This window comes from Mastacembelus armatus, chromosome 19 (genome assembly GCF_900324485.2).
Source record: "Mastacembelus armatus chromosome 19, fMasArm1.2, whole genome shotgun sequence".
In the NCBI taxonomy this organism is placed as follows: Eukaryota; Metazoa; Chordata; class Actinopteri; order Synbranchiformes; family Mastacembelidae; genus Mastacembelus; species Mastacembelus armatus.
Genome location: NC_046651.1, coordinates 9,702,888 through 9,757,114, shown reverse-complemented (window position 1 = coordinate 9,757,114; position 54,227 = coordinate 9,702,888). Strand labels below are relative to the sequence as shown.

General features: G+C 41.3%; 4 protein-coding genes across 9 annotated transcripts; 1 reads left to right on the top strand and 3 right to left on the bottom strand.

The window, feature by feature from the left end:
* Nucleotides 1-435: 435 nt before the first annotated feature.
* rab11fip3 (RAB11 family interacting protein 3 (class II)) lies at nt 436-28,179 on the bottom strand. Of its 4 annotated transcripts, XM_026315254.2 has the most exons (14): nt 25,110-28,179; nt 19,012-19,105; nt 16,228-16,304; nt 13,292-13,464; nt 9,740-9,940; nt 7,640-7,777; nt 6,533-6,568; nt 6,298-6,391; nt 5,868-6,112; nt 5,408-5,489; nt 5,118-5,255; nt 4,778-4,933; nt 4,452-4,592; nt 436-4,327 (listed from the first exon to the last, which is right to left on the bottom strand). In XM_026315254.2, the coding sequence occupies exons 1-14, from the start codon at nt 26,700-26,702 to the stop codon at nt 4,214-4,216; spliced, it is 3,282 nt and encodes a 1,093-aa protein (XP_026171039.1). In that variant the 5' UTR covers nt 26,703-28,179; the 3' UTR covers nt 436-4,213. The 4 variants fall into 4 exon arrangements, with proteins under 4 accessions (XP_026171039.1, XP_026171035.1, XP_026171036.1 ...); XM_026315250.2 differs by lacking the exon at nt 7,640-7,777; XM_026315251.2 differs by lacking the exon at nt 7,640-7,777 and having other exon boundaries at nt 27,144-28,179.
* Nucleotides 28,180-28,817: 638 nt separating this feature from the next.
* On the bottom strand, nt 28,818-32,480 carry decr2 (2,4-dienoyl CoA reductase 2, peroxisomal). 2 transcript variants are annotated; one of them, XM_026315256.2, is made up of 10 exons: nt 32,291-32,386; nt 31,912-31,995; nt 31,696-31,764; nt 31,398-31,449; nt 31,155-31,290; nt 30,547-30,671; nt 30,338-30,431; nt 30,134-30,238; nt 29,352-29,540; nt 28,818-29,162 (listed from the first exon to the last, which is right to left on the bottom strand). In XM_026315256.2, exons 2-10 carry the CDS (start codon nt 31,992-31,994, stop codon nt 29,128-29,130), a joined length of 888 nt encoding a protein of 295 aa, XP_026171041.1. In that variant the 5' UTR covers nt 31,995; nt 32,291-32,386; the 3' UTR covers nt 28,818-29,127. The 2 variants fall into 2 exon arrangements, with proteins under 2 accessions (XP_026171041.1, XP_026171040.1); XM_026315255.2 differs by having other exon boundaries at nt 28,821-29,162; nt 29,286-29,540; nt 32,291-32,480.
* A 1,779-nt stretch (nt 32,481-34,259) lies between these two features.
* On the bottom strand, nt 34,260-38,492 carry LOC113135959 (retinol dehydrogenase 13). 2 transcript variants are annotated; one of them, XM_026316351.1, is made up of 7 exons: nt 38,098-38,335; nt 37,140-37,258; nt 36,868-37,023; nt 36,647-36,751; nt 36,299-36,511; nt 36,037-36,138; nt 34,260-35,062 (listed from the first exon to the last, which is right to left on the bottom strand). In XM_026316351.1, exons 1-7 carry the CDS (start codon nt 38,241-38,243, stop codon nt 34,755-34,757), a joined length of 1,149 nt encoding a protein of 382 aa, XP_026172136.1. In that variant the 5' UTR covers nt 38,244-38,335; the 3' UTR covers nt 34,260-34,754. The 2 variants fall into 2 exon arrangements, with proteins under 2 accessions (XP_026172136.1, XP_026172137.1); XM_026316352.1 differs by lacking the exon at nt 38,098-38,335 and adding an exon at nt 38,347-38,492 and having other exon boundaries at nt 34,395-35,062.
* Nucleotides 38,493-41,364: 2,872 nt separating this feature from the next.
* Nucleotides 41,365-52,842, top strand: sbk1 (SH3 domain binding kinase 1). Its single transcript, XM_026315635.1, has 4 exons — nt 41,365-41,534; nt 47,976-48,217; nt 48,850-49,052; nt 49,546-52,842. The coding sequence occupies exons 1-4, from the start codon at nt 41,497-41,499 to the stop codon at nt 50,374-50,376; spliced, it is 1,314 nt and encodes a 437-aa protein (XP_026171420.1). The 5' UTR covers nt 41,365-41,496; the 3' UTR covers nt 50,377-52,842.
* The last annotated feature ends 1,385 nt before the right edge of the window (nt 52,843-54,227 follow it).

The window sequence follows — 54,227 nt, the reverse complement described above, 5'->3', positions numbered from 1 at the left end:
TATAGAAAATGGATGGATGAGTTTAAACTAACACAAAATGAAAATCAGGTGGCAAAATTGTGGTAAAGTGTGGTTGAGAGACCATGTAAAATGAGATTAACTTTATTCATCCCCAAAGGGAAATTCAGGTAGTCTTGTAGTTAATCAGTAGGTCAGTAGTGAGAGTAGTCTGTAGTAGAAGTAGTGCACTGCAGGTGGAAGGTAATAATTACAAAGCAAAGGAAGAAACAAGAGGAACACCTCCAGGCTGCGAGCTTATTGTCAAACATAGTTTCTCTATGATCATGACAGACATGGACTCAAGCTGTCAGCTTATACATAACCGTGAACTGTGTTAATGCCATGAATGGTAAAAGATAAACTTTTAAATGAGCTTCTATACAGTACATGCACATATTACAATGTAAACACTTAAAAAGAACAAGACAAACAGGGTATTTTTATTCCATTTATTTTTCTAATCTTACTTTCACTGCTTACCTTTAAATTTTCTCTTTTTTACAATGAATGAATTTATTTTTCCCCAGTAACAATTAGGATTAGAGCATTTGGGGACCTTCAAAAATAATATACAGCTGTAACCAATACTGTCATAATTTATACATTTATATTTGAAAATAGGAATAAATTTTACTTTTACAATTTCTCTTTTCTACAATATTCTCTTTTTATCTCCCCATGTCACATAATGGCAAGCCATGCACTACTCCAGTAGTGATGTTTGTGCCTTGAGCAAACGTTCTTTGGACACTGGAAGTGAGCGTGAAGGAGAAGGGGGGGGGGGGGGGTTCACAAAAATGACAATTCATATTTACAGTTTAGGTTTCCTTGTTATAATTTAACAAACTGACAGTCATGTGGTCAGTGCTTTTCCCAGGGCTCATCATCAGGTTAGTCTAGCGGCAAAGTTTGAGAGACAGAGGCACAGTGTTTAGACTAGCAGACCAGGTCCTTTTTTTTTTTTTTTGTTTGTTTGTTTTCCCCCAGGGAAAGCCAAGAGTGTTGATTTATGATTTATTAGATGAGAAAGTGTTACCAAAAGTGTCATCAAGAACTGATAGATAAAATGATCAGTTTAAATTCAAAGATATGTCTTTGGTCATTTTCAAAGCAGGAATTAAAATGGAGAAGCTGGATCTGGTTAAAGTGCAATCACCTTCATCTCTGCTAACAGGGAATGTTTTATCAGCTCTGTGGTCTCGTCCTTTGATTAGTTGGTCTTGCCAGCCATGTTGGTTTTAAACTTGTCTTCAAAACAGAGACTAATATGGCCTGCTGTGTATTGGGTATCATCCTGTTTCTTTTTAGTAAAGCAAAAATTATTCCCTATTCTATGAAGAGCAAAGTATTAAATCTGTTGGGGCAAACCTTCAGCCAGACTAAAAGGCAGGAATCTGAACACAGCAAGCCTGGATATGAGGTTTGAAGTGTCATGTGATATGTGGTCTCAATCTCCACAACTCCACTAATGGATATTATAACATATGGTCTGGAAGTCAAAACATAGGTCAAACAACTGAACCAGAGATACACAACAAAAAAAAAAAAAAAAAAATCTGTTTTCATGCAGTACCTGACTCCATCTGGGAAGACAACAGTAGCAACTGCAAACTCATCCATCTATCTAAAATCACAACCCTGAAGATGTAAAAGCCACATCAGCATCACGGAAGAGAGCAGCGACCTCAACAAATGACCACTCTGAGCAGGTCACATTCAACACCTTTTCCACACGATGGTGAGTCACCCAAAAACAATATCATTTTGCTTTAAATGTGTCTCTTAATTCAATAAATTCTCCCACAGACTCATTCACCGTGAATTCATCTCCCCTTGTGAGTCCAAAAGTGTACAAACATATTTTCAGCAGCACAGATCAGGGTGCGAGTTGTTTGTGTCAAATGATGAATAAATATCTGCATATGATTTAAAATGACACTGACAAAAAAAAAAAATAACAGATGCTGTACACGCTACATGCTAGAGAAGAATACAGGCAGCTGTTTCTCAGCATAAGACAAGAAAAAGAAATGTTTGTTCTGGCTATAAAAATACCTAGAATCTAGAATGAGTGTAGAAAAAACTTTACAAGTCATTTACATCCAAGGCCATTTTCAATGGAGTGACAAGTGAAGAAGAGCAGTGAGACAGACTTAGAGGTGATACACGGTGATAAACAGGAAGTCCTCTTAGCATATGGTGCAGAACACTATGAAAACACCTCCCCAACTTCCACTATAAATCCTTCAAGATGTCCGATAAGTAAATTGAACACTTATGCCCAGTTTTAGAGATATGTCCAAAAGTACCGATGGCCGTGCAGTACTGATGTGCACGATGAAAGTGTCCAAAATCAGTCCATACGTCTTTGAGAAAGCAAATGTTATCTCAGCTGAGGGAAAAAAAAAAAAGAGCAGGTTTGTTTCACTCATCTTCTGCCAATGTCCACATTTTTGCCAAGCATTATTGCTACCAAAGTCTGGCTTGTCTCTTCAATATTACATGTGCAGATCAGGTTGGGGAGGGGAACTAAATCAAATAGGTCAACATCCAGCAAAAAACCTCATATGAACTCCTAGTGAAAAAATACACTATGTAAATGAAAATCTTGACATGGCTGCAGATTTGTTTATATTTTCAATTAAATATGAGTAGTGTGATGCTTTTTTTCTTCTTAAGCGTGAGTAGGTTGTTGATCCACGCCAGCCTTAATGTGTTGGTATGTCCATAGCAACCAATCCTACATGCTATTATCTTCACATGGGCTCCATACTATCTTCGATTTTACATTAGATCCCTTTTGATCAAGTTTTCTTCAACAAAACAAAGAAATCAAAACAAAACATAGTGCAAAGTACAGGCATTTGATTCTTCACATACAACCTGTCAAAAGTCAACATTTGTCAGTCATTTTTACTGTCAAATCACTTGTGCAGCCAAAAAAAGGGATGGGGAACCTGGATCACTTTCACTCAGCAAGATAGCACTGGGATCAGGTGGGCTGTACTTAGAAAAATAAAACTACACTTCCCAGAATCACTCATCAGTTTCCCTTCATGCCTAGGTGTGTGGAGAGTTTCAGCAAGTTGTATTTTCTCATTTAAAGTTCATCTACATTTAATGATATAAGTTAGAGTCATCTAATAGCTGTGCCAGGGAGTGATGGGAAATGTAATGTTTTTCCACTTGAGGTTTCCAGCCCACCTGAGCTCCAAGACCCTGTTTCATTGTAAAAATAAACAAGACGCAAATTATAAACCATCCCATTACGTCACGTGAGACACTGAAACTTAGAAGAACAACTGCCTTTCCTGTTAGTCCTTCTAGTGTCACAGAGCCTTTACAATACCTTCAAGTAACACAAAGCAAAAACGCCTCTCACGCAGACAAAAAAATTAAAATAAAAACCCTCCGGGCATTTCTCATCCTCGACCTCAAGAAATGTCCCTCACTTGGGTTCACTGGAAAGACAGCTGAACTTGGTTAAAGGACAGAACACACTGTTATTGGGCTGGATAGAGGGCACTGCAAGCTTTAAACCAATAAACAACAAATTCTACTCATCTCCTGACCAGAGCTTCATACGGCTTTGTGGGTGGATTAAAACATGTCTCAGCCTGGTTCGGGATGTCACAGCCCATATGCCAAACATGCCAGTAACACTTCACTGACTGAACTGTGGCATGTATAGTAATTATACTCAGTGTCTACGTGTATCAGCTTCCATTTAAGGCCTTAAGGTATAATTGTCTGATTGTTACTTTAGCTCAATCAAACACTGACACTTTGTTTTTGGAAAGGATTATGAAGAGTTTTCCTCTGAACGATTCTGACTTCTTGCACACATCGCATCTACACATTCATTCGCTCAACAAGGATAGACTCAGGTCCCTCTAGCCAAATACATGGAAGTCACCAGAACCCAAGTGTTTTCAGGAGGGCTAACACACACGTACACTCAAATAAGCGCAGACTCAAGGGATATCCAACTGAAAATAGCTTATTTTTCCCACGGACAGCCATGAACTTCTTAGAAATTCTTCTTTCTTGGAAGGGCGGGGTAGGATGAGTTGAGTGCATCATTGTTTTTTTTGTTTACCAAGAATGACACGAATATGTTTACATCCTCTTGGTAGTTTTGATTTAGCCAAGTTTTCAGTGTTTTTAAACAGCCCGTGGAGGCGCCATGTTTGGCCCTCTGGCTGCATGGTGTCTATTTGACCTCCAGGATCGAGGGGTTGGACTCCATGATGGCCACAATGATTTTGTCGATGTAGTCCTGGAGTCTGTAGTTGATCTCCTCCTGTTTGTGGATAGCCTCCATCAGCTAAAAACAGACACAGAAGTCAATGGAGGAAAAAAAAATATATATATATATATATATATATATATATATCCATTGTAATATTACCATAAAAAAAAAAAAATTTTCCCCTGCTCTGCAAACCTACCTCTGCCCGAGACACAGAGTTGATCTCAGCTGCAAGGGAATCGGAAAAGGAGGCCGACATCAGGTTCTTGGCTCCCTGGATGCTCAGGTTGATAATCTGACCGTTTAACTCGTCATTCTGCTCCTTCAGGCTGCGGTTGTCCTGCAGATGTTAAGTCAAAGATGACACTCATACAACATTACAGGCCAGATGCTGCATCATTCTTCTATTTCTAAACAGTCTGGATGGAGTGACAGAATGAGGGGGGGGGGGGGGGGGGGGGGGGGAGAAGACAAAAAAAAAAAAACTAAACACTGAGTGAGGAAAAGTGACACTGTGTACTCTACCTGTTTTAGTCGTTTGATCTCTTGCTCCAGTTCTGCTTCGCGGGTACGGGTCTGATATTCCTGCAGCCCAGCACTTGGTGAGCGCCCTCTCTTTGCTTCGGCCTCCAGCTTGTACAGCTGTAGGTGCTCAAGCTGTTTACGCAAGTCTTCAATAAGCTGTGGTTTAAAAAAAAAAAAGAACAAAAAAAAAAAGATCAGGACAATTTAGTTAGAAAAGATATTAGGAAAGAAAAAAAAAGTCAAATGATGACATTCAAAAATGTGTCTTTACCTTTATGTTGTATTGTATATAATATTTTGCACAGAGTAATGTTTAATTTGTAGAGAGTAAGAGTCTCACCTCCTGAGTGCACTCCTTCTCCTTCTGGTTCTGGTGGCGCTCGTGGCTCAGCTTGTCAGCCATCTTCCTGCGAGCCTCCATCTCCTCCATGAGCCTGTCAGACATGGCTTCTGTCTCATCCTGCAGCTTCATCTTCTCCTGTGAATGGGGTGGAAAAAAAAAAAAAAAAAACAAAGACAGGAGGAGGTGAGGATGAGATGAAGAGGAGCATTGAGCTAGGTGAGAAATGTTACCGACTCTTGTAGCAGGAATAGAAAGAAGACAAGAGATATGATAATAATCCCTCTCACCTCCTCCAGTCTCTCGATGTTTGCTCGTAGACATGGAACACAAGATCTCAGCTCACTGTTCTCTTCATCCAGCTGCTGAAGTCTAAGATACAAACAGGTTTCAAACATTCATATCAAAAATCTGCAATACAACAACTCATATACTTTATCTACTGTGTTAATGGATGACAATGCTGTACCACAGAAAGGCAACTTAAGTTCAATGGCAGATAAATGCCAGAGGGTGGCAGTATGGAGCCACTGTTCCTCCAACAAACAGCATGTCAACCACTCGTGTCACAAACAAGTTCAATCAACATTTATGGTCAAGATCTAGTGAAAATGATCACAAAGCATCAAAATCATTTTATTTAAGATTTATATTCTTTGTACAAAATAACACAGGAATCAACTTGTATTTGATAAACCAGGTTAGGATATACTGCTGCACCAAAGATATGGTCTTTCCTCATCTGCTTACCTGCCCTGCAGGTTTTCCAGCTCCAGGCCCCTCTCTCTCTCCAGCTTGCTCAGAGCCTCCTTGTGACGACGAGTTTCTTGCTGTAGTTGCTCGTCAGCGTGGAGCTCCTGCTCCTTCAGTTGTTCCTCCAGGGCATTGGCCCGGTGCACCAGCTGGAGGTTCTCCTGACGCAACCGTGCATGCTGCTCGCCCGAGGACTCTGACGACTCCTCCAGCTCAGCCACTCGGCGCTCAAGGAGGAGCACCTGGGAAAAGCAAAATATAAGGTTTTTGTAAAACATACATATAATTTTTTTGAAATAGAAATCAGATACAGTACTGCTGAAATAATCCTTCAACAACCACTGTAAAAATGGTGGCAGGTCACAGGTAGGAATGCATAACCACAGGGCTATAAACACAGGTGTTTCTGAAAACAATCATCAGTCACCTTGTCTGTGATGTCGTTGTCGGCTAGCTCCAGGATGTCCCGCGTTAAGTCACTCATGGTGTCCAGAGTCATTGAGCTGTTCTGGAGGAGATGTCTGCATGTGGAAAAGAAAAATGTAACACCCTGGAGGCAGTTTGCATTGATAAAATGTTTCTGATGCAAACCTGTCTGGCAAATCTGGCAACCCCAAAACAAATATAAACTCTTGACCACTAATCAGAATAATTTAGCTTACCTTGCTACTTTCTTGCTGGACAGCCTCTTGCCAGCACTGAACAGAGAAAACAGGAAAAACGGTCAGGAAAAGAAAAAGGATAGAGGAAAGGAAACATCTCCTGGTAGTCCAGCGACCCCCCCACCCCAATACCTCTATCTACTAGCAGAGAAGGCCCACTTTATAGAGAAGGAGGCATGATGGGGTGGATGGTGGTGCTTTGACAAACTATCACTAGATTTTGGTCTAAAACTTCACACATCACAGCAATGTATCAAACACAGCAGCATAAAAAGTCTATAATCAACATTATTTGACACATTGACATGTATTTCTAACTGCATTACAGAAACGTTCTAAATGAAATCAAAAATACAGATTTTTGATTTGTTCTTGAGTTAGTGAAGTATGAAGTTCTAAATTTTGCCCCGTCTCAAAATGACACATAGGTAAGGAATGATTTCATAGTGAAGTTTCTGTAATACAGCTGGACGTCCTGGCTAGAACGTCTGTTCTAATGAAAGCAGTTTTGGTTTTTTGTTTGTTTGTTTGTACTTCCTCCAAGACCAGCAGTCACTTGCAACAACTCAAATGAAACATGAAGTTGACGTAAACAAAAAATACTGGACACACACTGGGCTGTGACACTTGGGGTTATTTTATCATATTTCATTTAGTCATTTTTACACTTACAATATACAGTATATATATTAAGGTCTTTTTCTGATCAGCACAATATTTAAAATTCATGAGACAATTTAGAATCTGTATACTGGTAAATGCTAACAATGGGAAGGAACTGAATCCCCACCATCTAGAAAGTGGCAGTAGCCAGAGAGATGCCTCAAGTGAGTTCTTGTATCAATGAGACCTCAATGTAACGCTGCAACAAAGAGGTGCAGATAGAAAGAGACTGGGATAGATGGGAGGTAAGATGGGTTTAAAACACATAACGAAGTGTGTGTGTGTGTGTGCGCACATACAGTACAGTTCATAACAAAACACCATGTTAATGCTACTCCAACACAGCATGCACACATTGACAACATGCATGATACTGTATGTCTAATCAGCACCGCAAACACATTCACAGTTTATAATTGGAGTGGGGTGAGAACGAAGCGTTACCTAGTCATCTCAAGGAAATTGAGGCGTGTGGACAGGTCCTCGAGACGACTTATTTGTTTGTGACACTGGCTACAGAAAAAGTCCAGCGCCTCCTCCCTGAGGAAGCTCTGAAAGCAGTCAGGGAGAGAAGCGGGTGCACTGGAAAGAGGAAACAGGGAGGAAGAGGAGGAGGGTGTGGTGAGTGACAGACAAGAAGGAAGGGGGTGCACTGAGGTAGGAAAGGACACCTGAGGGTGCAGGGGGGTATCCATGAAATCCAGAAAGAGTAAAGTGTGAGGGCTACAGTGGCAGAGACGTGAAACAGATTTCGCAGCAGTGTGTTTGTCTTCTGTTGTCTGGATAGCGTAAGGAAACAACATTCATGGAGAAAGAATGTGTTTTTCTTATCAGCACTGATAAGATTTTTTTCACTGCCATGAAAATTCTTGTCTATTCAAGCTTTGCACCAAACAGCCTACAAAATGGTTAATATTAATTCAATAAAATCAAAGTGAATTCAGCTGGTTCATCATTCACTGAGCAAGTCAACATTGAATTATGCAACAAACTGGCAGAGGTTTCTCTTTATGTAGGCAGAAACGCAGCACTACATGGCAGACTGAGCGAGTGTCACTTGATGGTCATATGGACTGTCGTACAGAGGCATTTTCTTCGGATAGTGTGAAGGATGACTAAGTTAAATGATAACTACAGTGTGGTGTTTGAATAGTCAAAGCGCTGCGATGTGGGAGTGTGTGTAGGCAGCGCTGCCACATGCGCCAACAATGAGCACAGTCGGCTCTAAACACAGTGACGCATTCATACTGAGTGGGTGAAGTTTGTGGGATGCAGTTATTTTTTGGGTATGTTTTTTTTTTTTCCTCCAACCTAACAACCGAAAAGATTTCGGCCCAACTTGGATTGGGTGAAATCTTCAACATGTAGCCTGGTTTACTTTAAATATATCTTAAAATGAAATATGAAGAAGTTTACAGTGATAACTTAATTTTCATTGTTATGATTTCATATATCCTTTTACTACTTTGTACTATAAAAACAACATACATATGAGGATCATTCAAGATAAAATCATATCACATGTAAATAAACAGCTTTAGTTATGTTAGCCTTCCTCTAATAACAATGACTCCTACAAAACATTAAGAATAAATACTGAGGTTCTTCAGTGAAGTTTAATAGTGATAACTGAGAAATTACTATTGTTGCCAATCCAGTTAGAGCAACTTCTTTCCATTTTAAAATCTGGGCAGTTAACTGGTGAGAGGCTGCTGCCAAGGAATAAATAAATAAATAAAAATATCACAGAAATATCTCCCAAATGGGATTGCCCAATATCTGCCTTAAAATCTCTGATGTAAAGAGAGAAGTGGGCAGAATAAGATAACTGGGAAAAGACTACAACAGGGCCTTCAACACACTGTATTTTGGCATTTCCAGTCTATTTACACCGCTACAGTCAACTTGTGTATGTACTAATGCAGATCATGCAAAGCTTTTTAGGACATCCACCTTCTGTCTGCTACAGAATGCTGTCAACAGACGCCACCTAAAGACTTTCAGTCTGACTCAAACATTTACTTAAGCTACACAGGATCACCCAGCATGAGTGAAAGAAAGTGAAGCATAGTTTGGAAGCCCAATATCCACAGTTTTAATAACTTGACAACAATGAGGGGAAGCCTGATGGCATGAACTTTGCATCCACTCGTTTAATCTTGCCCTTTGCCAAGAAAAGGTGGCAGGTAGGGGTGGAAAAAACATTTTTAGATGGGTCTTATCGACATTTGACCTCAGTGTCTTTGTTGAAAGAAAAACATTTTCTCTGAAGATTATAAATAGAGGCATTCAGATACGGACAATACAGCTCAGAATGTAACAGCGTCACTCCTCTTATCAGGAAGGGTTGGTAAAGAAAATAAAGTTGGGATTTGACACCTTGGAGCTAATATTCAAAGTTAAATAACCTCTGAGCTGCTGATTTTTCAAAATGACTTCTTTAAAATGTCCTTCTACAGAGTTGGAGCACAACATCTAAAATCTTTTTGATGTTTTTGTCAGAATTACTCAAAACTTAACTCTGTAAGAAAGACAAGCTCATACCTGGGAGAGAGCAGCGAGGAACCATTAACCTGCTCAGGGGACTGCACAACAGAGGAGTCACCCTCCCCCTCCGGCCCCTCCGCGCTGCTCTCCAGTAGCAACTCTGAGGTGTTACTTTCCCCAAAGTCCTCGAAGTGCTCCTCCTCTCCACCAATGACCGTCACCAGGGAGTGGCTGTGGAGCTCTGCGTTCAGGGAAAACCTGAGGGACACACAAAAAGGGATTGTAGTGTTTGTGTGTGTGCTTGACAGTGGAGTTAACTTCAGGTCCTGTTTAAAAGCAGAGGAAAATATGACAAGTTTAAATGGGCTAAAAACGGACATCTGACTGCGTATAACGGTCACATAACCTTCTATTTAAGAAACCACAGTCTTGGCCAGACCAAACAGGGCCCATCTTCAAAGGACACAAACATGCTATAGCACTTGAGCTATAGTGTGACAGCAACACAGTAAAAAGGCTCGCTGTAGGTTGGTGTGTTGGACCCAGCCACATTGAATTGCCTCAAGTAAATCCCCAACAAGTACAATTATTCTTCCACCAGAAAGAGCAGCACTCTGGACGAGTTCGACAATCACTTGTCTTCAATGGTAATCTGTTAATTCACATTAATCCCAAATGCTGCTTTATCTGTACGTCTTGTGCCTTGCCGGTAACACAAAACCACGATGGCAAAACTAGAAATGCAAGGAGACTTTGGAGGTTTGACATGGTTCCAGCTTTTATAATCATCTTGTTATCTTACACAACTGGACTGAGGTCTACCGAAGTGGGAGTATAAACTCACTGATCTTTATTTAACAGGAAAACTGTAAAACTAGTCTTTCCTGTTGTCCAACAGGAAAGGCTGGATGTCTTAAGCACACACAGGACAGGGATGTCCAAATCAGCAAGAAGGCTGCTTTCTCAGCACATGATGACAAAGCCCATTTTGCTTGTTTACATGAATCTGTCCAAAGCAAAAACATCTTCATTTGCAGTGTGAAAAAACTAAAATCATATACTATTACGCTCAAAAAGAAGTCACACTTTGCAAACAGCCAGTCTTTAAATCAGACACCTATACAGTTTCAGCCCCAGTAATGACCTGAACAAACATTAGGCTGAACTGGTTAAACAGTAACAATTAATTGTGAAGTCACTTACCCTTTACTCTGGCTCTTACTACTTGGCCCCATATTGAGATCCCTCACACAGAGAGACGGTGAAGAGAGAGAACGCATTTTTAAATGTCCTCCGCTGCCCTGGCGTGAAAGCCGTGGAGCAACTGGAGTTAAAACTCCAGACAACCAGAGTGGAATCCTGAAGTTTCACAGGTCACACCAATTTGAAACTAAAACCAAGACTCTCCAGTGTGGAGAAAACAGAAGGGTCTGGGTGTTGAAAACAACAAGTCTGGGATCCTAATCAACTGCCAAGCTATAAGGCCACATGACTGATGGGGTATAGTCTGTGCCACCCATAAGACCTAAGGCTATACCAGAAAAGGTTGACTGAGTGGGTTAATCAGATTTTAAGCTAAGCAACAGCCAACAGACAGACCTGCTGACTGTCCAAGGACCAAATGTGTGCTGGAACATGGGTAAGACAGAGGAGGGTGGGGGAGGCTAATCCTGTTAAGATTCTTAATCCCTGAATATACACAACTGCAGGCTGTAGCTTCAGTTAGTGGGGCTAACCAGGCAGCATGGCAGGATCTCAGTTTAATTACTGGCTTTTGTTTAATTTACTCAGTCGATGTTGAATTATTGCAAGTTGTTTTAGACTTGGAAACTTCCATAAAACTTTGGATGACCATATAAATATACCCCTATATGTCAAGATATTCACTGTATGATAACAACTGAAGTATCCTCATTCTATGAAGCTCGTCAGCAGTGAGTTTCCAAATTCACATAAATAAACACACTGCTGGAATGACACAATATAAAAGGTCATATAGCATGAGTGTTTGCTTCCAGTCAGCAGGAAACTTATGGGGGTGATGGTATGAGAGACGGGGGAGAGAACCATCTTAGCCGATGGCAAAACATGGGAGAAAAATGGGAGGGGGGAAAAAAAAAAAAGAGCTAACTCAGCACTTCCTGGAATTCAAGGCTCTGTCATGGATTAGGAAGTCCAAACACATCTATGTCAGGCAACCCGCTCCAATCAGTCATCCGACCGGAAAGACAGGTCACACCAGCAGCAGATAAGGTGTCACTGTTCTACAATTCCTCCCTTGTGTGTGTCCTACATACTACATCAACAAGAAATAAATAAATATAAATAAAAAACAATGGGTTCATGAACTATGCTATACAAAGCTATTTGCTAAAGAAAAAAAAAAAAAAAAATTAAAATATTTCACTTACTGTGATAACCAACAGCTTATGAAATTATTTCAGTCTCTTTTCAGCTGATACACATGATGATCCACTTGGAAACACACCAATGTGGTTAAAGAATAGAGGAAGGACTCTGTGTTCAAGGTCTCGGGTGCTTACACTGTGCACATTTCAAGTTATCTCATTGAGCTATCCTGTAGAACGGTACAGAAACCATCAAAGGTGAAAATCCCAGCTGACTCTGTGAAATGCTGTCTCTAACTGCCTGTGACAATACATGGTGTATGAGACAAAGAGCTGCATTTAATGAGCTATTAAGTAAAAACATCGGGGAAACCAAACACCGAAGAACATTCAGACTCTATATGTCTTATCGACTTTCTACACACTGGTGTATCCTGGGGAATTTAATGTGTCAAAGCAGTGCCGTTTAATCTGCCTGTCTGGTGACCCAAATAAAACCAAGTGATCCGGTGTTGGGCACACAAGACTCATAAACCATGTGATCTGTGTAAAAAGGTCAGTGCAGGGCGACTCCAGGAATAACCGAAAGCTGAAGATTTGACACATTTTCAATGTTTTCTGCAGCCAGCGGCATTTAGGACAGCATTACAAGGATCTTAATCTGGTTCGTTTGACGTGTACATACATAAGTGGATTACAATAATGATTATGGGTGATTTACAGATTAATTGCTGTTTTTATTTGACTGCTCCAATATCAACTCTTAGGATCCCAAAACCGATCTTTGCATTTGTTTCTCTCCACAGTTCTTTTAAGTGGTCTGGAAAGGACTGAGTGATGCGTTGAACATTTTTGGATGGAAGTCAAGTAATTTTACCATTCACAAATATTTTAGGTTAAAATGTAACGTGGATGGTATTTCTAAACTGTCTGTATGGGAGTGTTGCGGCTTAGGATGGTTAGCTGTCTCTGGTCATCTCTTAAATGCAGACTAGCTACAAAATGGGATGGACTGGAAAAAAAAAGAAATAAAAGAATACACGTATTCTCTGCTGATCGGAGCTGTGTTTGGTGTAGAGGAGTCACTATCCAGGTTGAGGTTGTGAAAGATAAGTGGAGAGTGTGGATTCTATGTCATTGAGTCAGGAGGACATCTAACACTAGTTAACAGCTGCCCGCAGATACCAAGATGATGTCTTGTCAGCTCCAACTGTGCAGGTTAATAAAAAAAAAATTTTAAAAAAAATAAAGAAATACCAACCTGTTTCCTCCATCTTCAGGGTCGTGTAGCGTGGCCTCAATGCCACTGTCCGTCTCCACATCCTCATGCATCTCAGGGGGTACGAGGGCCCCTGTGTCCTCGTCCGTGAACGTCTCGCACTCACTGTAAGTGCTCTCGGAGCCCAGGTACGCACTGTCTGTCACCTCATTTTGCTGCAGTAACAAAACAAGAATAAATAAATAAATTACAGTCTGCCCATCACACAGTAAAACAAATTCATGATATGAATAGTTCAAAGTAATAAAGGACATTAGTCTAACATATACAAACTATAGTAGATAATTTATTTGCTGTATTTTCAGGTTAAAATACCACAGTAAATTAGTGTAAAAAAAAAGAAAGAAAAAAAAAAAAAGACTAATTTCAAAGATCATCTATTTGTTCATCTAGCCAAGTTGGTACCAATGGCAATCACACAACAACCAAACAAGTCATAACACAAACAGATTTCAGAGACAGTCTGCTGTATATCAGATGGTTGGTCCAAGCAAAAGCTGCTGCATTAACACCTCTAAGCAACAGGTCCAAACAAGATGAGCAAGCTCAATGTAACAAACACCAAATGCTCAACACTAAACCGATACCGATAGATGCTAAAAGAGAAGCTATCAGCAATTACAGACACATTATCAGATACCAGAACTGTGAAGTAATAATAAAGGCAACATAGGCAGTCACATAGGTAAGCTTAACATACCATTATAAGTGTATCACCAGGGCCCAGAGGGCTACCCACCATGGCCAAAACCATTGTCTCAATCCAGTCTCAGTGACAAGAAGGCTGCCCAGCTGTTAGAGCCTCTTAAGTGTCCGTTGAAAGAGAGAAAAAAAAAAAAACAAGGAAAATACTGTAACACCTCATTCACTTCCACTGGGTGGTCAGAGGGGTGGAGACAGCCAAAGTCCAAAGGAGTCAGCTGTAATGCCCAGTCAGCTACTACCAGCTATCAGCCCTGAGTTAAACTGGCAAACTATCATAACTGTTATGACAAAGATATGATCATATTATGGCATGATAACTGCCATATCTTTCCTTGCTCTCCAGAGCTTCATGTCCCAGCCCACAATGACAGTATAAATCAGTACGTCATGTTCAACAGGTCTCAGAATGCACAGTGAATGATGGCCATGCTCTATATCACAACAACTGACACTCACAGTGACTGACAGTGTCCTACTGTGCACCTTTAGAAAACTAATATGCTGTAAAGCTGCATCATTCAGGGATGAAGTATACTGGACACTGGAAAAGTCACTGTTATGGTTTTTTTTTTTTAAGAATTACAACATGTAATGGAAATGTGAAAGCAACGGTAGAAAATATTTAGTAAAGGAAATACGGTGGCTAAGGCGTTGCTTTTCTCTTAATGCCAGGCCTCAGCTAAGCAGCCTCGCCTTGCCTGTTTTGAAAGCAAACAGGGACAGAACAGCACAGCCATTGAGAGAGGAACCCTTTTCTAGGAAAAACAAGCCATGGACACAGGTGTGGTGACTACTTCAAACATGCAAACGCTTCACCAGAAAGGCTGCTTACAGGTTCCTACAGCAGCTACACTTACAGAATATTTCAGGTAGATAATATTTTATACAGATAACTGGGTATATTGCAGTGATATACACCTGTAGTCTTTGTGAACCTTTTTCAATCTGCTTTGAGGGCACAGGTTTGATGACACCTCTGCTTTGCATACCCAGCCTCAGTGCACCCTAGATCAATCTAAAGACCGATTTGACATCTTTAGCCTGGCTCCTGTGTGGTTAGAGTCTCACATTATTAACCACGAGAAGCCGGATGTCATGTCATTTCCTGTTCTTTAATTCAGATGATAATAAAATGTTAATCATTGGTCCAGCCCATCCTGACTCTCTCCAACTACTGAATCTCTCCAACCATCTGTTTCATTAAGCACCTGAGCGACCAAACTGTTTGTTTCTCATTCAGGGACTCGCTGGACTACTGGACATTCTGAGACCTCTCCCTCCCCTCTGGCATTTTGTGCCTTATTTTCAGATGTTTGTGTAGTCTGTCTTCTTTTCAGGTCCTCATGGTGGAGAGGAGGTCGAGTGGCTCAGGTCCTGTCTGCTGATGTTCCCCTGAAGTTGCTGAGTGTCTCCCTAGCTCATGTTCATGTGTGTTTATAATCTATACTGTGCATCCTGACTGCCCATACTAGAAATCTACTATGCTATTCAGCAGGCAACATCTACTGCATGTATGTCCATATTTGTAGATGGATCCCTCTTCACATGCCCTGTCTCAACTTATCTTAATTTCACTATCAACCCGACTGCGCTACCATTTATAATATATAAAAGGTCCCTTTTTCTACATTACACAACTTGTAGTAAGACCTTCCTCCATGGGCAGTATGAACCCATGTATCCAGTAAAATGGACTGAAGTAGAAGGAATCCATTTGCACTCTTGACAGCCTGCAGTTCTTAAACATATCATGTGAGGGCACTGATACTGTGTTGTACAGCCACAGAGTGCACATAATAGAATCATTTCAATTTTGTAGAGGCCAGCAACAATGATAGTTAAATATACAAGTTTCATGTGAAGGAAGAGACCGGAATGTCAGACATGCTAACCACAACTGTCAAAACACACACGTAAAAACTATGGTACATTCCAGCTAATTCAATATTTGTTGAATAATACTCAAAAGCCCAGCCTGCCAGATGCTGTTTAGTGTCAGCCAAACCAGGATGTTCAGGCTGTGGAACATTCACAGAGTGGTAATGATAGCTCCACAAGCCACTTGGTGAATTACAGTGGGAAGAGCGAGTGCACAGGGAGTTCAGCCTGTGACCTTCACACTGCTGAAATATGCACCGATGGGAACAGAAAGCTCAACAACTCTTTCACATACATAACCAGAATGAAGCTAAGCCTCCTGTGTGGTGCCTCACCTCATCGTACTCCTCTGGACAGCTCACAGCTCCATCCCCTGGACTGTAGTTTACACTGTAGAGCTGTGGCTCTGGTCCTGCAGATACAGGAGGAAGAAGACAGGTTTAACTGTTAAAGTCAATCAGCAAAATAAGCTCAACAAATACAGGACTGGTGTGTATCGTACCAGCGTCTATGAATAAACAAACAGCCAGGATGTAGAGGGAAGAGACGGAAGGTGTGACAGCAGGTAAAAAAAAAAAAAAAACAAAAAACAACAAGCCTATGGAGAAACTACGTCATGCTCCATATAGTAAAACACACATAAACAGTACATGGCTTTATCCTATTCAAATGTGCAAGTAAGTTAAGAGATTAATTTTTCACTTTTTCATGCAGCATTACTCTGATAATCAAGAGCCAATCAGTTAGCATGCATGTTTGAAACAACAGGTACATTTTTTTTTAAGCAAATATGCATTTGCATATGCTATCATGTTCTTAAGCAAAGCTTTTATTTTGCCAGGAAACCCTAACCTTTGCAAAAGGTGACTCCACCATGAAAATGCTCACTGAAAATATATGTTTGACAAACCTGCCCTCTAATGTGTTTACTCAAGCCTGCAATCAGCACATTTCTGCAGTTTGTGTCCAACCTGCAGCACTCTGGCATATTTATAGACAGCAAACTAAGCATAATGCAACTGTAAATAATATGTTATTTAATGTTTTTACACTCATATTTCAAAGGCATTCTGGCATCTCTCACATCAAATTTAATGTAACAAGGTTATGGGCAAAATAAAACAATAAAAAAAAAAAAAAAAAAAAAAAAAAGCACAAGAAGCAACCCATATCAATACAGTCCTCTGTTGAAACCTGAGATGGACCAACAAGATGGAGGCCACTGCAGCTCCTGTATCTAGTAAACAGAGCTGGGAATAGCACTCTAATGACAAAATAAAACACAAACTCTGCTCTCAAAAGCTGCCAGGGATTTTGTGCCCCTAAGTCCTATGTAACCCATTCCTTGATACTCATACACTTTTCAGTCTGTTTAAGGGAAAGGAGCCTGTGCAGGAGATTGAGACACACATGCAGTCGCTCTTGGGTTAATATCAAACTATCAGTGGACACTAATATTTTGTAAAGAAATATATATATATTTAAATATTTATATTTTAATAGCCTACAGGCTTGTCTTCATTGAAAGGCTACCATTTCCACTAAAAACTGTACGTAAATGAAACAAGTAGGATGATGGAGAAATGTGAAGTATTACTGAAACTACAGGACAGGTTGGTAGCTCAATCTGAGCAGGATTTATACAAAAATTACAATGGAGGAAACAACACTGCCGACCATGGCATGGACTTGAAACTAAATATCAATGGCTCAGCCAAAATGAGAGTTAAAAGTTTTTCACTCTCTAAACACACGCTGGAATTCTGTCAGTAGTGTGTGAATGATTTGGGAAGTCATATTATAGGTCTAATCTTCACACACTAATGTGAAAATGCCTTCCAGCAGGAAAAATCTTTTCTTTTTCATTCTCGAGAACTGATTACACAGAAAATACTGATTGTACTGAAAAGACAGATCACTAACAGGAACATGAGACAATGATCTCTGGCTAGATTCAGACCCAAGACACCAAGATCCATGAAATGTGTGTTAGCCAAACAAACCACCCAAACTATTTGCAAATAGTGACCAGAAACAAGGAAGAAACAGAGAGGACAGTAAATAATTTAGGCTCAGCCCATGTGTCTGTATCTCAAGCTTTCCAGCACATAACTTATTAATGGTGGTGGTAACCGGAGCAGTGCAACCCAGAAAGCAATGGGAGAGATGTCGTGCAAATCAATAAGCTGGGCGGACTGAAGCAAAATACGCACTTTTGCGGCGATGACACCACAACCTGTACAGCGTGTCAACTAAATTCAATTCAACTGTTCAGCTGAGGTGAAGCCTGAGAAACGTGGTGACATAGTTATTAAGACAGGCTTATACAAATTAACCAACTTAAAGAGAGAATCACAGCATTAAAGCCGGTTTTAATAATTTATGAGGTGGAACAAGAGGGGACCAAGATGGTTAAAGAAAGAATATCAGCATATTGAGTCCAGTTACAAAAGAATTTTAGTCAGTTTTCCATCTTTTTTTTTTTGAACGATATATGAACATACAGTGCTGATACCTGGCACCACAGGGAACAGGGATACCATAGAGTGGGAGACAGATGCTGAAGACTAAATTAAGGTGCCAGAATCTGCTGCAGAGGCACTCTTTACAGTGGAATTAGGTTAACAGCAGGATAAGCAACTAAATAATAGAAGGCTATACAAAAAGACTGTATTTTCACCCAGCTTTGTACATACACAAGTAATGCCAATAAGAGTCTTTTGCAACACACAAAATCTCTAAACAAGGACACAGTCAAGAAATTACCATATTTTCCAAACTATGTTGCACTTTTTTACTCCTCTACCTTGTTGCGCAACTTATATAGCGAAGCATCTTATATTTGTATATTTACAGTCATTTTGTCGAGTAGTCACTAGCGTTAGATGGCACTGAATTCAAGATAATACTGTACCGCCGAAAAAGTAGTAATGCTTATGTTCATGTTAAACTATAACTCCTAGTGTAACACAAGTGAAAATGCTGCCCAAAAGAAAGGGCTATGCTGCAGATAAAGTCGCTGAAAAGGTTTGGAGCGAGTGTCGGCATTCAGTCTACAAAAATACTTAATTTAAACAACTGTGGACACCTGATTTAAGTAATTAGATCTGGTGACTTACCTCCATTGCTAATTGCAGAGATTCCACGATGGAAATCTTCAAAACTGATCACTCCCAGACCACTGGGATCCAAAAACTTGGTCAGATCCTTCACCTGAAAGGCAAAATTAACATTATTTACGTCTTATTTCATCATGACAGCAGAATCACTACCATAGCCTTATCATTTGGACTGTAGATGATTAAAAACTACAGGAAGAGGAAATTTTCCACACAACAGGGTATGTTACTGAGCTGCAAAGTTTGCATACTGACACACAGCAAAGCAACAAGCCAGTGCTTTATCTGAACATAAGCTTCATAACGCTGCTAAAAACTAATTAGGGGCATTTCACTCTCACTAGTTTACTGCAGAATTGCATGTACTTCAGGGATATTTTGATTATATGAGCAAAACGTCACCAATAAAACAGCTTTGACTTCCAGACAAAAAGCAGTTTTTTGCAGATGTCAAGTGTTTCTGATTTTATTGGATTCAGGTAAAATAAGTTCACAGGAACTTTAACGTGTACAAAGGTTACTGTCTTTATACCTTTTATGTATGAAAAGAAAGAAAAAAAAAAACAGAACAGAAAATGTTTCACTCCAAAATAATACAAATAAAAAAAATAAATGAATACATTCAAATCCCTGCAAGTTCATAATGTGAAGCAGTGTCACACTTTCTGCACAGAATCACTGATGCATTCAAGTCTTCCATGGGTTACATAAGTGCACCTACATACTGTATATTTGTTCAGTCAGTAACCTGGCAACAAGAGGATATGTGTTTCAGTAAGGACAGGACCTCAGAGTATTAAAAAAACAACACTGCACTGTGGAAGGACAACATTTTAGAATGACACCTGACCTCTAGAGTATGTGAAAATAAATCTAACCTGGTCTATACCAAAAGAGCCTTCACCTGTACAAATTCTTTGGCATTTTGTGCTGGTTACTCTCTAGTTTCTGGGAACTAGATTTGCAACCTATTCACAAAAATAAGTTACAAAATTACACTACCCTATTATTACAGCATAATTTCAGTCATGTATGAGATACAAACTTAGCTGGGAGGGAGTGTGAGAGTGCATTGGGTGAGGTTTCTGTGGCTTCGGTTCACTTACCCCTTGAGAACACTGAACGCACATTGTGAACGTGGTTATTTTATTCCATGTGTGGAGTCTTTTTTTTTTTTTCTACACTTCTTGTATCGGTTACAAGTATAAACAAGCTGATCTGCTTATAGCAACTCTGAGCTCCCACTCAGGAGGCTGAGAAGGCTGAAACTCCTAATAAACTGACTCCAACAACCCCTGTGGCTTATGATCTGGGTTTGCTGAATTAAACCCAGCTGTATTTAAGTGAGAGGAGGGGACTTGTTGATCTCATTGAATGGTGGTCAACATTGTAATGTTAATGTGGCATCAATGCTCACCCAGCTTCCATCTCTGCTTTAGAGAAAAAAAAAAAAAAAACCAAAGACAAAGACAAAAAAAATCAAAATCAAAATCAACTCTCCATTTCAATAGACTTGTTACATAGGATAAATAAAGCACTGGTGAGAAATTAAAGTCAAGCAAAAATCTAACTCGATAAAAAAAAATCAGAGGCATTTAAAGAGAGTTTTTAGATTTCACTTTGTAGCATCACACTTCACAGGAAATAACTTTGTTCCATGCAGCTATTCAGAAACACCTCTGCTGGGTGAGGTGAGAAAGCTGAGGTGTGACAGTGGAATAAACTGTGCATCTGTGGTCCTGATGACATTTTTATGCCTGCTATAATAAAAACCAAAATGGAAGAATTTATTACAGCTACAGTTAGAGACTAGAACAGTATTATAACCCACCACTACGCAGGCCAGATAAACAACCTTTGACAGCTAAAAGCAGTAAGAGCAGTTTGGACCTATTATACTGTGGAAGCTATCCATGCCCTACATCTGAGTTGTAAGTCTCTACAGCAGTGCTAGGCCCCACAGGTCTTGTCAGCAGAGCCTGTTGGCTATTCCTAGGTCTAACCTAAAAACTACAAGGTGACTGGGATTTCAGTTAAGTCATTATTTGGCCTGAAGACCCTGGAAAAGCCTCTCTATGGCTTTTTAACTGGCAAACAGGGCACATTTGAGCAAAACAAAAAAACTCAGCTACTGCCTTCTGAATTTACCTAAATTAATTCTGTTGGAAACACTTTTGTTACAGCTTAGTTTACGCCGTGTTTGACCTGCTAACTGCCTCTATTGTTTTTTTGCATGGGTCTTGCAACATGCTCTCACAGAGTTGAAGCAAAATAAACTACTCTTAAAAACAAATTTAAAGCTTATTTTTATTGATTCTGTCATGTATATTCATTTCGCTAAATGTACTTCACATTATTATGCAATAATATGTATAGTTAGAGTTAACAAGCAGAGCCCAGAGAAACGATGAGTGGCAACACAGACAAAAACTAAAACTCAAAAGGCAACGCTCGTCGGTTTCACTGCTTATGAAGCCACTGTGGTTTTTCAGTTTCCTCTATTTGTGTCTAATCAGTGCCGGGGCACGCCTGACCGCCTCCACACAGACCACTGCTGTGCATAACCCCATGGAGAAGAATACCCTTTGGTGAAACTCTGTCCTGGAGGGGATTTCGCAATAGTTCCTCTAGAAAACTCTGATAGCCATGGTCTTGGGTCTAGTGGGTTGGCAAGAGATGATGGGTGGAAAAAAAAGCAGATTCATCTCAGGATATAAAACATTTACATGCACACTAAAGTGAACTCAAGAGAGGGGATGTTTCAGGGCAAGGGACATTCCATTGTGGATTAGTGGGGCAGTACATAAAAGCAGCGGGTGAGGGGAGGGAAGCTGGCTAAAGTAGGGCTGGGAGTGTCAGACGAGAGATTCGAGCACAATGCATTTCAGCATCGCTATTGTGCAGAATCAGGAATCAAAGTAGAGAGAAACGAATGAGGGGTGTTGGGAAATATCTTTTCAAAATGGTAATTTACAGATTTGATGCCTGCCTGCAGGACAGTTACTTTGAGTAGTACCTTTACCGAACAGAAAATTGTGTTAAAACAACTGTGGACTAAACTAAATTAAATTAGATGGTTGCATGATAATGACTTAACTACTGCAAAAACTAAACCTTCTACTCCCCTCATGAATATAAAGAAAGAGCAGGGGGTGGGATTTCATAAGGGGACATCAATGATTTTATTTATATGGTGAGCAAGACTTGTGTTTTGATTTTCACTCTTAAATATGTTTGGAAGTTGACGTCCTGAATTTTATCTTCCGCTTTAGGATTATGCATTATGGGATGCTCGTGCCCAAACTGCACACAATGCAGCATGTGTGTATTGTTGCTGTCATATCCTGGAGTAATTCTAGAGGAAACATTTGCATGCTTAGCATACAAGCAGAGACGAACATGTATGCAAATAGCTCATGAATACCACCACTGCTGCTGCTGACAGGTTGATGGGATATTTGCAAAGAGGTAAAGGACAATACAACACATGTAAGACCTACTTCAAGCACTCACCTGAACTATGACAATATACATCAAAACAAAATCTTAATGAAAAATACATCTCGTACACAGGCTTCGTAAAGAAAAGACACCACAAGAAAAGCAAATTGATCTGTGAAGCTTGTTGACAATTTAAAAAAAAAAAAAAAAAGACACTAAACCAAATATTGTTTACTGTATTCAGGGATAATACCAGTGACATCCTGAGCTTAGCCCTTTAATCCAACTCTACTTGTCTTCCTTCCCTACTGACAATTTAGTATTTACATTTGTGTTACTTAACGTCCTATTGAATCAGTATAACTTATTCCACTGTGGTTTTCACTAACCACACTGTAAATATACCTGTTGCCACCATGATCCAGAGTAAAATTTAACTAATTGGAGCAGGCGTGGAGGGTATTCAAAGCACTTTTATCTCAGGTTGCCTGGAACACAAGGACAAAGCTTAACCAAATATGAAAAGCACATTCACGTGTATTCCAAACTGATAGGAGAAAAATGAGCCATATGCTAGAACAGCAAAGAAACAATCATAATGTGTGTGTGAAGCCCTTGTTAGATCAGACATGACTTTCCCCACTGATCCTTGAGTTCAGCTAATAAATACCAAAGCCTCTGAAAGGTTACATGCATTATATAACATTCCACAGATTCTGAAGATAAGTCTGTCTGCTGCCTGTTTGCTTGCTGTAAGTGAAAAAGGCAAACATGCCTGTTCACAAGAGGACAGAAATCAGAGAGGAATTTGCTGAAAGGGCAGAAATTAGCTCCTGCAGCTAATATCCCTCAGATATCCAATAGCTTAAACAGAAAGAAACACGAACAAGTAATCAATCTGCTGAATCTGGTTAGCAGACCAAGGAAAACCTTCAAGAAGCAGAGATCCAAAGACAACTGCTGGAATCTATATACTTGAGGTCCTTCAGAAACCAGTGTAGAAGAACACCAAACCAGACCAAGCCTTTGAAATAAATCTACTCCTAACATCATTTAAATGCATTGCCTTTAGCACTGCCTAGCCAAACAACAGGTGGAACTGTTTTATATAAAACTAACATGACAAAAGCCCTGCCCTGACCCTCAAAAAACAAGGCCATGGGGCTGTCGGTGGACAGCGCCCAAACCACAAAGTCCCTCTGATTCAGGAAAACACATTTTACTCTTAATCCTTCATAATTCTCTGCCTGGGGTGCAACAGATACCCACATTTAGACAGTGGACACAACAGGCGCAACAGGCACTAGGTTTTGCTTTGAAATGAGCAAGAAGAGATTTAAAAGGGTTAGTGAACCAGCTCCACAATGTGTGTGAGGAGCACGCATGCATGCCTACAAGCATCATTCAAACTTAACCAAAAATAGGTTTAATTAAGATGGTTAATATTTTCTAAACAAAATTTGACTGTCTCAATCCCCCGCATACCAAAATTTGAAATTATAAGGGTCATATTTAAGTGCCAAGATGGATATGGTGGCTTCCTAAAAGACAGGTGAAAGAAGCAGGTGAGGAAAAAAAAAAAAAAAAAATACATCTAGGCTACCTCATCATTTGCATCCATCCTTTCACTGTTATTTGCACATGGTGTGATCAACTGCTTGAACTCAGTCGGATTCTTGTAAACATTTGGAGAGACTTCCAGACAAGCACATCCGACAGGAGAGGAAGGTGACGTCATTTATACTCTGGTGTGTCTGAGGCCTCTATTTGATGTTATGCCTTGAAATTAACTTTTGGTTGAAGATGAGGTCACCACAATTTTTTTTTTTTTTTTTTTTTTTAAGTACTGTTCCTTTTCTCCTGACTTTTATGTGACTAAAAAGTATTGGTACAAAATAAAGCTAAGGGCTCGGTGCAGAGGTACGAAAAGCAGCAAGTGAGTGGGGGTCATAGGTGGAGAGAGAGAGACAGACAGACATTTCACCAGAGATTATCCCTCCCCAGCCACAGGACATGCAAATGGAAAGATAAGTGTTTGTCATTTGACATATGGAGGAGTGCCAGGCCTGACAGAATTTGTTACAGCCAACATGCTTGATAAGACTAATCTGAATGGTAGCCCAAATCCTAACGCTTGAACATTTACCAACTACAGATGCCAAACAAGTCCAGCCATGGTTTTAACAATATGCTGTGGCATTAGTCAAATCTATTACACCAGAAGGTAAGAGTAGCTTTGTATGAAACACACTAGCATCCAAACAGGAGTCATGTTTCCTGGGTTTCATTATTTATCACAGCAATAAATACCTGGGACAGGTCACAAGACTTCTCAAACCATGACTGAGGCCCAGCTTCAAAAACAACATATATGTGAATTCTTCCAACAGCACTTACTACAAGAACATTTTCGGCATTCTCACAGAGAATGAATCAGAATAGTTAAAACATGCGATTTGCTCACTATACTCCTAACAATATTGAGTTTCAAATAGATTTGGATTCTATGTGACATTGGCCAGGCTCTTTGCAAGAAGCAAAGAAACAATTAGCATACATGGAGCTTTATATGGTTTTACAGAGAACTTCCCCCGGCATGCATTACTCAGCGCTGGCTGCTAGACAGAGAAATAAACAGGAAAAACAAGGCATCTCACCTGATCAGCCCCATAGGCAGCAGCAAACTCCATAAACTCCTCAATACGAACAAAGCCATCTCCATCTTGGTCTAAAGCATCGAAGACAGCTTTTAACGGGGAGTCATCTTCCTCCCTCGTATTCACAGCTGAAACCATTGGCAGTGAGTCATCTACCACCATCTTAGAGAGGGAAATTGATTCCACAGTTTGCTCACTAGTCCATACAGAATCAGGAGAAGACTTTAAGTCCTGAAGTGAAAAATCAAAAGAAGCCACTTCATGACAATCTGTCCCCTTGAGCTGGTTAGTGTCCGTCAACCTCTCCTCTTCCTCCTGTTGGGCTGGCAGATCAGGAACACTTCCTATCTTTACACCCTCCTGTTGTTTCGAGTCCCAGGTCCCCTCATCATGAACTTCAACAGTCAAGCATAGATCCAAAGCCATTGCCTCATTACCCTGATTTTTTTCATCCATCAAATCCTTTGACTTTTTCTGCACAGAGTAGCTCTCACTTGTGAAATCACCCTGGATGAGTACATCTTCAGTCACCGTCAGTGATGAAGGTTCAGCTGACAAAGCCAGAGCAAATGAGTCATTCTCACTTTCTTGCTCTGAAGTCAGATTTCTACCTACAGTAGGTCCTGTAAGTTCCACCTCCGACTCCTCTGTTGATAAATGTAATGGTGCACCTGTGCAGATAATGGAGGCAGAACTGGCAGGGCACAGGCTCAAACTGCTGTCACAATCTGGAACCTCTAAATCCAACAAAGGCACAGATCCTTCAAAACACTCCAGTGACGGGCTGATGTGGTCTTGTGGGAGGCAGTTCTCAGGTAAACCTTGCAGGGTAGTGCTACAAGTTTCAGTCAGATCAGTCACTTGATCAGGGAATAAACCTTTGTCTCCAGTCTCAGGTGACAAAGTCTCCCTGCTCTGTGAGGGAGGGACAACCACCTGCTCCTCTTGTGACAGGTCTACCAGCTCCTCACTGACAACCTGTGAGTTTAACTCACCTGAAGACTCTGGGGGGAGATAAGAGGGTTCAGCTGCCATCAAAAATGGATCCACTGCATTGGTCTGGGAATTCTTCTCAAAAATCTTTACTGGAGAGACTGGTACACTAAGGCTTATTAGGTTAGCATTTTCACCCTCAACAGGGGCCTCCTGTTTCAGACTCAGCTCTGTTTTGTTTTTCCCAAACATTTCAGTGAGACTGGGAGAAAACAGCCATTGCAAAGTGCAGTCACTGTTCTCATCAGGTCCCTCTGTGGTTTCTGTGTAAGTCAAGTCCTCTATACATGTACTTTGGAAAGAGGCTTGCGAAACACTGGACTGAAGTCCCTCAAACTTTAAATCTCCATACGAATAGTCTGAGATATCTATGAGGTTGTCCAACTCTACCGACTTGTTCTGGAAAACACTTTCTTCTTCACTTTGTTGGGATGTTTGATGCTGGTCGTCGTTTCTGAAATCCAAACCTGTCTGGTCAGTCTTGTTTTGATAGAGCACACCTCCACAGTCTGAAGCCGGTGCATGAAATCCAAGAGGAAATGACTGTTCTGACTCCCACTGCGAGTGCCCCAAAGGGACAGACAGAACCGTCGGTTCCATTTATATCGCCTGTTCCTCTTTGTGTAACTTGTGAAAACTGGTGACGTCTTATCTCACTGCTGCTGTCAAGACCCAGTTCTTCAATTTTAATGCCATGTTTTTAAATGAAACCTAACATTTTCACTGAAATCTTGAAATAAATCAGTGGAATCCCTACACGCATTGTCTAAATCTGACATTTAAAATGCTGGCAGGTATTGGGATTTTATTAATTACTGTATAAAAAAAAAAAAAAAACTAACAAGGGTATTTTAAAGAAGGTGGGTAGTCTTAGAAACAATATGAGTCACACAAGAGATTCCCAAATCTTATTTTTGGTTTGACTGCGGGCTGACTTCCACAGTTTGACAACAAACAATTGAATATTACTAAATTGAATATTCATATTAACTTCACGGCCTTACTGAACACCGTATTGATGTAAATATGTTTTTGACTCACTACGTTCATTTCTGTCGGGGCAGGTCCACTCCTGGTTATTGCCAAATGTTTCTGCTTCTGCACATCCGACGTCAACATGCTTCACTCCGGCCTGGAGCCTGGCAAACCACCGAAATAAAGCCTCGGAGCTGGACTGACAAACAAAACGGACAGCAACACAGATTAACGCCAGCAGTGTTTGACAACATTAGCTTTGTTAGCCGATTATCTCATCTTATCCATCGCAAGCTAATTGGGTGTAAAGCAGCAAAAACGATGTGTCCAGTCGTTACTAAACCGTGAAAAAACCTCCAGCTCTAAGGTTAACGGTGTCTCTCATTGCCAGGCTGTTTACTAAATCTATCACCGAGTGTTTTTTTTTTCTTTCGTCAAATTAATGTAAGCTAGCGACTAACTAGCTAACTCCTCCTTCGAGCATCCCACTTTTTCGTGACATTGGTCAGGGAAGCTGCTAACTGCCTAGCTAGCCGAATTAGCCTATTAGCTAACACGCCAAACAGTCCACCTTGTGCGTTACACTTCTCGGTTAAATGAAACCAAACGTTAGCTTCAGTGCTGTGGAGACCAGTGCCTATGTGTCAGTCCAAGATTATGTCCTCATTTCGATGCCGTTTTCCGGCGGCAGTCCACCTGTGTCAGTCAGAAACCAGGCCAGACGACTGACGAGACGAAACCGTCCTTTCTTCCCCAAACCCGTCAGTTATCCTCCGCTCGAAAACACATCTGTCTGGACGTCGAAATCCACAGTGGAACCGCACGGGTTTTAAATCATGTGAAAAAGACTCCGTCGGTCCCCCGATGTTGTTCACAGACACCTAAAGCTCTCGCATCAGCATCAGCAGAGACCCATCCTCCTCCGCCACTGACGTTTGACGCAAGCGTACACAGCAGCCCGCAGTATCAGCGGCTTTATAGCGGCTGTAACTGGGGCCTTGTGATTTGCCACGGGTTGTGTGTTTCACTTGCGCTCGTATAAATGACATTCACACGGAGGTTTGGGCTCAGCCAGAGGAGAGAGCTGGATGTGTCCTGCCCTGTGACGATTCGGCAGGACGGATGATTTGTCTGACACCAGCAGGTCCACAAGGTAAAGGGCCGGTTCTCTGAGGCAGTCTTGATAAAATCTGTAAATCAATACAGTATTGTGGGACACCTAACGTGGGGGATGAGATTTATCATTTTGAGAAATTGTTCCATGGATGAAACTGTGATCGTTTGGCGCCCTCATCTGACTTGCAGGGGTATTGATTTCCATCAGGTTTACACCATACATCATCCTTAAATCCCCAGAATAAATGATTTTTACATTTGTATTTATTGTTTATAACCTTTGTGTACGTGAGTTGTACACAGGACTCAAGTAACTTCTTGTCCTGTTTCATTCACAGGAGGTTCAGACATCTGATGGATATTCAGCAAAGTAAATGTTTTTGTGTGTTACTATTTTTTTTCTTTCTTAGATCAATGTGGAGTCATGAACCCTCTTTAAAGTCATCCAACTTGCATTAAGCCTTTTCCATCCCAGAAGAACAATCCAAGCCTTAGCAGTCATAGAGGTTGGACCTTTTCTCTTGTCCAAACAGCAAACAGGAAGCAAGGAGACAGTTTCAAAACACAACTTGCCATAGTAAATGCAAACAGTAGTCATATTGGATAATTATAGAAGCTTTATTCATAAAAGTACTGAAAAAAAAAATCACATAAAATAGCCTGTACAGCACTATAATGGGCAAACAAAAATCTTAATGATGTAATTTTATCCTTTACTAATACTGTAAACACATAATGCAGTTAGTGTATCAGCATCTACTGAAATGCATATCATTTTTTTCTGAATCACTGTTTTGTAATAACTAATAAATGTCATGGAGACTGCAGAAATTATTTTTATTCATGAAGCATGTCAGTGTCATCTTGCCACTCACTGTAGCCAAGTACTCTTAAGGCACTAGTGGGTGAGATAAATCACCAAAAATTTCAGCATTTACTTCTCTCTGTTCTTCTCAGATGACCAGTAACCTGAAAGAAAATAAGAGAAGCAAGTGAATTATTATGGGTTTTAATGTATTCTTGTCATTTAAGTCTCTGAAGCTTTGATATCCACTGCACAGTCTCAGTCACTCGCTCTCCTCTCCTACATACCTGGGTAAGTAGGAGAGGAGAGGACAGCCCCTGTTTAGAGTTTAGCGGATTGAGAGGAGGCAATACCCAACAGCATGGAGACATCATTGGGTAAGGTCAGCCACGTCCCGCCGTCCGCCACCAGGATGGCTCCGGTCACATAGGAGGACGCCCGGCTGGCTAAGAAAAGTGTGCAGTGAGCCATCTCTGTTTTGTTGCCTGCTCTCTGCAAAGGAATGGACTGGAAGACACCAGCAGCCTCTGCACTATGGCCAGCTGAGGGATTAAAAATAAAAACACATACTCAGATACTCTTAGTTATACTATACATCAGTGATTCCTGACTGTTTTTGTCTGCAGCTGTGTCAGATGATCTCAAATAACCCTTCACTGGCAGCATCTGTCATGTTCCAAATATATTATTAATATTATATATATTAAATTCTTATTCTTAGGAATAAGAATATATTCCTAACTAAATAACTGCATGTTATTTAACACTATCCATTATATAGAGGTGGATAATATTTTTTAATTCCAAAAAGTCAGATTTGCAAAAGAGTTCTGGTTTCAAGCCCATGACAATAGAGTCCTTTCTTTGTGGAGTTTGCATGTTCTCCCATGTGTCTGTGCAGCAGTACACCAGGTAAAACACATGCAGGTCAGGGTGATTGGTGGATTAGTGACTCTAGATTGCCCGTAGGGGCAAATTATTGTCAGTTTCTATACCCAACCTTTCACCAAATGCCAGCTGAGATGGGGTCCAGCTCCCTGTGACCCTCCACAGGACAGTGGACGGCACAAAATATATCAAATTTCTATTTATAGTAAAAGATTAAATGTATAGTCATGTTGTGTTAAATTTTTACCTAGTCTACGAAAGCCTTCTGTGCCAGAGATAGGGCCCGGAGCCACAGCATTTACTCTCACCCCACTGGGCCCCCACTCCACAGCCAGGTGCCTGGTCATGGCATCTGGGGACCAAACAGGCAGCATGAAGTAGACTCAGTGATTACAGTATAGACACAGATTCTCATTTTGATAAAATTACATAAGACTAAAAATCCTCTTACCATTTGCAGCTTTGGCAGAGCCAGCGTGCACTTGGAGGACCTGTCCTTTGTATCCCAGTGTTGCAGAGATGTTTACTATGTTTCCACCATGATCCTAGAGTCAAAGTTAACTGCTTTGTCATCATTTATGTGCTCAGGGGCACTAAAAAATTTACTTATTTAACTATAAGGAAAGAAATACTGTCACGTAGACAGAAACCACACAGTACCTTGAACCACTTGTCATAAACTACTTTGCAGGTGTTGAATGTACCCATGGTGTCGATCTCCACTACTGTCTTAAAAGCATTGAAGGACAGAGAGGTAGCCGGGCAAAGAAAGTTCCCAGCAGCATCTGTCAAAAATAGCACTGTGATTCTATCCAGAAATATTAATAAAATCAAATCTAAATCATTAATACTTTAAAAAATTTAATTAAAGCTTTAACTGCATTAATTATATGCTACAGTGCTTGAAAAACAAGCTAAATGCAGGTGACCTGGATTTGATTTGGTAAATAACACCATGTAATGGGAACAAGCTGTAAAGATAAAGATAGAAGACAAACAGGCACAGCAGCAGAAAGTTGATGTTTAAACCAAAACCCTCCATGTACATTCTCCTCTGCGCTCAGAAAACTGGGGCATTATTCTAAACCAAATCCATTCAAACTTGACCTTTGTTGTTCCACTTATTCAGCCTACAGACACATTCAAATCTATTTAAATCTATGTTGTCAGGATGCATCAGAAAATGACACGGAGTGAGCAACACACAAACTCAGTACTCATTAGCACAAAAACATATGTTTTAGGCTTGTTTCTCAGAGGTCACATACTGTTAACAAGGATGTCTATACAGCCCAACTCTTTCAGAGTCTCGTCCACAGCTGCCATGATGCTCTCTGGCTGCCTCACATCCATACACAATGGAAGACAGCGGCGTCCCGTTGCCTCAGTGAGCGTTTTAGCTGCCTAGGAAAACACGAGGTCATATAACATGAAGCCAGCACATTAACATTTAGTCAAGGTTTAAGATATAGTTTTTTTTAGCATTGCTGATAATATGCAAAAGGAATAACCTGTTTGAGCTTGTCCATGTTTCTGCTGGCAATCACTGTGTCACAGCCATGCCTGGAGGAAAGAAATCAACAGAGACAAACAGTACTAAAGAATACATCTTGTACTGTGTCAGTATAAATGTGAATACATGCATATGTGAGACCAAAGGAAAAAGAAGAAGAAATAACCAGGAGTAACAAAACAGGTGGGAGAAGTGGTATGGGACAGAAGGCATTAAATGGGAGATCAAGGCACAGTAAAGGGCCACAGGCACACAACCTGAGTGAAAAAGATAAAGAAGTAGGCGATCCTTCTCACCTCATGAAGACTTCAGCTATCCTGAATCCAATTCCAGATCCCCCACCTGTGATAAAAGCAACTTGATTCCTGAAAGATAAAAGTCCAAATCCTCAAAGGTCACTTCATGTAGTTATTACAGTGCCAAGCAACAAAAAGTATCATGACCAAAGCTGACTACAGAGAAAACAATAGGATCGCACATTTAAATGCACATGTACATAAAGTATAACTTACTTTAACAAATCTGGACTGTAGATGTAGGTGTATGAAGTCAGGCAGTCGTCTGCATTGACGTCCTCAGCCTGCAGCGCTGCCATGCTGATGAAGAATGCATGTCCAATGAAAGCACTACCATAAATCTAAATTCATTAAATGACTGGTGTATAAATACAGGAGTAACACAAAAAAACACTTTAAAATACAATAACCCTCTGGTGTGTTTCATTAAGCTGTTAATATTTATCAGGATTGTCAGTTATTTAAATCCAACTAAAGGTTTGTTGTTGATGTAATCTGTTCGTGGTTAATCTTCTGTTTTGTGCAGTTGGTCAAAGATCAGGACTAACTGTGGTCAGGGTCGAGCAGGAAGCTGCTGTTGCTGTTGGTGTGTTACCTGCTGAAGAAAATAAACAGCTTTAGCACCGATAGAAGAACCGTCCGACTCTCTGATGAAACGCGACCTGCACACAGAACAAAACAGCTGTCCACACCTAACGCAAACCTTCACACGTTTTTCCGCCTACTAGATGCTTTTCAGTAGGAAATATTTGCACCCTGGACTCCTTCTGCGTCCTTTAGGGATGCATTATGGGTAATGAAGTCCATCTGGGGTGTGTTCAAGAGCAAAAATACATTGCGGTCCAAACGTGTTCTTACTTGTTTAAGATATAATATGTAATAATATCCATCCATTTTCTATACCCGCTTATTCCTTAACCAGGGTCACATGGATCTGCTGGAGCCTATCCCAGCTCTCTTTGGGTGAAAGGCAGGGGTACACCCTGGACAGGTCACCAGTCCATCACAGGGCCACATAGAGACAAACAACCTCACACACTCACACTCACTCCTATGGGCAATTTAGAGTCACCAATCAACCTGACATACATGTTTTTGGACTGTGGGAGGAAACCAGAGTACCTGGAGAAAACCCACACAAGCACAGGGAGAACATGCAAACTCCACACAGAAAGGCCAGGTTGCGAACCCAGGACCTTCTTGCTGTGAGCCACTCAGCCACCATGCTGCCCTATGTAATAATATATTTAATATGAGATAGATATATAAACATAAGAAGATGTAATATAAGAACCTACAAACACAAGAGGGTTAAAACTCATAAACTACTGTGAGCACTAAACTTTAGAAGTCAGGAATGATTTATGCCAGAGAGAGAAACCACATCAGACATCAACATACTCACCAGGGACAGTGAATCCTTTCACTCCAGAAAGCAGAGGATAACCCAATGATCCTGTAGCTCATCTTTAATGCCCATCATCTTCTAGGATGGCACCAGCCAGATTCTCCAGTGGTAAACTAACCCTGAAATAAACGATCCATGGGATATGGTTTCAGGATCGAGACTAATCAGTGAGCATTAGTGCAGAGAGTGGCTCATATTGATCTGTACTTTGGGATTTGCTGTTGGGAAAAAAAATCCCATGCTATAGATCACCGAAATGCTTTTGGGATGGATATTTTCCTCTGCACTTAGGCTGCATGTCTTCAGATGCATGCCAGAGAATATCAGAAATGTAAGAAGAGTGCATTGTAACTTGATTTGTTTTCCAAGAAGTATGAGCAAACAAGAGCAAAAAACAGGAGTGCACATAAAAATATGCATTAAATAAATGATAATGGATGAGGATTGTACTGGAGTGGGTTGACTTCAAAAGACCATGCCAGACCAATGGGTTTGAAGGAGCTAGATTTTTGTACTGTCTTTTTAACTTTTTCATTAATGGTTTCTAATAATAATTTATGGAAAATGTGCCATTTTAGAAGAGAACCCCATTTGCTGTGCCACATTTCTATTGTTGTCATGCAACAATATACGAACGCTCACAAAATACAGGCAGTTTTCCTGTGACAGATTGCCTGTGCAAATACTAAATACACATTATAAAAACACATTAAAAACTCTGAAACACATCTGCCTATAACATTGGTCTGCAATAATATATGCATGGCCTTTACAAAAACATGTGCACATGCAAAACATCTATAGTTTTACACAGCTTTGCTTCTAAGCACCTGTATTTTAATGCTTAGCAGCCAGATGGCACTGTATATTAGTATTTCCTTAAATCCAGGAAGCTAAAACCACTTGGAGCAGTCTGTAAATATACATGTACTGTATAGCAAGACTGCACGAAAATGCCTCCGTCTGTAAATACATGTGTACTTCAAATTACTAAGGCTGAATTCACAGATCTTCCTGCTGTCACCGTGTGCTTATGTGTGATGTTATTTTTAGGGCGATAAGATTCCTGCAGGCATGCAAGGCAAAAAAAAAACAACATGCAAATAAGCATTTTGTCAGATATTCATCTTCAGGTTTAAGAAACTTTAGATACTAATCTTTTATGATGGAGAATTTTAATGTTGGCCAGCGCTTTGGGACATCCTCGTTCCTGTTTTATTTTCAGATGAGATGTTTCTCTAAGCCCCTTCCAGACTTACTCCCACCTAATCTATGCATCTCACTAAATTACTGTCTTTGCTACCACTTTATTTAAGCAGTTCATATCATTAGGCCCAGTCGAAACATACAAAACATGCACAAACAATATCAGGTATTTAAAGTTGCTAACATTAGCCACTGCATCTGAAAAATCCCTGAATGTGTGCTTGTTATTATTTACTACTGTAATTATTTGTAATAGAACAAAAGTGCTATATTTTCTTTCAAAAGTAACATAAGTCCATTGTTCAAAGAAAATATTCTGATGCAGGAACATCCAGGCATACACAGAAGACTTTCATTGTACATCCACCTAAAATCACAGACTCGGACTCATTTTTCCGATGAGCCCAGCTCAGTTCAAGCCGTAAAGGTGCGTGATTTGCGTGACCTACAGCCCCGCAGCACTGACAGCTGGTCCCAAGGTCTGTCTCTGTGTCTGTGCAGCTTTGCTCCAGCCTTCTGCGGACGTGCTTGACTTGTCGTGCTGTCCTTCCTCCTCCAGACCCACCAACTTGCTGCTGACCTCCCACAGCCTGCGAGCTGCCTCCTCATCCAGTGCCTGAGGCGCTGGTTCCTTTTCTGTCATTACATCATAGTAACGCCCCGTCACCCCCTCCATCTCCTCCGACACGGCCAGGTAGACGCTCGACTGGGCCCCCAGCTCTGGACTCTTCACCAACAGGGAGAAAAAGGGACCTGTCGAGGGGATTAGTGGAAACCACAGAGAGATTTGATGGTGTAAATCTCTGAACAAAGTACATTAAATAAATTTGCCCATGTCAACTACCACTTCAATTACTAACCGGATCCATGTTGTTGTTGGTCTACGACAAAATGAAACACCTGCCTGAATTTGTTCGTATCAACATGTCACACAGGATTTTTATTATTATCTCACTGACTGAAAATTATATAAACACCAAACACTTTTCTATTCACAGCAGAGGATGTTATTTTAAAAAATCCTTGTGGGGGGAAAAACCCATTTGCTGATTCCCAAAATTTGTAAAAAAAAAAAAGGCTGTAGCAGCAACAACAGTGACAGTGGCATGACAGAGAACACTGTACCTGCAGATTAAGAGGGAGACCCTTGTCTGAAGTATTAAATACTGCTGAACTGTTTGAAATACTTGCTAAAAACATGATGGGTAATAAACTGCATTTAAGTCCATTCTCTGGAAATGCATGTGAATTTTATTGCAATAAAGTTATTTGATAGTTTCAGTTGCTAAATATTTTACACACCTCACGGTTTGACATTTTAAACATATGATGGCCTTACAAATGAAATGATGTTGCTCTGGATAAAGTATACTGAGTATACTGTATGGATTGGTTAATGGATTGTACATCATTACTAATAATTCAACATTAAAATAAATAGCATAAACTAGAGTAGTTATAGAGCTACTTTTCCTTGGCTATTTGTTTTTCTGTTGTAGAGTTACAGTAGAAAGCTGAAATCTTGTGGATAGAAACTTTTCACAACAGTAATGTGCTCAGTTATTTGAATGAATTACTCTGTTCTAATACACACCAAGAAAATAGAATAGAAAGTTCACTGAGTCTGTACAGCTGAAGCTGTTGCATATGCATTGGGTAAATATAATCTGGCTGGATTCATTGATTTTCTCTAAATTCAGAATCCAATAAGGACACAGGATACTCACTGAGCACAGAGCTCGAGAACTGTGATTGGTGCAGGCCGGTGTGCCTCCCGAGCTCCGTGGCAACAACGCCTGGGTGTACAGCATTCACTGTGACTCCTGTGCCTGTTTCACACACACACACACACACACACACACACACGCACATACCCATACATATACGAGCATTGTTTAAAAATATATATTCACTGGCCAATTACAAACAAGAACATAGGCTGCTCTCCCTCCCACACATGCCCACATACGAAACAGCCCGTAGACTTGCCGTGTAATCGCTTGGCGAGCTCTCTGGTGAACAGAACATTGGCAAGCTTGCTCTGACAATACGCCTGCTTGGTATCAAACTTCTTCTTCTCCCAGTTCAAGTCCTCGAAGTCGATCTTTCCAACGACGTGGGCGAGGGAGGCCAGGTTGATCACTCTGCTGGGGGCGGACTCTTTCAACTTATCCAGCAGAAGATTTGTCAACAAGAAGTGGCCTGAAAGACAGAAACTCGAAATCAGGTGGCCGAGTAAGGAAAACCGTTTTAGAATGTAATGACAAATCAGATTTATTATCTTACAGGGAGTTTAAAATTAATTGACCTGTTTTTTCATTCAGTCAGCCAGAGTACCTAGGTGATTAACGCCAAACTGAACGTCAAATCCATCTTCTGTCTTCCATGCCGGACATCTCATGACACCTGCGTTGTTTATCAGTACATCCACGTGCTGCTCCTCTACAAGGAAATAAAGATAATATCCAACAAATCATTACTGAATGTGCTTTTTTCTCGAGACTTGGACACTCAAGAAGTGTTACAACTTACTGCATGTGATATGTTTGTTTCCTCACCTTGCTTGATTCTCTCCGCAAACTCTCGGATGGATTTCATGGAGGCCAGATCGAGGCGACGCGAGTAAACATGAGGGTTCAGGGTCTTCCCTCGTATTTCTTTTGCAGCTGCCTCACACTTCTCCATGTCCCGACATCCCATAATGATCCGACCCCCTGACGATGTGGAAATAGGAAACTGAGCATGTCACTGTGAGGACAATAACCACTCTTGATTTTATATTTTATGTCCTGCTGGACCAAATCAGAGTGACATTATATTTTCTTCACACCTCTCTTAGCCAGTTCTCGGGCAGTATCTTTCCCAATGCCGGTGTTGGCTCCTGTTATAACCACAGTCTTTCCATTGATGGTAGCTTTACTTGGACACCGGCCTCCAGTCACATGATTCCTATGAAAAGAGACCAAAGTTCAGCGTCATCTTATTTTAGCACTTCAGATAACACCTTCTGTTTCAGCATCAAAGCCAGTCAGGTTTAAGTTTGATGAAGCTACATTGAAAATTCTGTGATTGTCAGTGAACTCCAAAAACAACACCTCCTGAATGGATTCACTATTGGTGTGTAGACACTTTAAGGTGGTGCTGCTTTATTACATTTGAAGATGAACCCTGTTGTAAAACCTCTGGTAGGAACATCCACCTCAAACTAATGAATGAAACCCTGATTTCATGAAGATGTGCTGCAGCTGTGGCTTAGGAGGTAGAGCAGGTCGGCCATGAACCAATGTGGTTTGATCCCTGGCTTCAATAGTCTAAATGTTAAAAGTGTCCTTGGGCAAGACCCTGAACCCCAAGTTGCCCCTTTTCCACCCATGTGTGCTTGTGCGAGCAGATGGATAAATGGCCAAATAGTGTAAAAGCATTTGAGCATAGAGAAGTGCTCTACAAGTATAGGACCATTTACTTTATATAGAGAGCAGTTCCTATTATTTAGCCAAGCTGTATGTTTATAATGTAAAGAGAGGGGACAAAATAATAACAACAACTATTAGAGTACTAGTAGCAGGATGGGAACAAACAGAGGATAATCCAGGGCAAACAGCTCTAGTGTTAATATGGACTTTCGATCCTGAGCTTTATTAAAGTGCATTTGTCACTGAATCTGCTTTTGTTTTCCCCCGGATACTCTCCTGGATTTAACTTCAGCTCAACTACAACAACTCAACATATTCAGCTACACACCTGAGCCATAAAGCCTGTACTCTGTGAAGTACAAAGTGGTAACTTACTGTAGTATTAAGTGTGAAGCCTTCACCGCAGGAGGGACATACCTTAGAGAGTAACTGAACACGATGAGACTCTCTGATAATATATAATTACACCGACACGTTTCTGACACAACCTCAACAACATGGACTAGCATGAGCAGCGACATATATTGTGTCTATAAGCAAATGTGACCCACAGGCCTGCAGTCTAAAATGTGCAGTAACATCATGATACAGTGGTTTCATGTCACATTAGAAAGAGCTACTCACTTCAATAAAACAGCGCACCCAAACACTGTTCCAAAGACAGACACTGGTAAAATATATTTGCTCATGGCCCCCGCAATGTCACAACATGAGCCAAAACACTTTTAACGCAGACTGGAAGCAGAATAATGTTACGCGCATAGTTTTAGCGTCATTAACCGCAAACCAATCGGAAGAAGCAAAAAAAATTGCAAATGGCATTGTGGGAAACGTAGTCCCGATTGGACTCTACACTCAAAACAACCGATAAACGATATGTTTGTGTTGTTTTTTTCCGACACTGGTGAAAAAAATATGTAGAAAACATTATAAATATTGTAAGAATATCTGTGCTGCTTGTTTTATTAAAAGAACTTCACCTGGGCAAAACTACTTTGCTGACTGGTATACCAAAGTCATTTGTATACATTTATTACTTTATGGATTACTTTTAACTTCACTGCATGTGACATAATCTCCTCTATATACATTGCTAAACAAATGTAGTTTTGTTTTCATTTCATAACATTTTAAATTCTGCTGTGTTTTGGATCGCTCTCATTTGCATTTGGATTGCATTTGTGGCATGAGAATAAACACGAACTGAACAAAAAAAAAACATAACTAAATAAAATTGGAGTAAGTTTGCAGAGATGGTTCAGTGGGAGAGGAGGATGTAGCTGAGAGTTGCTTTTGTCGTTTTTGGATTGCGGAAAACGATGTGAAATGTCTTCCTCTGCTGTGACTGCTGTCAGAAAAGTCACTCTGCTAGTGGGGAGCCAGGTGGAAGTGAAAAAGTGAAAAGTGACAGAGAGAAAACAGAACTAAAGTGAGACAGAATGAAGCTGTTGTGGACCAGTGCCTGGAGGAGTGAGGGTGGGCAATAGCAGTCTGCTTTTCAATTTAATTCTTATCCTTTTCTCTGTCAGAATAATATTCACATGTTCTCTGAAGCCACAAAATGTGTCTCTTGTGTATATAATTGTTTATATAAAGTACCTGCTGTTTTTGAAGATAATAATCATAACCTACCCATTCATACCCATTTATAAACAGAGATATTATTATATACCCCTTCTACAGTATACAGTGTATACTTTACTATTCTACTCCACTTTTTCCCATCCACTAAAAAGATCATTAACGCCAAATATAACTTAAATGTTCTCATGATATTTATTAACTCATAAAATTGTCTGACACATTAATCAGTGTATAGTCAAAGCAACATGGAATGAAAGTACAATCTTATATTCATCCTTAAAACATTTTTGAGATACCCCTTTGTAATTAACCCCACTCCCACTAAGATGCTGGAGTTTGTAGGGCAGCCAGAACACAAAGCAATAGACTAAACTCTGCATTAAGATGAAGAGCAGGATACGAAACAAGGCCATTCCTTGCAACAAGAGGTGGAAAACTTTAGGTGACACACAAAAAGTAAAAACTAGGACATGGGTCTGATGTCTGAAAAAGGAGAAAGGAGGGGAGAGGAGGAGCAGGAGGAGCAGCCCTGCTCTATTTGTTCACAGCTAAGTGGTGTGTCCCCCTGGTGTGTTTGACCCTCATGTGCTCTTTGCTGTCAGCCCACCGTGCTCGACCTTCCCTTTGATTTATGACAGCTCTATTCCCAAGATGACCCAAAGGAAATCTTCGCCTCACTGCCTGGTGGCCTATCTCTGCTGTGTGAGACACAATCGTCACAAAAAGCTGCTGAAGATGCAGCAATTCAACATGCACTCGTCTCTTATAGGTCAAATGATTTTGTTTCAGGAAATAAACCATATTTCTCTGTACAAACTTCTATGAGGCTTCATTCTTTCTCTCTTCCTGATTCCTGTAATGCTTGAAAAACAGTTTTTACTCTTATACTTTCATTACATTATATTATATTATATTCATTATACATAGCTTTCATTTTTTCATTTACAATCTGAGAAAATTACATGTAAAAGCAACATGAATTCTTTTTCTGGTTGTGTCTGTTTGTAGGTTTGTGTCTTTTTTAGCCATTTTGTGTCCATTTTGACTCGTTTTGAATGTCTTCATAGTCATTTTGCATTTAATGTTTTGTGTTTTGGGCCTGTGTCAGGTATGCCAATTCAGTAATCCAGCCATAGATGCACAGCAAATGCATTTGAGCCTAGGATTTTCACTGTGTGGCGTGTTGGGGTCTAAAATCTCAGGTTTTATCTCATGGACCCAACTGATCAGTGCTGTGTGAGGATGATGATGCACTAAGGGGATCCCTGTTATGTCAATGCTGTTTTCACAGATCATTCTAGTCTGGTTGACCACGCACAGTAAAGGGGAACTGCCAGGACAGTAAATCATATGGCAAAGCCACCGTGTGGAGTGCTTCAGGTCATAAACTGTTGAAATATGCGGGAGGGGAGCGTCTTGTTCCTTCAAAGCATCAGTCAAAAGTAAAAGGTCGTGGACGCGCTGAGATTGGACTCTGGTTGGGACGGGAGATTTCAGGCGCTAGGACCCGGGACACGTGAGAGTATTAGTTTGCCAGAGGGTGGAGACGGCGGACAATGAAGGAGCTGACTGGTAGGACCAGCAGAGAAGCAGCATCTGAGACCAACCTCCCGTCAACCCCAGAGTCCTGCAGGACCGACGGACAGAGACAGCAGGACGCAGAGCTGGGTTCAGAAGGGGTGGGAAGATGCAGATCGGTCCGTGCATGTTGCAGAGCGCAGAGCTTTTCTGAGCCCCTCTGTGTGGATGTGAATGAATTGGTTCGCTTCGGTGTGTGCTGTACTGAAATGGGTCATGCGGATCACTGGAGGAGCGAAAAATAAACACGCACCCTCCTCCTCCGGCTACTTGGCAGGTTGAGAGGGTCGGCGCTCAGTGGAGGGACCCCAGCTCGCGTCCTCCTCTCAACATCCAGAAGCAGCTTTGGTTTAATACCCCCCTCAACAAAAAGTCACAAACTGAAGAGCATCTCCAGAACCAGCACAGGAATCATTTTTGGCTGCAAACAGCAAAGCATCTATTGTTTTTAAGGTGCAAGGGTTTTAGGTTTTTGAAGGACGTGCACAGTTCTCTTAACACTTACAACTGACAGACAACTTCCCTGAACCGAGGAGAGCCTGTCCATCAGGTTCCTGCAGAGCCCAGCGGACCGGTGCTGAACAGAGCGCAGCAGCTCTGCTCGCCGAGCGGATGCAGGACCATGGAGGAGAGAGGCAGGTCGCCAGCAGGTGAGTGACACCTATAGATGGACCCCGAGGTCCTGGAAACCGGGTCAGTCTGCAAATTACTGTAACCCTCAAAAATAAACAGATAATTAAAAGTGAATTTTTATTTTAGTTGTTTGTGTCTTGGTTATTTTATTTATTTATTTAGTTACTTGTTATGCCATTAAATGCTTGTGCACTGATAAGTGAATTTGTGCTGTGTGAACTCTGACTATCTTAATGGACATTCACATCATGAATTAATAAACTCCTCTTTAAAAACCTGCTCTATAGGCCTCTAATAATTAAACCCAAGTGCCTCTTAACATCAGCCCTGTAGTTTTATTTAGCTTACGACTGTAACTTTAACTAGTGCTAATGACTGAGCTGTGGCTTGATTTGATTTTCACCCACATTATTTGTGGTACTCGAAATTATTTGCTTCCAATTCTGCTTTTGTGATTCTGTCTGTGTGAGATGGATGTGAGGGCATCCGGGTCACTCCACTTTAATGGCCCTTTTATACTTTGTCCAAGGCAGACAGGTGATATCTCATTGTTAATGCCATCTAATGCATTTAAATGAGCAGCTGACTTGATAGAGAAAAGCCCTGTAAGAACAAAAGATGCCGGCTGGTAATGGACTGTAAATGGACACACACGGCTGCAGAGAAACCACACATGGATTTGCTTTTGTCATAAACCTTGTATGGGTTGAGAGGAGCTGCAAAGCAGTAATTCACTGAAAAGTCAAATAGCATTTGAACTGAAAGCTGTTCTTCCTGGATCAATGTTGAGCTGAACAGACAAAATGCTGCCATTGTCTTATGCTTTATAAACAATGGTTATAATATCCATTCAGTTTTATTATGATTCCAGGAAATAATCATCATATTAACACATCAGCAGAAATTGTCGGCAAATAATATCTTCCATACAATCATGTTCTGTAAAAAAAATGAGCCCACAAAAACTCAGTTATAAACCAAATCGCATCTTTCCTGAAATTCTTCATCTTTAATGTAACAAAAACATCACAGAAGTCCACATACATCTCAAACACAGTCTGCAGATCTAGGAAGATTTCTGTTCCTAGATAAAAACAGCTGCTACATAAAGATTTTATATGACCGACTCCAACAGCGGGCACAGAAACACCAACGAAAATCTCTTTACCCCTCACACAGACACAAAACTCCAAGAAATACACAGTTTTATAATGAGTCAAACAAACTAAGAACAGACTAAGTGTCCACAGCCATAAATTAGCTGCCACAGGAAAACATGACTGCCCAGAAGTCAATGAAGATGTAAACCTTATTGAGGACACACCATTTTTGCAATTACATTAAAATCTAAATTGGTTCGTTATTTGGTTAGTAAATGTTTGACAAATATAAACTACATCCTTGTTTGTAATTATCTCATATTTTATGTTGTCTTACACTTAATTTTGCAGAGATTGCTAATATTCTCTTGTGCAAATGAAGTATCTGAGTTTGAGAAAGAACTTTGTGTGTGTGTGTGTGTGCGTGCGTGCGTGCGTGCGTGCGTGCGTGCGTGTGTGCGTGTGTGTGTGTGTGTGTGTGTGGTGAGGGGTAATCATGAGCAGGATCAGTGTACACTGTTTGCCTTGAAGTGGAGAATGAAATGGGTCTGAAAAAAAGAGAGAAAGAGAAATGGCATTGTGCTGTGCAGCAGTGCTGTCATATCATTTAGCCACATCCCTATTTAGACCCCATTTCAGTGAAGTCATATTAGAGTCACATTTCCCCATGTATTTGACACCAAAGGGATGCAGTCTATAGCAAGTGGTACAAAGGGGTGGATGCTTCATTTCAGTCTGGATTTCCCCCTATCCTGCTCTCTCTCTTTCATCACAGGAAGCCTCCCTATTGGAACCCGAGGCGACTGGATTGTAATATAGTTGGCGTTAGGTGCAGTATGTCAGATGGGTACCTTTTTGCAGTTATATTTGACTCCTGAATAAGTGTGATTATGACACTGATCATGATTGGCATTTACAGTCAGATGCTCTGACGTCAAATCTCGAAGCACAATATTGATGGATTCTGTTTTGTTTGTTTCATTATTAGTCATTTGTCGTCAGCATCAAAGCAGATGTCCTTGTAAGATCATTTCCCAGAGCTGATCTCCAATCTCAGTAATTGTTTGGGTCCATTTGACCTTGGGTTATCACTTCCTGAGTCTTAGGTCATCTCAGCGGGAGGCCAGTGGCTGGCTCCTGAATTGGGCTGTAGATCCATGGGGTGTGCGAAATACAGTAGAGAGCTAGAGAGAGAGGGAGAGAGGGATGATGGGAAGGAGAGTGGAAGCAAGATATGTCAGGGATGTGTTGCACTGCTTTCAGTCCCAGCAGGGATCCTCCATATGGGCTGCCAGGCCCAGCTCAGAGCGAGTGATTTGTCAAAGTGAGTGTCCGTGGCCTGGGCCGCTGGTTCACCTATCACAGCACAGCGGGAGGTTTCTCCAGCTGTGTTGACTAAGGCACAAAATCCACCAGCTCACCAGCACTGATGTTCTGTGCCGATGAGGAAGCCGATTCCACCCTTTTTTTTTTACTGCTTGAGCAGGGAACAGAGTGTCCTGACTGCAACTAGCTGTCACATGGAAGCCCATTTGGTTTTTGATCGAATAATAGATTGTTTAGGAGCACAGATTGGCAACAAGGAGAGGGACACAGTAACACACAGCGTCTATATGTGCATGTATGCATGCAGCTGGTTTGTTTTGAGACAGGCAGCGAAACCACATCAGTCACATCGTATTTCACTCACTGGTTTCATGTTGACCCACAGGCAAGCCATGCTGGGCATTTTGACAGTAAATTGGGCAGATCAGACCCATAATGACTCGTCTGCTGAGAGCAAAGCAACTAGTCCATTAGTAATGGAGAGAGGTAGAGACATGAGGCAGGCTCTGTAATCTATTTATTTCTTTCATTAGTCCCTTGTTTACATTCTCAGGAACAGAAAAGAGAGAAAGAGGAGAGGAGGAGATAAAGCTGGACTAAAAAGGACCACCACCGTGTGCTGATTCCCCGCTCACTTTATTATGCCCTTTGTGTACTTTAAAATACATTTGTCCACATCCTAATATCCAAATTTTCATCTTCACACAACTCACCACTGAGATGCGATTCTGTATTCAAGCTTGAATCTCACCTTTATAAAGTCTTTATGTGGTAATCAATGTCCTGTCACAGTTCATTGCAACTGTATCACTCACATTTACACTGGGGGAGACCCAGTAACTAACTGAATACACAATTATTGTCTCTGGTACGTCACATAACAATACAGCAGATATGATTTGTCCACTCGCAGGCTCTGATTTTCATGTTACCACTGTTAGCCTTTGGATGTTTGGAGTCTACAGCCATGCTGGCAGCTCTGTGTTGTGGATGCTGCAGTGCTGAGACGCTGATGTTTAACAAGTACAATGTTTACCACAGCCGACAACCTAATTAGCACTAAACACCAAGTACAGCTGAAGCTTAAGGAAATGTAGTTTTAGGTGGTTTAAGGGATCAACAAAGTTATTACAGTTTTATGCTGCAAATGTTTATTGGATATTCTGCAGCAAGATTGATTCTCTGAGGATCAGTAATGTCTCTACAGACAGTCTCTGTAATAGTTGTTGAGATAGTTCAGGCGCCACCAAATGTAGTGGATGAACTTATGGCTGAATATGAATCTCTGACCATAGGGAAGTTGGAACTTGGTTTCCCTGTGAAAAAATTGTGCCACCTGAAATCCAGTAAAACAGCACCAGAGTTCAGAGGCTAGAAACACCCTGGACAAGGCAGATAGCTGTAAAGAGAGAGTCTGTAACAAGAGGACTGGTTGCTAGTGGCATCACAGGGTTCATCTCTGTTCTCAGTTCCAGCTAAAGGTTTCTAAAAGAAAAGGTCAGCAGCTTCTGCAGTTTAATCTCAGGTGAGGGCATACAGAGTCAGCCACAGCAGGCTCCCAGACCTTCCTTCTGGTTTTTAGGACATTAAATCTGATATTTTGCATTTCTTTGGAAACAACCAGGTTTCTAAGAGGGTTCGAATCACAGTAGTAGGCGCAGTGGCTGGAAAACAGATTGTTGCTGCTGAGCATTAACCTTGTTTCTTGTTTTTGTAGGAATTAGAAATGTCCAAGGATATTTCATCACAATCAAAACATGAAAATTGTGAATAGTGAAGTTACACGGTCTCATGACTGTGACAAAATGGCTTATAGATGATTAACAATGAGTGGGACTCGCTCAGAAACGCACAGACATCAAAATGTGTCTCGAGCTAAATCTTCATCTGTGTGCAGGGTGTTGCTGTTACCTTGTGTTTAGTTGCTTCAGAGGACAGGAGAGGAGCAGTGGGGCATGTAGCTGTGGTCGAGCATGAATGCTGAGTCGTGCGGAACCTCGCAGCTGCTCCCTCTCAGAGGTAGAAACACAAAGGGCTTCTGATACAGTGTCACTGTCTGACTGATACCCCAGCCCCCTCAACCCCACACACTCTCTCACATACACAAACACTCATGCACAGTCATCTTCCATAAACCTCATAACTTAATCCTCAAGCCTCCAAGGCATCACACTGCAGTTTCTTCTTAACATTTACAGCGTCATTGCAGTTGCAGAGAGCATCGTCCCCCCTCCACCACCACCACTCATCACATTTCAGGACTCCTAATCCAGTTCTGCAAAGGAAATGAGTGCAAAGCATCCTGTGTTTCTGGGTTTGGAGGGGGGGGAGGGTGCGTTTGTCTTTGTGGGAGCTGAGTAATGTGATTAAGATCCATGCTGGAGAGCTGCACATTTTACCCGTGGAGCTGACTGGAATCTAGTGCCAATAAAACAAGCATTCCCTTCACTCGCCTTGGTTCTGATAGAGGCTACGGGGCCATACAGGGTGGGCGGTCAGAAATGATTGCTTCCTGTCTGTCTGTCTATAATCACTAAACCTGGACCACATACTGATTAACTTTTGTGTTGACTTGCTGAAGGCTATACAGTGGGCACGCTCAGAATGAGTAGGCTACAATATTCATAGTCTCTTATATAACCATCTTTATGCTTATGACAAAATCAAGGAGCAAGTGTGCTCTGCAGAGATTATGGTGGATATGGAACACAGAGCACTATTTAATTCTGTATTTGCAGTGTTGTTTTTTTTTTTTTCTTCGACAAAGAATGCTGAGCCAAGAACATAAGGATGCAAGTGGTTACATCCTATTTTAGTTTTCACTGTCTAATAGCTATATTTATCACACTCTTCCCACAAGATAGCTGAGGAACCTCAACACCTTCAGAATGTCTGAACAAAACTTCCTGTCCCATGTTTTGTACATTAGGTACTCACATTAAGTCAGCATTTATTTCCCAAAGGCACATTTGTGATGCTCTTCCAGTGCAACCTGGATTAAACCAGTGATGCTGAAAATCTGACAGTAGGAAAAGACGAACAAAGAGCAAAGCAGTTGGCTTTGAATGATGGATAAAAAAGTCCATCAGCAAAATTGATTCAGTGTCTTACTAGTGTCTTATTGTGTGTGTGTGTGTGCGTGTGTGTGTGTGTGCATGCTGTGCATGATTAGATTTGATTGTGTGACTGGTGATGGGGGGGGGGGGGGTCAAAGAGAGACAGAGACAATGGGTGATATCATTAGTGTGAGCTGCTTCATTTCATCAAAAGGTCCATTTAGTGCAGTATGTTCAATTGCTCAAGCACTGTGACAGAGACTCACATTCACATTCACTCAGCCCTGATTTTTAATTTTTTTGTTAGTTGGTACATGTAGTGTTGCCGATTCCATCTAAGCCTCCAATTAAGAGAGCAATTTTTCCTCCTAGGATCAGTTTGACCTATTTCAAACTTGACACTTCTGAAAATCAGCAATAACTTTTCTGTTGCAGTATTTGCAAACCAAATGTGTTTTGCAAGGCAACTCCTTTTCATTTTCACAGTCACACTGATTCTACTGTGCAGAAAATGTATACGTACGATCACATTAGAGTGGGTCCAGTGGACCTGTGGCATGCCTTACACTTAGAAGCAATCAGCTCTTTCCATTTGTTTGTATTTGTTAGTCCTTCTACCTGTTCATATTGATTTTCCCATAGCTGTCTGCCAGTAAGTGCTGTCTGAGACCTGCCATATCTGAAAGCTGGCAGAGTGATCTAGAGGGACAGCAGGAAGTCCAATATATTTACTGAAAGCACTTCCCTGTTGATGCCTTCCCTGAATTGATTGTATGGAAATGAAGATCTGTTAAAGCCTTCCTGATTTAACCAACCATCGGGACACGCTGTACAGACAAGAATATATGGATTTACAGCAATAAACACAACAATACTGAAGAGCATGCTGTCATTCATACATAAAATATATATTTCCTGCCATCATCACAGCAGAATTAAATCTAACTTTATGCTGTGTTCTCTCCTCTTGATTTAGTCTGCCCCACAGCGTCAAGGCGAGCCTGTCTCTTTCCCCATCCGGGCCTAGACGGGTGGGCAGCGGCGGGGGCTCCCCTACGTCAAAGACGGGTTACTGTGGAGGGCTGCCTGTGGAGGACATGCAGGCCCTGGCCATCACCTCTCTGTCAGCAGCAGATGTAGCCAAACAGTACGAGCACATCCGTGAACTGGGGAAGGGCACGTACGGCAAGGTGGACCTGGTAGCACACAGAACACAGGGTGAGTCGGTTTAGTGGGGGGAGGAGTGGGTTCACTGTCCTCTGTTTCTATCTAACTAGTATGTCTTGATGGTCAAACATCTAGTAAAGCCTAAATACAGAAAAAGAAATTGAGAAAATCAGATTGTTCTAATCTCAATATCCACTTTGTGCAAGGATGCCTCACAGCTGAGGATAACCAGTTAAGGCAGATCGGCCTGTTCTAAAGTCTCAGGGCATGGTGCCAAGGAATTAATTTCTGCACAGTTAAAAGGGTTTGTTAAGGATTTTTTTTAGGTCTGCCATTTAATCCTCGGTTGTAACAAAATTAAGGTTAGAGAGTCGGCTCAGTCTGAATTCATTATAACTAAACATTGTAAAGTACTGCTGAGAGGCTGACAAGGCATCTGAGATTAAAAGTGCTGCGTGTGCAGCAGAGCGCCTCTGTATTTCAGCACCTGTGATTGTGAACAGATGGTTGTAGGTGTGTTGAGGTGAGATTCATTCATTGTACGTTTTTTTTTTTTTTTTTTTTTATTATTTGAATGAATGGAGCAGCTGTTACAAAGACAGGTTGGGCAACACGGCACTCGCTTTTAGGATAACTGCTGTGAACTGTGTCCGACCATGTGTAATCCATCGGATTCTTTACAGGCACTAAAATGGCGCTGAAGTTTGTTACCAAGAACAAGACGAAGCTGAAGAGTTTCCTGAGGGAATACAGCCTAACAGGCTCACTTAGCTGCAGCCCTTTCATCATCAAAGTCTTGGACGTGCTTTTCGAGACAGATGACAGCTATGTGTTTGGACAAGAATATGCTCCCGCTGGGGACCTTTTCGACATTATCCCCCCACAGGTAATGCTGTCATCCTTCCTTCCACCAATCACCACCCTCAGTCAGCCACAGCTGCTCCAATCACTTGCCATGTTCAGGCATGGCGGTTTTAATAAGCTCTCCTGGGATTGGAGCCTTGTCTTCGTCCCGGTTTTCTCTCCGCACAGAGCCCTCGCTTTGTTTTAGTCCTATTCCGGTTGATGTGCTGGGAATGCTTGACTTCAAGGTTCTTATAAAAACTCATTAAAAATGGTTGCAGCAACTTTTTGGTTTCAGTTTTTCTTTTTGGAGATTTTCACTTTTCACCCTATACTTTAATTCATCCAGTCAGTATAAACATCACTTATTTTTTTCAACAATATTCTGAGCTATGTGCCACAAAGCCCCTTTCTTGTAGTCTCACCTCCTACACAGTGTACTGTATCTGTTAGAGAGTATTAATCACAGTCTTCCCTGTTTTTCTCTCCTTCTGCCTCTCCACACTCCTCCTGTCCCCCCTGTGTGCTCCTCTCAGGTGGGTCTGCCAGAGGAAATGGTCAAACGCTGTATGCAACAGCTGGGCTTGGCACTGGACTTCATGCACAGTAAAAACCTGGTGCATCGAGATGTCAAACCAGAAAACGTGCTCTTATTTGACCGCGAGTGCCGCCGCATCAAGCTGGCCGACTTTGGCATGACCCGACGGGTGGGCTGCCGTGTGAAACGGGTGAGTGGTACCATCCCCTACACAGCACCAGAGGTGTGCCGTGCCAGCCGTGCAGACGGTTTCCTCGTGACCACCAGTCTGGATGTGTGGGCGTTTGGCGTGCTGGTTTTCTGTATGCTGACAGGCAATTTCCCCTGGGAGGCGGCGCTGCCGGCCGATGCCTTCTATGAGGAGTTTCGGCGCTGGCAGAAAGCAGGATGTCCTGCGGGAACATACCCCTCTCAGTGGCGTCGTTTTACTGATGATGCCTTGCGCATGTTTCAGAGGCTGCTCGCTGCTGATCCGGAAAAGCGCTGTGGAGTCAAGGACGTCTTCTGCTTTGTAAAGTACGAGCTGGTCAGCGAGCTCAGGCGCAGAGCGTCTTGCAGAGCAAAGCGAGGGGAGAGGTCAAGCTCGGGGGTGTGTACTGGCAGTTGCACTTCCTCCTCCTCCACCTCCACTTCATCACGTTCCTCCCACCGACACCCTGAACCCTCCACTCCTCCAGGAACGTCCTGCCTGCGCCCGGCACCACTCAAGCGTAGTGTCCTCTCTGACCCATTGTCTCCCAGAGAAGAGTCTGGACAGCACCAGTCTCCAGGCCGAGACAAGAACAAAAGCCAGATGGTTATGGCAACCGCCATCGAAATCTGTGTGTGACACTGCCAATCTTACCACTAGAGACTAGATGGCATTTCACTGTAATAACCAGCTATGAAGAGGTGTTAACAACTACCACAGAGACTCTAAGAAGAAGAAGGAAAAGTAGAGAATCTCAGGGTCACATGCCCGGCTGTGGAAATGGACACACGTGGACAACGGGCACATGCCATTTAGGTTTTGATTTGTGACCAAAGACTGCTTCCCATGCTGAGAAGCCATACAGGCAGTGTTTAACAGTCCAGTGAGGATGCTCCTCTCAGCAGTTCATTCTGTCATCCAGACATTTGTGTTTTCTGCCCAGACACTGTGGTGGTGCTAATGATGCTATAATTAGATACTCCATAAAATCAGATCCTGTCTTTTCTCACTTATCACCCCATTTGTCTTTATTGTTTATTTGTCTCAGAGTATAAGCTCCGGGGAGGCCATGATGTCTGATCAGCGGATGCTGTTTAGTCAGAGGCTGTTGATCTGAGGGCAATCTCCGCAGATTCATTTGACTGCCATTTCCCAGACTTCCTGCCGACTTACATAAAACTTGATATAAATTTTTCAAGTTAAAAAAAAAAAAAAGATTCTTAATGTAGCAGTTTTTATGACACATCTTTTCATGTAGATGTCTAGACTGAGTGGTAGGCATCACCTCAGGACACTTCAGTGGGTCAGTTCCTGTTTTATCATTAATGAAACTCCTTCGACAGGCTGGAAGACACATCTGCAACTCTTGAAGTGCCCTCAGTGACTCCCATTTCCAGTGTAACACAACAGAGTACAGGGACTGTAACATTTTCTTGAGTGAAAATGGTGGTGAACAATGATGATGATGAGAAGAAACATCTTTTTATTGTTTCTTTTCTACCTGTTGTGAGTGTTTGGATGTGTACGTGTGCGTTGCAAAGGTTAAAGCACAAGATTTTTGTAAAGGATGTACACTCTTCAGAGAAAACTACGACTCCATATTGTAAATGATTTGATATTTCTAGGAGTACACCATATCAGGTAGTCCAACGATGTAGCTGTACTAATTTTCTACAACAGGGAAAAGGGTTTTACAGTTACTGTCGGGGCAACACAATGTATGTAGCAACAAAATATGACAGAATGTACAGTATATTAAAACAAATTAAATATATAGTAATATTATCTACAGCCTATAACAATGTACAACATGGTAGCAGCTACTGATCTCTTCTTTTCTCTTATTGTTTAGGGTTTTATCTGAACTGGACCAGGTTTTCTTGATGTAGGTATGACACAAGTTGGTGAATAGACATCACTCATTTCTGGAGTTTTCTGTCATCATAGCTTTATCTACAGCAACATCAGTTTCCTGTGAACAATCATCGAGTTTCCTGGTCGTCATGTGAATACAGCCCATTCTGTCTTCATTCATTCAGTTAGAGCTGAGAGCTGCTTTGTAGGTTGACACCTTACAAATTAATTTTCCAGCATCACAAAAGAGGCTCCAAAACGGGACTGTCGAGACACAACATTACATTCGCAAACCCAACTGACTCACCCCTCCTTCTCTTCCTTTAAAATTCACCTTCCTGCCTCTCTGTGGAGATTCAACCAAATGTGTCGCTCGAAAGCATCGAAAAAAGCAGAGTTTGTTCGGTGACAGTGCTTCAGTGCATGCTCGTTATCATTATTTTCCTTGTGTGCGTGTTTGTGTGTGTTAATGGGTGCCTGTCTTGTCTTATTTTTCCAACCATTCCCATGACAGCCCATCAGCTCTGTCGCTATAGTGACAGTACTGGTGCCCCTCTGGTTCGTCTTCTGTCCTATTCTTTAACATCAAGTCTAATTAAGCCCAAATGAAACCGCTGGCCACCAAAATCTCTCCCTGTCATCCACAGCCCCTCATGACAGTTGTTTAGCTGGGTCTACTGGATGACACATTTCTGCAGATACACATTTCCTCTATTTTATGAGCCAGTTCACTGTTCTTGTTTCGTTCCATCCACACTCTTGAGTCTGCAAAAGTGAAATGATGTGACTGAAGCCTTGTCAAAAAGATGTATGGTATCCTGAGATGCTATCTGCTTTGTTGGATTTGTCAGATAGCAATCCTTTAGTAGGTTTTAGTGGAATATGAATCAGGGCTTCAGCTTGTTATTCTGTATGTGGGATGATACAGATTTTATCTAGTAGAAAAATTGTGTATATGAGGAAAAACACACAATAACAACAACAAAGAGGTAACCCAACTGCACATATTACAAAACACAACACAAGGCAACTCATGGTCTAACATAACACGATGCATCATAACCTAAAGCAACTGTACAGTGAGCAACGTTGTTGTACAGCACAGCCGTTAGACATCACAACATCGTTAGACTATGGTTCATTTTTGTAGTGTGCACTTCTCATGCACTGTTAGGACAGGAATTGTCAGGTTTAATGATGAGATATCAAATTCCATAAAGTTTTGTTTAAGCTTAGAAAGTAGCCTTCCTCTTACCCATTTATCCTAATCCTGCGATCTAACTGTTTCCTGCCAGCAAGTGTTGTCGTAGAATCTAATGTAAATACTGTACGTACTGTGTCTTTAACAAAATGAAAAAATAAACAACAAAAGGTTAATATATGTTGAAATAAATTTATGCACCGCATCCTATGACTCCTGGGTATTTCTGTGTGTAGTTGGTTAAAATGTTGTGTGATTTCTTTTCCCTCTGGCAGTGTAGGCAAAGCTAATTCAACTCAGCTTTATAAGGGCTCCAGACTGCACATTAGTTGAAGGTCAGCTTGTGATTTCCTGGGGCTTTGGTGTGCTTTGGCCAGTGAGGCCCCATACCACTTTAATATGGAGACTTCTGTCTGAAAGCCCAATTAACACATCTGTAGATAGGAGTTATCTGCTGCCCACAAAGAGCAAATAAGTTCAAAGGCGGGTATAATGCTGCGCTAAAGATGAAAACAGTTCTCAGCCCACTTCTTAATGCTTCTGAGCTGTGGTGTCAGAGTGGAGGAGTTGTTATCAGGCTGAGCATGGACGGCAGCGGTAAGCTGTGGTGTATCTGCCACCGAGAAAAACTAATCAGTTCAGACAGTGCAAGAGGAAGGAAAGGTCAGCCATGACACGCAGGGCTTGTGTAGTGAGTGGACGCTTGTCCTTTGTGATAGCCTGTTCTCCGCTCTTAAAGGGCTACAGCAGCCTAGTGGTAGTCTAAGAGTCCTGAGTGTGTTAGTTCCAGCGCTTGACTACATCTGAATTTAAATAGTCAGGTCCTCCAGGTCTCAAAAAGCAAAGATTTACCCCTTTGATCCTAGTGGTGTCTGCTAATTTATGGTTAAAGTATCACAAAAGAACATTTTACTTAACAGGAACTCGCCTTTTTAGAAACAAGATAATTAAATGATTTGTAGCTGTTGCGTTATTACTTCTATTCCACTGCTAGATAGAGTCAAGTAAGAAAATATGTTTTTTACCCGTTGGGCTGAACTGACCCTGCAAAGGAATGTTGGATTAAACCTCAGCTGCAGCTTTCAAAAGACCATCAGCTAAACCAAAGTGATTCTCAGGACTGGAAGAAACTGGATGTTAAGCCTTCAGTAGGTGGTCCAGGAACTTGGATGGCTAGAAAAGTGATCTCCCTGGAAGCAGCTGTCTCCATGAATTACATCCAAAGTGTTAAATCCTCACCCATAATGCTCATCTCTGCAAAGACTAATATCAAAAACATGATTTAACTGTATTATTGACAGAGAAACCACTCACTGTCCTGGTTATTTTAACAGTCAGTTGGATGGGACCTTTTCTATCACCTGGACGAATATAACAACATTTGAAGAGAGAACCGTCCCCCCAAAAAAATCCCACTAATATGTTCTAACTTAAT

Bases quoted from the DNA above. Each gene is read 5' to 3' on its own strand.
- rab11fip3 (XM_026315254.2), bottom strand. From the start codon at position 26,702: ATGGAACCGACGGTTCTGTCTGTCCCTTTGGGGCACTCGCAGTGGGAG. The intron at 9,941-13,291 runs GTTGGTATTTCT...TGTGTCCCTCAG, and splicing joins CCTGAAGATGGAGGAAACAG to GTTTTCCCTGAACGCAGAGC. The intron at 5,490-5,867 runs GTAAGCAGATGA...TTTGTATCTTAG, and splicing joins CTGGAAAACCTGCAGGGCAG to ACTTCAGCAGCTGGATGAAG.
- decr2 (XM_026315256.2), bottom strand. From the start codon at position 31,994: ATGGCAGCGCTGCAGGCTGAGGACGTCAATGCAGACGACTGCCTGACT. The intron at 31,291-31,397 runs GTTATTCCTTTT...GTGTTTTCCTAG, and splicing joins ACATGGACAAGCTCAAACAG to GCAGCTAAAACGCTCACTGA. The intron at 30,432-30,546 runs GTACTGTGTGGT...CTTTGACTCTAG, and splicing joins TTTATGACAAGTGGTTCAAG to GATCATGGTGGAAACATAGT.
- LOC113135959 (XM_026316351.1), bottom strand. From the start codon at position 38,243: ATGTCGCTGCTCATGCTAGTCCATGTTGTTGAGGTTGTGTCAGAAACG. The intron at 37,259-38,097 runs GTAAGTTACCAC...CTCTTTTCATAG, and splicing joins GCTTCACACTTAATACTACA to GAATCATGTGACTGGAGGCC. The intron at 35,063-36,036 runs GTGAGTATCCTG...TCCCCTCGACAG, and splicing joins GTTCTCGAGCTCTGTGCTCA to GTCCCTTTTTCTCCCTGTTG.
- sbk1 (XM_026315635.1), top strand. From the start codon at position 41,497: ATGCAGGACCATGGAGGAGAGAGGCAGGTCGCCAGCAG. The intron at 41,535-47,975 runs GTGAGTGACACC...CTCTTGATTTAG, and splicing joins GAGAGGCAGGTCGCCAGCAG to TCTGCCCCACAGCGTCAAGG. The intron at 49,053-49,545 runs GTAATGCTGTCA...TGCTCCTCTCAG, and splicing joins TCGACATTATCCCCCCACAG to GTGGGTCTGCCAGAGGAAAT.